Raw genomic sequence first — 72,089 nt, 5'->3', positions numbered from 1 at the left:
GATTTAGACCTGGGACACCAGGCGGGTGATTCCCCTCTGGTCAGGGACTGATTTAGACCTGGGACACCAGGCGGGTGATTCCCCTCTGGTCAGGGACTGATTTAGACCTGGGACACCAGGCGGGTGATTCCCCTCTGGTCAGGGACTGATTTAGACCTGGGACACCAGGCGGGTGATTCCCCTCTGGTCAGGGACTGATTTAGACCTGGGACACCAGGCGGGTGATTCCCCTCTGGTCAGGGACTGATTTAGACCTGGGACACCAGGCGGGTGATTCCCCTCTGGTCAGGGACTGATTTAGACCTGGGACACCAGGCGGGTGATTCCCCTCTGATCAGGGACTGATTTAGACCTGGGACACCAGGCGGGTGATTCCCCTCTGGTCAGGGACTGATTTAGACCTGGGACACCAGGCGGGTGATTCCCCTCTGGTCAGGGACTGATTTAGACCTGGGACACCAGGCTGATTCCCCTCTGGTCAGGGACTGATTTAGACCTGGGACACCAGGCGGGTGATTCCCCTCTGGTCAGGGACTGATTTAGACCTGGGACACCAGGCGGGTGATTCCCCCCAGGGACTGATCAGGGACTGATTTAGACATGGGACACCAGGCGGGTGATTCCCCTCTGGTCAGGGACTGATTTAGACCTGGGACACCAGGCGGGTGATTCCCCTCTGATCAGGGACTGATTTAGACCTGGGACACCAGGCGGGTGATTCCCCTCTGATCAGGGACTGATTTAGACATGGGACACCAGGTGGGTCAATGAATGATCAGGTAGAACAGAAACCCGGCAGGCTCCGCACCTCGTAGGGTCAGATCCAGTGGAGGCTGCTGAGGGGAGGACGGCTCATAATAATGGCTGGAATGGAGCGAATGACATCAAACACAAGGAAAAAGTGTGTGATGCCATTCCACCTATTGCTCTCCAGTCGTTACCATGAGCCCGTCCTCCCCAGTTAAGATGCCACCAACCTCCTGTGGTAAGATGTGAATACCCTGGTCCTACTGGACGAGATGCTGTGCAAACACACCATTGATTGAACTATCCTCTTCCACCAGTGTTGTTACAATCCCACTAGGAACGAACACGTCAAAGCTCTGTTTCTCTGTGAGAAAGAGAAAGGTCGTCCATTACAATCCAGACACGTGGTGATAAGATAAAGGAGACAAGTTGGCACCCGACTTTCTGTTAGACAGAAGCCTGTTTGCTGCTCCGTCACGACGACAAACAAACCACTAAATAAAGTTAAAAGTAGGAGTGTCCCCATCAGTCCATCACCAACAGGAAAGAAAGGAACACAGCAAACGTGTTACCAACAGGATATTACGCAAGAACCCTCCATAGCAACCATCAACTGACACAAACACACAACTCAGGGTGCTCCTGCTATCTAATTCGAACGGCCTGTCCCATGTTGTCTCGGCAGGGTTCAGGGGCGATTACAGTGATTGGACATGGACACTGAACAGGACATGGAGGGATAGAGACAGATGGATTGTCACAATCGGTGTCCCCATTTTACATCAGAAGAGATGACATGCACTCATCTGCGCCGACACACACAGAGACGACTCAGTGACACACAAAGGGCTGCCATGCCCTCGGGGGAACAGAGCAGAATGCAAGATGTGTCACCAATGAAACGCATCATTGGCTTGGTTCAAAACAAGCACACCACAAAACAACAACAAAGTCCAAAGATATCCATCTAGAACTACAGTACCAGATACCTCTACACCTAGACCTCTAGGAACTTCAATGGAGATTCTACAGTACTTAGTGGGTTCACTAATCTGCCCTGGATATAGGCCCTAGGGGCCTGCAGACTCCATATTAGGCCAAATAGGGGCCTGCAGACTCCATATTAGGCCAAATATAGCCTCGCTTTAAATACAGTAACACTGACCTACATGCATTAAACTGCCATAGAACACAATGGTGATGTATATAAACAGTGTAAGGACAATGGAAGTGAGTCTAGGTGTGTTTAGAATATAGCAGTGAACAGTTAGGCTGCCTCATGTTAGCAGGAAAGAGAGAGAACCTGAACAGTGGGGGTCTGGGTCTACTATTACAACACAATGAGGTGAAAACACACACACACACACACGTCATAGACACACGCACACACAGACACATTCTATTAGAATTCAGGCTGTGGAAGCAATAGACGATCCTTGGATTAACACTGATGGGCCCATGTTGTTCAGGGATCTCATGTCGCCATACAGAACAGTGAGTACAGTACGGTACTTACGTAGTCAACGCCACACTGTCACCCTCCCCTCTATACAGCCATCTGACCTATGATCACGTTGCTTTAAATATGACCTATCACGAGGGCCGACAGTCTTCTTCCTTCTGAACCCTCAACCCACACAATGGACCTGACCAGAACAGAGCCTGACTTACTAAATCATGACATGATGTCTAGCTATAACAACAGTACAGTTGGTAAGCGTATCATCCATTCGTATTAGGGCCGGGACGATACCGGTATCGCGATACTCGTTAGTATCGTAGCAAGGAAACAGATTGAACTACTTTAGGATAAAAACAGTCCTACTGTTGAAAACAAACATCGCCATGTTGTCATCCAGAGTCACATGTATTTACTTTTGAAGGAACAAAGTGTTTCGTCTGCTTCGTGTTTTCCTTTTCTCCATGGAATAAATTGTCTCGGGCATAATTTGGACACTAGAAGAAAAGTGACAGCAGAACACACACACACACACACAATGCAATATTTTGTGGTGAATCCTGCCAGTAGTGATTTGTCACTGGGTGTGTGATGTGACCAGAGGATGTTGCTGATGGTTTACCCCACAAACAGGAACTATAGTCTGGGTGTGTCTGGTAGAACAGCAGCTGATGTGGTAAATATAAACGTTTGGTAACAGAGATGATAATGCATGTTTCCTGTGCCTGTGGAGGGACACACACACACACACACACACAAACTCACATATGAACACAAACTCACGTACGAACACACACACCACCGATTGCACGTACATATGTACACTAGGGCTGGGGTTTGCCAGGGACCTCACGATATGATATTGTCACGATACTTAAGTGCCGAAAAGAAATATATTGTGATTCTGTGTATTGTGATTCGTTACTGTGATTTTATTGCGTTGGGATGCTCACTATATGTTTGCAACTTGAGAAAACTAGTTTTGATCAGTCGTGGAAATATAAGGGCTGAAAACAAACTGTCTCACTATTCAAAAATCCTTCTGTAGCTCAGTTGGTAGAGCATGGCGCTTGTAACGCCAGGGTAGTGGGTTTGATTCCCGGGACCACCCATACGTAGAATGTATGCACACATGACTGTAAGTCGCTTTGGATAAAAGTGTCTGCTAAATGGCATATATTATTATTATTATTATTAAGGAAAACAAGCGCAAAAATAATATTGTGATTTTGTCGACACAATATACACCCCCCCCCACACACCCCCCTGAAGGAAGCCATCAATCTCTACAGGACAGCTATGATTGAAGCTACAGCAATACGCTACTAGATTATGTTGGACAATGTGATGTGTCAGCAACGAGCCAAGGAAAACAAGGCCTAATGATAATAGAACGTGGATCTCTGACTCTCTTTCCATCAGCAGAAGAAGTCGACTCGCTCTGACCCCAAACCACACTCCCTCTCTACTATCCTAAAGCCAGCCAGATACCAATTACCTAACCCCAAGACAACCTAACCAAACCCCTACCACAAAGAAAACTTCCACAAATCCCACTGATTTACATACCTACTACTACATGTTCTGACTTTCCAGTCATCTAATACTGAACAACAATATAAAACACAACATGTAACAATTTCAAATTAAATCTAATTATATTTGTCACATGCACCGAATACAACATGTAAAATGCTTACTTATAAGTCCTTAACACATATTTTTCTTAACTGCATTGTTGGTTAAGTAAAAAAATAAGAAATAAAAGTAACAAATATTTAAAGAGCAGCAGAAAATAATTTTAGCGAGGCTATATACAGGGGGGGTACCGGTACAGAGTCAATGTGCGGGGGGGGGGCACCGGTTAGTCGAGGTAATATGTACATGTAGGTAGAGTTAAAGTGACTATGCATAGATTATAAACAGAGAATAGCAGCAGCGTAAAGGAGGGGGGGGGCAATACAAATAGTCCAGGTAACCATTTGATTAGCTGTTCAGGAGTCATATGGATTGGGGGTAGAAGCTGTTGAGGTGCCTTTTGGACCTAGACTTGGTGCTCAGGTATGGCTTGCCATGCGGTAGCAGAGTGAACAGTCTATGACTAGGGTGGCTGGGGTCTTTTGACAATTTTAAGGCCTTCCTCTGACACCGTCCTGGATGGCAGGAAGCTTGGCCCCGGCGATGTACTGGGCTGTACGCACTACCCTCTGTAGTGCCTTGCAGTTGGAGGCCAAACAGTTGCCACACCAGGCAGTGATGCAACGAGTCAGGATGCTTTAGTTTTTGCTTGTAAGCGGGAATCAGGATAGAATTATTGTCAGATTTGCCAAATGGAGGGCGAGGGAGAGCTTTGTATGGGTCTCTTTGTGTGAAGTAAAGGTGGTCTACAGTTTTTTCCCCTCTGGTTTATTTAACATGCTGGTAGAAATGAGTTAAAACGTATTTATTTTTCCCTGTATTAAAGTCCCCGGCCACTAGGAGCGCGGCCTCTGGATGAGCGTTTTCCCTTTTGCTTATGGCCGCATCTGTTGGTGGTGGTAAATAGACAGCTATTAGAATATAGATGAAAACTCTCTTGGTAAATAGTGTGGTCTGCAGCTTATTAGGAGATGCTCAGCTGAGGTAGACTAAAACCTTGAGACTTCCTTAGATATTGTGCACCAGCTGTTGTTTACAAATATACATAGACCGCCACCCCTTGTTTTACCAGAGGCTACTGTTCTATCCTGCTGATACAGTGTATAACCCACCAGCTGTATGTTATTCATGTCGTCGTTCAGCCACAACTCGGTGAAACATAAGATTTTTTATTTTTTATTTTTATGTCCCGTTGGACAGATATACGTGCTTGTAGTTGGTCCATTTTATTATCCAATGATTGTACGTTGGCTAATAGGATCGATGGTAAAGGCAAATTACCACTTGCCGCCGGATCCTTACGAGGCACCCCGACCTTAGTCCTCGATATCTCAGTCTCTTTCTCCTGTGAATGACGGGGATGTGGGCCTTGTCGGGTGTCTGGAGTAAATCCTTCTCCTCTGACTCGTTAAAGAAAAACAGGAGGTGAGTAATCGCTGTCCTGATTTCTAGAATCTCTTTTCGGTCATGAGAGACGGCGGCAGAAACATTATTTACAAAATAAGTTACAAATAACGCAAAAAAACACACAATAGCACAATTGGTTAGGAGTTAAGGTTGAGGGCCGATTTCAAGTTTTCATAACAATTGGTAATCAGAATTTTTGGACGCCGATTATATTGCAATCCATGAGGAGGCTGCGTGGCAGGCTGACCACCTGTTACACGAGTGCAAGCAGCAAGGAGCCATGGTAAGAAGCTAGCTAGCATTGAACTTATCTTACAAAAAAACAATCAAACTACACATGGTTGATGATATTACTATTTTATCTAGCTTGTCCTTCGTTGCATATAATCAATGCAGTGCCTGAAATTGTGTCACTTCTTGCGTTCAGTATCGGCATTGAAAAATCATAATCGGTCGACCTCTAGTTAGGAGACTAAAACGACAGCCATTCTCTCAGAGTTACAGTTCATATAAGAAAATCAGTCAATTAAGAGGAATTCATTAACCCATAATCTATGGATTTGTTGGTCACAGATACCTTCAAAACAATGGTAGAGACGTGGGATCAGAAAACCAGTCAGTATCTGGTGTGACCACCATTTGCCTCATGCAGCGCAACACATCTCCTTCACACAGAGTCGATCAGTCTGATTGTGGCCTGTGGTTGTTGTCCCACTCCTCTTCAATGGCTGTGTGAAGTTTCTGGATATTCGCAGGAACACGTCAGAGTGATGTGGGTCCATGATGCTGGGGCCTATCTGAATACCACTCCACAGGCTGGAGGGTGGGCTTGAGTCACTAATGCACCCTATTCCCCATGTAGTGCAGTACTGCACTACGTTGGACCAGGGTCCATAGAGCACTATGTAGGCCTAGTGAATGGACTAGTGTATTTAATACAAGGGAATGGGACAGCAAGGAGCGCATACCATTGAGTTCAGTAGGCAGCACCATAGAGCTGGGGCTCTGACCTTGGGAGTGTGATTGTGGCTGTGCAAAAAATGATCACAGGCCACAAACTTTCATTTTTTCAACCATGTGTAGTTAACTAGTGATTATGTTAAGATTGATTGTTTTTTATAAGATATGTTTAATGCTAGCTAGCAACTTACCTTGGCTTCTTGCTGCCCTCGCGTAACAGGTAGTCAGCCTGCCATGCAGGCTCCTCCATGGAGTGCAATGTAAGGCAGGTGGTTAGAGTGTTGGACTAGTAATCGGAAGGTTGCAAAAACGAATCCTTGAGCTGACAAGGTAAAAATCTGTTGTTCTGCCCCTGAACAAGGTAGTTAGCCTAGGAACGGTGGGTTGTCATTGAAAATAAGAATATGTTCTTAACTGCCTTGCCTAGTTAAATACAGGTGTAAAATATAAAAAACGATTACCGGTTGTTATGAAAACTTGAAATCGGCCCTAATTAAATCGGTCACTACGATTGTTCGGTCGACCTCTAGTACAGACAGCATAGGGGGTAGATGCACGAGGGTACAGACAGTGTAGGGGGTAGATACTAGTGCACTACTTTTGACCAGGGCCAATAGGGAATTGGGTGCCATTTGGGAAGCAACTAAGGATTTGTGAAGCTCAAAGACCAGATCTTGAATCATTTTAATGAGAGAAGTCTGGCATGGAGATCACAGCCCGTTCATTTTGCCCAAACTTGGCACTCCTCTCTTCCCATGGTCGTGGCTTGCTTGACCCCGTAACTATGGCGAAGGAACTCCAATATCTATGCAAACGCCTTTTCACCGCTCAGGAATCTCAACTCTAGTCTGGAACGCAGACGCACACACACACACACACACACACACACTTCCCCTGGCAGAACAAAACTCAGCTGAAGTCCAAGAGCCGGAACCACGACTCCATTCAGCACATCACATCACCCACATATGTATAATGAGGTTATTATAACCCAGCCCACCAGGACAACTGGGAACACTGAGTTTGGTTACCCAACAAAGCTACAAACATTCATCCCACACAGCCAGACAGTAAGATCCATTTATCTATGCTGAGAATATCGTATACAGAGATTTTAAAATGTAAACAATGTGTAATTGTTCTCACATTACTTTGACATAAGTCATTTCTAAATGGCGTTCATCTGGTTTCCCTGGGCATTACAAACAAGCTTAGAGACACTGAGACGGGGTTCTGAACACGTCCATAGGAGCATCTTCATTCAGACCCGACCCAGAACCAACTACTACACGGATATATAGAAAACAGTCAAATGTATTACAGATGAAGAGAGAGAAAGATATATATATATATATATTAGAGAGGGGAAAAGATATATAGAGAGAACGAGATATATAGAGAGATAAGATATATTAGAGAGAGAAAAAGATATATATATAGAGAAAGAGATATAGAGAGATAGGATATATAGAGAGAGAGAAAGCCACATGTTTTTGATCAGCCTCTGAGAGAAGAAGTGATGTAACGGTGATGTCATGTTTGTCTTTTGGTCGGGTTCAAATAAAAGGAGTTGATGCTTCTAAATGGTTTAATGCTCCCGCTCGCTCTCCCAAACCAGATACACACACATACAGAGGCAAGCCTGAACGAACACACCAAAAACAAGTAAAAGTCACATGCCCACACACACACACACACACACACACCCATCCACCACCAAACACACATTTACAGGCATAGTTCCACACACACACACCCATCCACCACCAAACACACATTTACAGGCATAGTTCCACACACACACACCCATCCACCACCAAACACACATTTACAGGCATAGTTCCACACACACACACCCATCCACCACCAAACACACATTTACAGGCATAGTTCCACACACACACACCCATCCACCAAACACACATTTACAGGCATAGTTCCACACACACACACCCATCCACCACCAAACACACATTTACAGGCATAGTTCCACACACATGCACTCACTCACGGGCTGGAACACACACACCACGTTGATTGTGCATGTTACAACAAGCCCTAGCTGCTCTTTTATATAGAGTTGAGCCTATCGAGAAGCTACGTATTCACCAAAACAAACACTAACTCCTTCAAGCCTTCCTCAGTACACAGACGTATTTCAGGTGTGACGTCATACAACACAACGCTGCTAACAGTTGAACAAGGCTTAGTGTACTAGTGGGACCGACATCTGGCACTACAAATACAGTGTCCTGCACTGATTGTAGCCACTTAGCCGTCACTGAAGTTGTGTTGTTGGGAGTCGCCTGCAAAAGTCAAAATGGTTAATAGGCCTTATTCCTCTACGCGTCACTAGGTCAAATGGACCATGGTGGACACTGTACTTCCTGCCTACTCAGACCTTAGTATTGGCTGGCCAGCTAGTGCCTTGGGGTGACTGTAAAGCCATTCATTTGGAAAATAAACAAACAGAGGCAAGGAGAGAGAGAGGTGGGAGAGAAAGAGCGAGAGAAAGAGTGAGAGAGCAGAGAGATCATCAGGTTGGAGTGATAGAGGAAGTGACACTACCGTGCCAAAAGCAAGAACGCACTAGCAGTATACTGTTCCTTTGGACAGGGTGAAGGCCTAGTCTGGATTTGGATTTCAGGTCCATCTACTGAACAGAACACACCAAAACGACTGTGGTGAAAAATCAAGCATCTCAGATTCAGAGTTACACCCTTTTCAGAACCGATTATCATATTTATCTTGGCTGGACCTTTTAACTCCGGGGAGTCTGCTCTCTGGTCCTGGTGTTGAAATGGAGATCCTTAGAGGGTGATTATAAGTTGAGAAATATGAGTGCTGAGGTGATCTGGATAGTCAGGGAGGTGTGTGTGTGTGTGTACCTGTATCCCTTGTGTCTTTGATCTATCCAGACATAGTAGACTACATGGGGGAGAGGTGTGAAACCACAAGGCCTTCAAGGGGTCTGGAAGATATGAGTGATTCAGCACTGAACACCATACTATAGGTTAAAACCAACTCTGCAACAATCTATGATTAAACACATATTTATCTTGTCTAGTCATACTACTGGGGTGTGTGTGTGGTCTGCATATGGGTTCCTTTTTGATACTGTAGTAGCTCACTGTCTGGATTGTGTTTCAAATTAGTTACCAGTGTAGTTAGAGTGTAATTACATACCATTACACCAAGACATTTACATTCCACGTAGAGAGTGACAGTGATTTGCACCACTTTGATAAAGTACTGGGACTGTATAGTGTCAGCGGATATCAAAGGGTTTTATCTCCCAGCCAGACTCTTAGTTGGAGATACAGAGAGATATGAAGACAGAGGGGAAACTGCAGACCATTATTTTCTGTCTGGAAGATAATCAAGGGAACTCAGACAACTGTGACATGGAAGAATGAATGCTATATGATATAATTAAATTGAGCCTTTTCAATACTACAAAATCAATGTAGGGGCAAAGCCCTGATCATCACACTGTCTCGCACCACATGCCGCGTTGAAAACTGGGAACTTGGAAATTCTGGACTTCCGACTTCAGTGCGTTCAAGACAACTGGGAACTCGGAAAACAAACGAGCTCAAAAAAAACATTTAACAGTCGCCCAACTCAGAATTCCAAGTCGGAAACTCGGGCATGTTTCTAGAGCCTTTCCGACCCGAAGATCACTGACGTCATGATCTGACCTGGTTCTTTTGCTAGTTCCCAGTTGTCTTGAAATCACCAATATTCTCCTCTTCACCACGAGAGTTTTTGCATGCATACCATACAACTTTCACGCTTTCCGCAAACAAAGGGTAGTTTAATGCAATAACACGTCAACATATTTAGCATTTTTGAAAAGAGTAGCACTTATTTTACTTTCCCTAGTCGAACTACAGTAGGCAAACCTACATTGATTGTCTGGTTGCCATGATTACATATTGTACCCACCACCACGTGAAGACGTTTAAAAACACATTACAGTATCATACACACTCATTGACGGAGGATACAATTTACATTGCTGCACCACGTTGCAGAGGCAACTTCAAATGCGTGCCACCGCCTGCCACCACGGTTTGCCAGATAATAGGCTGTTACTGTCTGACGCGCGGTGAACGTTCATCAAAATCACACACACAGGTTAACATTCTTACTAGATGTAAACGAATATGCTACGACTATTAAATTACATAACCGAGTTAACATTTTAAAGTGCATTTACCTGAAACTCGTGGAAGCTGGATAAATTGAGAATAAATTAATTTCATTCAGGACCACAGCACGCCACTCCTCAAAGTGCTCTGATCTTTGATTCAAGCGTTTTGAATTAAAGCAATTGACCACACGAAGAGAACGCCTCCTTCACTGACGACAAACTAAAGTGATATGCCTAAACTGATCCTAACACTTATTCTAAACCAAGCCAGATGGTGTAGAGATTTAAAATATATCAATGCGGAACCACAGAGTCACAATTTGGCAGGAAGTCGGTTCTGACTTTCCTCTGCTTTACGTGAATGTGCATAAATTTGGCAAACCTCATCCAGCAAACCAATAACTTGTGTCATTATAAGTTATAGACCTACTGTAAATAGTTACGCTATACATTTACTCACGGCAAAACAAAATGGCAAACGGTCCAGTCTTTATCACAATCTGAATAGATGGACCATGAATCATACGACTAGGCCTATATCTAATTCACAAAAACGTGAATAAAACATGTATTAAAATGACCATGGCAGAGTATTATGACATAGGTCAGTTGTTCTGACTAGGGGATTAGGACTGTGCTTCCCATTGACCTGACTGTAATCGGAGCCTGCTATGGCGTTCAGTAAGTAGTCTAGTCAAGTGGACACGAAGAAACAACGCCCACATGCGTTCTGCATAGGCCTATATCATTTCACTAGTTTATCCCATGCAAAACTCAACTCTATGTCCTATACGTACGAATAGACATGCATACCATAGATATATGTAGGCTACTCACCACAGTCGCAATTTGAATGATCCTGCAGCAGAATTCCCTACTACCTATTGTGCTCTACCGGCTCCGTGCAACCTGCATGGCATTTAACCTCCTCTGTCTGCTACACTGTAGCGCATTCCTGCAAACGAGACCATTCCGAAAATGTATCATTATAGACGTCAAAGCTTGCATCCTACAGCCATATAAAATTATGCATCTGTTAGATTTTTTTTTTTTTTGACTAAATGTCAACACCACAAGTTACTTTAAAATATTATGGATTATAACTTTATACAAAATGTAGGGCGGGTCAAGTCTGTCCGATTGGGGTCAGTTGACAAATTCTTATATTCCATCTTTAGCAACACTCAACTGTATGTTCCTCAAAAACGTCAGAAAAACCTAAATTTCCTTACACGACTTGTCCTGAACAGACGTATCACCTGCACAGAAGATGCTGCTGGTGATGGAGCCTCTCCAGCTGTTTCCATGTTACACTAAGGCCACCTGGTGGCCATTCTCACTGTGCCGTAGAAGTGCTGAGGCTACTCAGAAGTGAAGCAGACCGTCTGAATATAAATCAGATTTGTAGCAGGTAGTACATACAAACTAGATGTCTAAACATGACCAAGGTGAGTGTACTTGTGCTTATAGAATGAGGAGAAAAGAAAGCCCCCGCACACTGCTCTTGCTCGTATGATATCACTTTAGTTTACTTTTCAACCTGGATGCCTAAAGGCTTCGTCAGTGCTTGACGGCCTGCTCGCTCAGTGTGCGGGTCTTTTTTCTTCTTCTAAGATATTAGATATCAGATAATTATTCCCAAGCACCTGCAACAACACAACTCAGATGTGCCAGTGCTTTTACTATTTTATATAACTCATAAAAAAGGAGGTCTGGTGGAATAACACAGCCTACAGCTGCTCGGAAAGATTGCAATTCTGTATGCAGCTCAATTCATGCAAGATGTGTTTATGATTGTAGGGTTTCTATGGTAGACGACATACCGACCAGGTATGGTAGGCCCGTTTAACACTGGTGGTGTGGGCCAGGGTTTCCCAAACATCGGTCCCTAACGCTACACAGCTGATTCAAATCGTCAACGTTTTATGATGAGTTGGTGATTTGAATCAGCTGTGTGGTGCTAGGGGGGGCTCCAGGACCACGTTGGGGATACCCTGGTGTAGGCTATGTATAGCTTTGAGTTTAACTGTAGGTTTACTAGAATAAAATGGAAGCAAAAGAAATGGTAGGCCTGATTTTGTATATGCCAGATTTCTTCACAAATGACAAGAACAAGAACGTTGGTCATTTGTCTTAAAACCAAGTTATGGAAGTTATCCAGCCTATTACTTTTTTCAATATTGAATTGTTCTATTTCATAACCTGATTTTTGTACAACCGCCATGAGCGCTCCTGGAGACGATACACAGCACACTATAATAGAAGCCTTGACTAAATGTGTTTTTGTTACTGGAAAACATCTTTAGAAGGTGTGCTAATACTGTTAAACTCAGAGCTAAAGATACAATTGTAAGGAGCAGAACTCATCTCGCCCTTTGTACCCTTAATCAAAGGGGCAATCTGCGATTGCTGCATACGCTTGTAGACTTTTAAACATTCAAAACACAGTTAAAATTGTAATTTTGATCTAATACTTGCGTCCAGAGCTCTGTCTTTGAATTTGAAAGTGGTTCCATTTCTCCAGCCACATCCCTCAGCTACCAAATCAGGGGCAACCGCTTTGTTATTGTTTGATTTGTATATTGCCCCTTTAATCAAAGATGAAACTAATCCATTCACTTGCACAGCACGCTGTTAATAAACAGGAAGTGGAAAAACAGAGTTAGAGAAAATAAACATTTGTTTTTACATAAAGAAGCAAATTAATTTGTATAACTCATAAATGAAATAAACCAATTGCTCCAGGGGTGATGGACAATGGTGACCCTCGTCGTGACCCCACTTCTTGCAGCAGGTATCTCAGGTGGAGTTGGAATACGCAATAAACACACTTCCATCATACACTTGTTAAAGGAAAAATATAAGCCCCCCATTATTATAATAAGACGAATTAACGTAGCAGGTTAGGAGAATGAGGTTAAAGGTTAGGAAAAGGGTGAGGGTAACAATGCTACAGTTGTCAACAACTGTTATCCCCAACACGACCGTTAGATGGCGCTGAATGCCTACTCTCATCACAACGGGAGGAACGTTAACAAACCGTACATAGTGACAAATCATCAGCGTCATAACAGCGATAAACGTGTGGTGAGCAGGCATTTTCCACAGCATTTTCCAATTAGGTGGGGCAGCGCCCCAACACTTTTGATTTGGTTCAATAAAAATGTTGATGCAAAAAGCGTTGAAAACAGGCACAATGTAGACCTACTGTAAATAAGTGGTGAGGCTCACACATCAGGAGAAAGGAGATAGTATTGGGACACACCCTGTGTGTGCCTATACGTTCCTCCCCTTACCATGGAACAGTGTGCATCCCCATCACAAGTTGACCTTCCACTACAATCAAGGGCCAAAATAGGACCAGTGAAGTACCTTCACCACCTTGAGGGCCCTCTGAAATGTGTAAATGACCAATAAATAACTCACACTGGAGTGTGTAGTGTGTGTGTGTGTGTGTGTGTGTGTGTGTGTGTGTGTGTGTGTGTGTGTGTGTGTGTGTGTGTGTGTGTGTGTGTGTGTGTGTGTGTGTGTGTGTGTGTGTGTGTGTGTGTGTGTGTGTGTGTGTGTGTGTGTGTGTGTGTGTGTGTGTGTGTGTGTGTGCGCGCGAGTTACCTACCAAAAACAACACTCTGATCTGATGGTCCTTTTTACGACAGCTATTTCTAGCTAGGAGGGAATAGCCTATTCTGCTCAACCCCGTCACGAGGGGAGCTGACCATGATGGTGAACAGGAGAATGAAGTATATGGACAAAGGGATGAGTCTAAATATGTCCATGTTAACTGTTTGTGTCAGTGAGCAATGAAAAATGTGTTGGTGTATCAGATCAAACGTGTTTAAATATCTTTCATTTGCGTCTTCATTTCTGGTGCTATTCCTTATCTAAATGACTTAAATGTAAATGTAAATGTAAACTTGCACGGCTCAACCTTGACCTCATGGTTGTGTCTCAATTTGGGACACATCACATGATGTAGTGATACATCGCCTTAATTAAACTACAGTCAGATTACCCTGGTAGTCAGATTCATGTTCCTGAGAATCCAACCCAACCCAATGGATACACGGGTACTCCTTCCGTTCAATACCAGTCCACACCCATAGACGTTCACTCACGAATAGAAAATTGTTCTCATCTAGGCTATCTATTTCTAATGAATCTATTCTTTATGCATCTATGATTTGCCGGTCAGATTAAGGGTATGGCCACACAGAGACACATGGGTTAAATGTGCGTCATTAAACGCAAAGTGTCATTATGCGCGTAACTCTGGTGACAGGTGTGTGCCCTAACGAGCAGCCTGGTATCAACACCAAATATCTGGCCCACATAGCGGCTGGCCCACATAGCTTCCACCTAAGTCAAATGTTTCCACCTAAATCCACTTCTCCCAATGGCATCAGTGGAAGTTACGGTTCTCCCTGGATAGAAAAAGCGATGTAGATCCATGCTGTCATCTATTCTATGTACAGTATCTATATCTACGCAGCAATTAATCCACACTCTTTATGATATCATCAGAACAGCCACATTGTGTCTGGGGCGTAGAGCTAATAACATTGTCATCAATGCTCCTTGTATCTGCTGTCATCTATGCAGTATCTATATTTATGCATCTACAGTACACGCTGATTCTGCTATCACCACAAACACATAGTGTGTGGGGACATAGAACTATAGAACTACAGTAACATAGTAACATTCCGGAGTGTAGTGTGTGGAGACATAGAACTATAGAACTACAGTAACGTAGTAACATTCCGGAGTGTAGTGTGTGGGGACATAGAACTATAGAACAACAGTAACATAGTAACATTCCAGAGTGTAGTGTGTGGGGACATAGAACTATAGAACAACAGTAACATAGTAACATTCCAGAGTGTAGTGTGTGGGGACATAGAACTATAGAACTACAGTAACGTAGTAACATTCCGGAGTGTAGTGTGTGGGGACATAGAACTATAGAACTACAGTAACATAGTAACATTCCGGAGTGTAGTGTGTGGGGACATAGAACTATAGAACTACAGTAACATAGTAACATTCCAGAGTGTAGTGTGTGGAGACATAGAACTATAGAACAACAGTAACATAGTAACCTTCCGGAGTGTAGTGTGTGGGGACATAGAACTATAGAACAACAGTAACATAGTAACATTCCAGAGTGTAGTGTGTGGGGACATAGAACTATAGTAACATAGTAACATTCCGGAGTGTCGTGTGTGTGTGGGGACATAGAACTATAGTAACATAGTAACATTCCGGAGTGTAGTGTGTGGGGACATAGAACAAATCAAATCAAATCAAATTTTATTTGTCACATACACATGGTTAGCAGATGTTAATGTGAGGTTAGCGAAATGCTTGTGCTTCTAGTTCCGACAATGCAGTGATAACCAACAAGTAATCTAACTAACAATTCCAAAACTACTGTCTTATACACAGTGTAAGGGGATAAAGAATATGTACATAAGGATATATGAATGAGTGATGGTACAGAGCAGCATAGGCAAGATACAGTAGATGGTATCGAGTACAGTATATACATATGAGATGAGTATGTAAAGTTTGTTTACATTGTAAACAAAGTGGCATAGTTAAAGTGGCTAGTGATACATGTATTACATAAGGATGCGGTCGATGATATAGAGTACAGTATATGCGTATGCATATGAGATGAATAATGTAGGGTAAGTAACATTATATAAGGTAGCATTGTTTAAAGTGGCTAGTGATATATTTACATTTCCCATCAATTCCCAATATTAAAGTGGCTGGAGTTGAGTCAGTGTCAGTGTCAGTGTGTTGGCAGCAGCCACTCAATGTTAGTGGTGGCTGTTTAACAGTCTGATGGCCTTGAGATAGAAGCTGTTTTTCAGTCTCTCGGTCCCAGCTTTGATGCACCTGTACTGACCTCGCCTTCTGGATGATAGCGGGGTGAACAGGCAGTGGCTCGGGTGGTTGATGTCCTTGATGATCTTTATGGCCTTCCTGTAACATCGGGTGGTGTAGGTGTCCTGGAGGGCAGGTAGTTTGCCCCCGGTGATGCATTGTGCAGACCTCACTACCCTCTGGAGAGCCTTACGGTTGAGGGCGGAGCAGTTGCCGTACCAGGTGGTGATACAGCCCGCCAGGATGCTCTCGATGTTGCATCTGTAGAAGTTTGTGAGTGCTTTTGGTGACAAGCCGGATTTCTTCAGCCTCCTGAGGTTGAAGAGGCGCTGCTGCACCTTCTTCACGATGCTGTCTGCGTGAGTGGACCAATTCAGTTTGTCTGTGATGTGTATGCCGAGGAACTTAAAACTTGCTACCCTCTCCATTACTGTTCCATCGATGTGGATAGGGGGGTGTTCCCTCTGCTGTTTCCTGAAGTGAGGTTATTTTCCTGATACCACACTCCGAGGGCCCTCACCTCCTCCCTGTAGGCCGTCTCATCGTTGTTGGTAATCAAGCCTACCAATGTTGTGTCATCCGCAAACTTGATGATTGAGTTGGAGGCGTGCGTGGCCACGCAGTCGTGGGTGAACAGGGAGTACAGGAGAGAGCTCAGAACGCACCCTTGTGGGGCCCCAGTGTTGAGGATCAGCGGGGAGGAGATGTTGTTGCCTACCCTCACCATCTGGGGGTGGCCCGTCAGGAAGTCCAGTACCCAGTTGCACAGGGCGGGGTCGAGATCCAGGGTCTCGAGCTTGATAACGAGCTTGGAGGGTACTATGGTGTTGAATGCCGAGCTGTAGTCGATGAACAGCATTCTCACATAGGTATTCCTCTTGTCCAGATGGGTTAGGGCAGTGTGCAGTGTGGTTGAGATTGCATCGTCTGTGGACCTATTTGGGCGGTAAGCAAATTGGAGTGGGTCTAGGGTGTCAGGTAGGATGGAGGTGATATGGTCCTTGACTAGTCTCTCAAAGCACTTCATGATGACGGAAGTGAGTGCTACGGGGCGGTAGTCGTTTAGCTCAGTTACCTTAGCTTTCTTGGGAACAGGAACAATGGTGGCCCTCTTGAAGCATGTGGGAACAGCAGACTGGTATAGGAATTGATTGAATATGTCCGTAAACACACCGGCCAGCTGAACTATAGTAACGTAGCAACATTGGGGACATAGAACTATAGTAACGTAGTAACAGAGTGTCGTGTGTGGGGACATAGAACTATAGTAACATAGTAACATTCCGGAGTGTCGTGTGTGTGGGGACATAGAACTATAGTAACATAGTAACATTCCGGAGTGTCGTGTGTGTGTGGGGACATAGAACTATAGTAACATAGTAACATTCCGGAGTGTCGTGTGTGGGGACATAGAACTATAGTAACATAGTAACATTCCGGAGTGTCGTGTGTGGGGACATAGAACTATAGTAACATAGTAACATTCCGGAGTGTAGTGTGTGGGGACATAGAACTACAGTAACGTAGTAACATTCCGGAGTGTAGTGTGTGGGACATAGAACATAGAACAACAGCTTCTTAACTATAGAACATAGAACAGTAACATAGTAACATTCCGGAGTGTAGTGACTGTGATGATTGTTTAAACTATTCTTTCCTCTGCTGGTCTTAATCCCTACTCCGCCCTTAAACTAATACTCAATCAAATCTGCCTATCCCAAGAACAGTGGATGATTCCTTGTCTCAGTTCAAGCGGGACTGAAAAAGGTTGATGAACCTCATAAGGTAGGTTGGACTCAGCTTGGGGATGTTATCTAAGCCCAAGTGATAAGGATGTACAGTTTAGGGGGCATCCTTAGAGCCTAGCGCCTGACTCTTTTTCCAACTGTCCATGTTAGGCAAGAGCTTCCACAGTGAATGCTATAAAGATAATCTCTCTTGGCTGGCTAAACCTCAGATTAAATAATTTTCCAACTCCTACTAATGTCACATACTGAACAAAAGTATAAACGCAACATGTAAAGTGTTGGTCCCATGTTTCATGAGCTGAAAAAAGAAAAATCCCAGACATTTTCCAAATGCACACAAAGCTTATTTCTCTAAAATGTTGTGTACACGTGTTTACATTCCTGTTAGTCAGCATTTGTCCTTAGCCAAGATAATCCATCCACCTGACAGGTGTGGCGTATCAAGAACCTGTTTAAACAGCATGATCATTACACAGGTGCACATTGTGCCAGGGACAATAAAAGGCCACTTTAAAATGTGCAGTTTTGTCACACAACACAATTCCACAGATGTTTGGCGTGCTGACTGCAGGAACGTCCACCAGAGCTGTTGCCAGAGAATTTAATGTTAATTTCTCTACCATTTTAGAGAACTTGGCAGTACGTCCAACCTGCCTCACAATCACAGACCACCTTAACCACGCCATCCCAGGACCTCTACATCTGGCTTTTACGTTGTGACATCTGGCTTTTGCCGTCACCTGCGGAATCATCTGAGACCAGCCACCCACACAGCTGATGAAACTGTAGGTTTGCACAACCGAAATAATTTCTGCACAAACTGTCAGAAACCGTCTCAGGAAAGCTCATCTATGTGCTCGTTGTCCTCACCAGGGTCTTGACTTGACTGCAGTTCAGCATTGCAACCGCCGTTAGTGGGCAAATGCTCACCTTCGATGGCCACTGGCACGCTGGAAAAGTGTGCTCTTTGCGAATTAATCTCGGTTTCAATTGTACCGGGCAGATGGCAGACAGCATGTATGGCATCGTGTGTGTGAAAGGTTGGCTGATGCTAAAGTTGTGAACAGAGTGGCCCATGGGGGCAGTGGGGTCATGGTATAGGCAGGCATAAGCTACAGACAATGAACACAATTGCATTTTCTCAATTGCAATTGCATTGTCGTGCCATTCACCTCATGTTTCAGCATGATAATGCACTGCCCCATGTCGCAAGCATCTGTATACAATTCCTGGAACCTGAAAATGTCCCAGTTCTTCCGTGGTCTGCATACTCACCAGACATGTCACCCATTAAGCATGTTTGGAATGCTCTGGATCAACGTGTACGAAAGCGTGTTCCAGTTCCTGCCAATATCCAACAACTTTGCGCAGCCATTGAAGAGGAGTGGGACAACAATCCACAGGCCACAATCAACTCTATGCGAAGGAGATGTGTTGCGCTGCATGAGTCACACCAGATACTTGACTTGTCACGACTAGTCAAGGTGGGTGGAATCAGGCGCAGAGAGCAAATAGTGAAATAGAGGTTTATTCTCCGGTGAACAAAAATAAACACGGACAACCCAAAATACAAACAGGGTGAAAATATCCAAAACAGGAAATAACAGACAAACCGGAGAAATAAAACACAAAAACACCGACAGCCGAAACGAAATGACAAAAACAAACAATCCCGCACAAAACAAGGGCAGGACAACCTACATTATATACAGATACTAATTAACTAACACACAGGTGAAAACAATCAGACAAAACCAACAGATAACCGAAAAGGGATCGGTAGTGGCTAATAGGACGGTGACGACGACCGCCGAGCACAGCCTGAACGGGCAGGAGAGCCAACCTCGGCGGAAGTCGTGACATGACTGGTTTTCTGATCCACACACTGGTTTTCTGACCAGATGCTGAAATCCCCAATCAATTAAACCAATTAAGAACCTTAAGTAAAATAACATGCACTGATGATATAGCATCCGGAACAACACAACTGAGTTTCATTCAAGATTCCAGACCGGCATAAAATACTCAAGCACCATAAATGTAGATATGTAAGATATTTTTGCGCCCTTAACTCACATCCCTATAGGACTACCAATACACTGTTTTTGAATAGTACAGTTCTGGCTTACTACAGTACAGGATATTTCTTTCCCCCTCAAGGTGAAATGGTTCATAGAGTAAAAGTTCAACTTAAAACGTACTTTAAAATACCATCAATGAAGAGATCCTACACTCTTAGAAACAAGGTGCTTTCTAAAACCTCAGGAGGACCCTTTTGAAGAACTCTTTTTGGTTGCAGGTAGAACCCTTTTGAGTTCCACGTAGAACCCTTTCTACAGAAGGTTCTACACGGAACCCAACAGGGTTCTAACATAGAAGCAAAAAGGGTTATCCTATGGGTTAAAAACTCTAATCATAAACTAAAAATAATATATAAATAACAACACAATATTTCAAACTGAATAAAGAACAGCCCCCAACTAAAAGTCTCTCCTCCTTTTCTACTCATTCCATATCTCTTCTGATCATTCATGTATTTAATCTCTCAATCACTTGTTCATTAACTTGTTCATGTATTTTTTCTGTGTGTGTCTGAATGTGTGTGTGTGTGTGTGTGTGTGTGTGTGTGTGTGTGTGTGTGTGTGTGTGTGTGTGTGTGTGTGTGTGTGTGTGTGTGTGTGTGTGTGTGTGTGTGTGTGTGTGTGTGTGTGTGTGTGTGTGTGGACTTGGGCTCAGGAAATCCCTAATATGGGTTTCCTGTCCACATAACCATTGTGTGTATTTGTACTTGTGTGAAAATATTAATGTGTAATTCTATGTACTGTGTGGTCATCAGCCTGTATAGGCGTTGTGTCAGCTGTGACTTTGAGTTTGTGTGTATGTGTACGGGTAATTCTGTGTGTGTCTATGTACTTTGTGAGTGTGCATGTATCCACATGCGTTATTGTTCATCATATTTACAGGCATCAGTGTGTGTTCACAAAGCTATAGCCTCATAGTGTGACCATAGAGATTAGATCAGGGGGAGTTCCCCCCCAGCCAGTCGGTCAGCCAACCAACCAGTCATCCAGTCCGACAGACAAACTGTCAAGTCACACAGTCAGTCATTCTGCCAGCCAGTCAGTCAGCCAACCAGCCAGCCGGCCAGTCAGTAAGTCAGTCATTCAGCTAACCAGCCAGTCAGTCAGTCATTCAGCTATCCAGCCAGTCAGTCAGTCATTCTGCCAGCCAGTCAGTCAGCCAACCAGCCAGCCGGCCAGTCAGTAAGTCAGTCATTCAGCTAACCAGCCAGTCAGTCAGTCATTCAGCTATCCAGCCAGTCAGTCAGCCAACCAGCCAGCTGGCCAGTCAGTAAGTCAGTCATTCAGCTAACCAGCCAGTCAGTCAGTCATTCAGCTAACCAGCCAGTCAGTCAGTCATTCTGCCAGCCAGTCAGTCAGACAACCAGCCAGCCGGCCAGTCAGTAAGTCAGTCATTCAGCTAACCAGCCAGTCAGTCAGTCATTCAGCTATCCAGCCAGTCAGTCAGCCAACCAGCCAGCTGGCCAGTCAGTAAGTCAGTCATTCAGCTAACCAGCCAGTCAGTCAGTCATTCAGCTATCCAGCCAGTCAGTCATTCAGCCCGTCGATCAGTCAGTCAGTCAGTCAGCCAACCAGTTATTCAACTAGCCAGTCAGCCAGCCAATCAGTCATTAAGCCAACCAGTCAGCTAAACAGCCAGTCAGGCAGTCACTCAGTCAATCACCCAACCAACCAGCCAGCCAGCCCCTCCTATGCTCCATAGAATAGATACAGTGGTGTTGGCTGGACCAATCAGCTGCTTAAACAGCAGGGGTTGATGCTGGGAGAGAGAGAGGCACAGAGAGGGAGGCTGCACACACATCTCTCACACACACACACACGGTTGTTCCTTCTGAGACCAATCACACACACACACACTCGCTCGCACACAGACACACACTCTGATCTCTCTTCCACACACTCAACGTTTTATTATCCACTTCTGATCTGATTTTACATGTACATTTTGAATTGGTTTTATTTTTTGCATGTTTTCATACATTAGTACAATACACACATTTGCCAATATGTGCCTTGTTCCAGTTGTCGTGCTGTTGGCTTTTCTGGGTAAGTACGTCAAATGGTTTTTGAAATACTTTTGCAATACTTAAGCCTGGTTAGTTTGCAGTTCTTTTGTATACGAAGTGCTGTTTACGTGATTTACTGTAGAGGGTGTGGAAAAAGGTCACATAACATTTACACCTTGAAATCCACTTGCTTAGTTAATAATTGATTGTTAACTATCCTATTAACTGTCCCTAAAAAGAGATTATGATCAATACAGTTTCTTTCTGAATACTTAGTTTTATTCAATCAATCAAACTAATCTATCAAGTATCAAACGAATCCATCAAGTATCAAACTAATCTATCAAGTAACAAAATAATCTTTCAAGTATCAAACTAATCTACCAAGTATCAAACTAATCTTTCAGGTATCAAACTAATCGATCAAGTATCAAACTAATCTATCAAGTATCAAACTAATCTTTCAAACTTGCTGTTAAAAATCACAGTGATGTTCCAATGGAGTTGTCTTCTGCATGGTCACAGGTTCAGAACACACCTGTGGTGTATATTTACATATTACTCTGTTATTACCTTTTCACCCTTAGATACATACACTCCACCCGTAGCAGCTATGAATGTCATTTGATACTGTAGCATTTCTCAGGGCTACCCAGGCTAATTGGTAGAATTACATGCGCTGAGAGACAATGTCTGCTTCCCAAATAGCACCCTATTCCCTACATAGGGCTTTAGTCAAAAGTAGTGCACTATAGTTTCAGACAATGTTATCGGCCCAATGGGTAGCAAGGGTGATAGCCATTTCATTCATCCTTAATACATGGCTTGGCTCACGCAGCAGTCTTTGGCGCCAGTAGCCTATTCTCTATGGCTGAGTTGAGCTCTTGTATGAAATCCATTCATGTGTTACATGAGACCAGTGTAATTTCAATGTGTGTCACTAGCTTAGATCAGGTGAGCAGTATACTCCTGGTAAGGGGGCATATCGGTTAAGTGAGAGGTAGAGTCCAATAGCTCACGTTCATAGGTGCTTTGTTTACTTCCTCCAGATATCCTAATATGGATGTTTACTGCATACCTTACATTCATAACAGTCCTGAGACATAGGCTATCATTCGGCTAGAATATGAAGGTATATTAACTGGTATCTGTTTTCTACTACATGCATGTTGATTAGTTACTATTACTAATTCGCTGCAGCTATCTGTCATCGTCTCACGTTAAATATACTAGCTTTTAAAATTACAGTGATGATGAAATGTACTAATTATTTGTCACGCCCTGGTCATTATATTTTGTGTTTTTGGTATATGTTTGGGTAAGCCAGGGTGTGACATGGGTTTATATGTTGTGTTTTCGTGTTGGGGTTTGTAGTAATTGGGATTGTGTATGATATTGGGGTGTGTCTAGTTAGGCTTGGCTGCCTGAGGCGATTCTCACTTGGAGTCAGCTGCTTATCGTTGTCTCTGATTGGGAACCGTATTTAGGCAGCCTGAGTTCGCGTTGTATTTTGTGGGTGTTTGTACCTGTCTCTGTGTTAGTCACCAGATAGGCTGTAATTAGTTCACGTTCCGTTTGTTGTTTTCTTATACAGTTATTTCATGTACCGCATTTATCTTCATTAAAGTCATGAGTAACCTACACGCTGCATTTCGGTCTGACTCTCTTCATACAACAGACAGAACGTCGTTACATTATTGACATTCAGTGGTGTAAAGTACTTAAGTAAAACTACTTTAAAGTACTACTTAAGTAGTTGATTTGGGTATCTGTACTTTACAATTTATATTTTTGACAACCTTTACTTTTACTTCACTATATTCTTAAAGACTATTACATTTTCAATGCTTAGCAGGACAGAAAAATTGTCTAATTCACACACTCATCCCTACTGCTTCTGATCTGGTGGACTCACTAAACACACATGCTGTAATGTTCTGTGTGTAGCTGGTGCATAGGAGTCAGGCGCATGACAGCAGAGATGAGTAACACTTGTAACTTTACTCAAAATATCAAATAACAAGTCGTACATACCAAGCCCACAAAACAACGGACCGAACATACAATAAAACAATCACGCACAAAAATTATGTGGAAAACAGAGGGTTAAATAATGAACATGTCATTTGGAACCAGGTGTGTAAAACAAAGACAAAACAAATGGAAAATGAAAGTGGATCGGCAATGGCTAGAAAGCCGGCGACGTCGACCGCCGAACGCCGGCCGAACAAGGAGAGGGACTGACTTTGGCGGAAGTCGTGTAAATGATTTGTTTGTAAATGATTTCTGAGCGTTGAATTGTGCCCCTGGCTATCCGTAAATAAAAAAAAACAAGAAAATGGTGCCGTCTGGTTTGGATAATATAAGGAATTTTAAATGATTTATACTTTTGATACTTAAGTATATTTTAGCAATTACATTTACTTTTGATACTTAAGTATATTTAAAACGAAATACTTTTAGATATTTACTCAAGTAGGATTTTACTGGGTCACTTGAGTCATTTTCTATTAGTGTATCTTTACTTTTACTCAAGTATGACAATTGGGTACTTGTTCCACCACTATTGACCTTACAGTGATGATGAAAATATACTAGCTATTGACATTACAGTGATGATAAAAATATACTAGCTATTGACATTACAGTAATGATGAAAATATACTAGCTATTGACATTACAGTAATGATAAAAAATATATACTAGCTATTGACATTACAGTAATGTTGAAAATATACTCGCTATTGACATTACAATAGTGATAAAAATATACTAGCTATTGACATTACAGTAATGATAAAAATATACTAGCTATTGACATTACAGTAATGATGAAGTGACTGTAATAGTGGGGGAAACCCTTTCTACATGCCTTGGAAAATATGTCAGTTTAACCACTGCTACTGTATAGTCGTCAATGCTTAAGCTTGAAGAAATATCATAAACCACTTTAAGATTATCCTAAAAGGCCTAGTGCAGGCAAAAACATGAATTCCTGTGTTTTATATATATTTCCACACTATGGCCCTCATAGTGGTTGAAATAATACTGTGAAATTGTGAAGATTATAATAATGACCTTTTAGTGTAAGAGCTGTTTGAAAAGACCGTCAGAAATTTCAGCCTGTTTTGGTGGGATGGAGCTTTGGCCTGCCTGGTAATTAGTTAATAGACCAATAAAAAAGAGAGTTCCAAACGTCTCTGCCAATAACAGCTAGTTTTCAGTTTCCCCCTCCCAACTGAGACCAGTCCTAGCGAAATTCTACCTTGAGAAATGGCCCTTTACCAAGAAGATATTTTGGTTTCTTTTCGACCATTTTAATTGAGAACGATCACATTAAGGTACTTATTTGTGACCCAGAAATAATATTTAGATAAAAATGGCTGCAGTGGACCTTTAAGAACTTCCTTGAGAAATGAGAAAGATCAATATCAATTACTACACCTGTCAGTTATTACGTCCATAATGGCAAAGCATGTGAACACTCCAAAACAATTCATATGTAACACAACAGGGACGTACCTCCTTGTGCACTTATTTACTTCCACGTTTGTCTGTCTGTATGTCTCTCTGTCTGTTTGGCTGTGTTTTTCAGGTTTCAGTTCCTGCATCCAGTTTCAGGCCAACCTAAACATGGGGGGAGTCACGGGATGGGTGCGGTTTGACTCCACTAATCAGACGGCGACCATAAACGTCACCGGTACCGGAACCTGTGATTCGTCGCTCAACTTTTCCCTGAGTGTGTTCCCTGTGATGTTCGGCCATTTTGCTCAGCCTTGCCTTGAAGCCAACGTAGGAGCGAGCATCTTCAAGTTCACCTTTGATCCATTCTCATCCAACACCACTGTTAATATGTCCGGTCTATTTAAGCAGAGGTCAAATCTGGAAGACCTTTCGTTGACCTTGGAGACGTGCAACGGCACTAAAGCTTGTACAGTCATAAGCGGTCAAACCACAGTTCAGACGTGGCAGGCCAGGTTCTTCAGCTCGGTCGCCGGCGACATTTACATCAGGCAGAACGTCGGACAGACCCACGCCAGGGTCCTCGCAAACTTGGCAACGATTGGTCAGGTCGGTGCTACGGCAACCAACATCACCATCTTGACGTCGCAGAGTTCTGCTAGAGACTGTAAGGCTCTTCTGGATAGTCTGGAACCTTCATCTCTCACCCAGCTTGGGGAACTGAAAGTAGGCAGCCCTCTTACACCCGTCAAGTCTCGTTTGGACCTTGCTAGCTTCAGCTCCAACACCCGCTTTGCTCTCCTCAAACTGGGGTCTTCGAGTTATATGTGCGCTGAGATCAGACAAATGAATAGGAAGGAGGTGAGCGCCCTGGTGAACATGAGAGGGGTCAAGGGTTACTTCCTCTTTAGGCAGGACTCGCCGTTCGAAGTCACAAAACTGAGAGTGAATCTGACCAATCTGGGGAGCCGAGTCGGACCCTATCACATCCACCACTTCCCCACACCTCCTATGAGGTCACCGCCGCCGACGACCTGCTCCAACGACAACGTTGGAGGCCATTGGAACCCGTTTGGGATGGACACTAAAGATCCCACCTACCCCTCTGGACCTGGGTCGACCCATGACCGGTATGAAGTAGGGGACCTCAGCGCCAGGCATGGGTCACTAGAGGGTAAAGCTGTGATGGAAGCAGTTTTCACAGACTTCAACCTCCCTCTGTTCGGACAGAACAGCATAGTGGGTCGGTCTGTGGTAATCCACCGTCCGGATGGAACTAGGTTCCTGTGCACCTACATAAGCTACCCAGGAGAGGTGCATGTAGCCAGGGCTACATTCCGTCACCCTGTGGTGGGCATGGTCCAGTTCGTCCAACTCAAGAGCAACCCGTTGTCTGATGTCACAGTCTTCATGGATCTGTCCTATGGGAGACCCTCTGAGACCGCTACACGTAACCACCACTGGCACATCCACATGTATCCTATCAGCTCGGAGACAGACACGGACAAGGGGAGGTGTGGGACCACGGGGGACCACTGGAACCCCTTCAACGTGGACACAAAGGATTTGAGCTACGCCCTCCACTGTGGCCCCTCCAGCCCCTTTTCCTGTGAGGTGGGGGACCTCTCCAAAAAGCACAGCACCCTCGACCTGGGGACCCGAGTGGGTGGGGCGTCGGCCAAACACTTCTTCACGGATACCACTTCCTGGTTGTCACTTCCCGCCAGGTCGGGCTCCATGATTGGTCGATCGGTGGTGATCCACAGTGCGGAGGGTGCCACCCCCAGGATAGCCTGTGCTAACCTCACGGAGGTCCGGATGCCCGCGGCGGTCTTGGGCCCCTGGCATGGACCAGGGGTCTCTAGGGGCCAAATCCGGTTCTCCCAGGCTTTCCCTCAGGGCCCAACCATGATGGACGTCTCCCTGGCTGGACTCAGCTCCAGGGCTGGGGGCTACCACGTCCACATGCTGCCTATCAGTACCACAGGTACTATTTCATGTACTTTACAATGGGAGCCAGATGTCCTTGAGTGTTGTGAAAGTCCTCTAGTGTTCTGACTGTTTGTTCAGCCTTTGTGTGTATATCTGTTAATTAATTTCAAAGTTGTAACTCTTTTGTAATATGAACGGATGACTTGATAAAATCTTAATTTTTAAAAACGCAAAGTATCAATCCTTTCCCCTCATTTTGTGAAAGGCTTTTATCAAATAAAGCATATTATTATTAATATTACAGGAGAGCCCTGCTCGGACAACAACGTCATGGACCACTTCAACCCCTTCTCCTGGAATGTGTCTACTTCTCCTGCCCCGGGGTCAGGGACTGTGGATGAGTATGAGACCGGGGACATCAGTGGGAAGTTCGGGATGCTGACGGATCAGAACCAGACACAGACTCAGTATTTGGACGGGAATATGCCGATGACAGGGCCGAACAGTATAGTGGGGAGGTCATTGGTGGTTCACTACACTAACGGATCCAGGTGAGTGTGGGGATTTTGTGTGTGTGTGTGAGAGAGAGACAGAGACAGAGAGAGAATGTGTCCTTTGTCATGGGTCTGTATAGCCACAGTTCCCTCCAGAAGTGCTATAAACAGCCAAACCAAAAATACACAAGGGGAAAGATTGTAACAGGTGGTGTGTGATTCATTTAAGACGGCTGTAGACTTGGTTCCTCTTTGGGTCACATTTGTGATACCTTGACATTCATGAACGGAACTTCTGACAAAATTAGAATGTTTTACATTATCGTACCAGTCGGTTCACGCAGAATCATTTCTGACTCAAATCAAACACTGTACTCCTGTAAAAGGGAGATCGCTATATTCACTTTATTTTTTATTTTTTAAATGTAACCTTTATTTCACTAGGCAAGTCAGTTAAGAAGAAATTCTTACTTACAATGACAACCTACTGGGGAACAGTGGGTTAACAGCCTTGTTCAGGGGCAGAACAACAGATTTGTACCTTGTCAGCTCAGGGATTCGATCCAGAAACCAGAAAAACCTTTCGGTTACTGGCCAAACACTCTAGGACACACAGACATTTGAGTCATTTAGCAGATGCTCTTATTGAGAGCAACTTACTGTATTTGCATGTGCATATATTTTCATACTGTTCACCCACGGGAATTGAACCCACAACCCTGGCGTTGTAAGCACCATGCTCTACCAAATGAGCCACACTTGGCTATACAGGACATGGGACAGCTCACATTATTACCTTGAACGAAGCTTCTTTGGCACAACAAGAAGCCAAATAGGCCTTTACAGGGTAGGATGTCTGGAATGCTGCATCCTCATCTCTAGTTGTGGTGTTGACTTGTAAAGGGGGTAACACGTTTATAACACGTCTGAATCAGGTTTGCGTCCCCTCAATGTTTCATTTCTGAGTCGTTCACAACAATTGCTTTCTTTAATGAGTTCATAGTTGGTCTGTTTGTGAACTCCAGGATGCGGTGTGCTGACGTCTTAGCTGAGAATGCAACAGATGGACACTGGGTGTTTGCCAAGGCTGTCTTCAAAAGCACGGTGACGGGGACAGTCACACTGGTAAGACCTGGATCTCACCTTTGCTCTCTACAATATTCAGATGGCACAAAAGTACTTCACTGGTTTGAATCCGGTCTAATGCTATTTCTGAAAAAATCCAATAAAGCAATAATTGCCAAATATATACAACAACAAAAAAGACTTCATTATTGCCTACAGGGGAAACCGATTTAGACTAATTCAGACCATGAGGAATACAAGAACACACATCTGCAGGGGTGGATGTTATCCCGGTTATGATACGTCCCAGGAGAGTAGCTGGCAAATCATTACAAAGCTGCCATAAAAACATGACACTGTATTTTCTGCTGCGCCAGACAGTGAATTCATTACTGAGTCCTGTGTGTGACGGCAGGGCATGTGTCTGGATCTGTGTGTGTATATCTGTGAGTGTTTGTGTTTGTCTATGTGTGTCTATGGCTGTGTTTATTTTTTTCTCATTAATTGGTCTTTTGAACAATCAAATTGGTAAAAAGACCAATTTGTGGAAAAATATCAGAATTGGGCTCCCTGTGTAAACACAGCCATGTAGTATTGGCCTGTAGAGTCAGCCCCCAGCCTCCCGGCAGCCCCCGGCAACCCCAGGCAGTCCCCAGTCTAAAGCACTCAGGAGAACAGCTGTATTTGTCAGGCTCCTATACAGACCTGTGTCCTCCACAGTGTATCTCTATCACTGTTTTGGATGATTAGAGAACCCATCAAATATCCTTTCAAATATTATGGTCTATCATATGCAGGATTTACGTGCTCTTTACAGACAGTTCAGAACACCTGGTAGGAGCGTCTCATAAAACAAGTGCTAATATAGCTTTGCTGACAGGACAGCAGGTGTTCATGTTCCCAGTGATGTAAGATTGCATAACCTTAAAACACCTGGTTAAATTACATTGACTCAGTAGCTAGTCTAACAGTATCCTCTACTATCTTCAGTCCCATTGACTCAGTAGCTAGTCTAACAGTATCCTCTACTGTCTTCAGTCCCATTGACTCAGTAGCTAGTCTAACAGTATCCTCTACTGTCTTCAGTCCCATTGACTCAGTAGCTAGTCTAACAGTATCCTCTACTGTCTTCAGTCCCATTGACTCAGTAGCTAGTCTAACAGTATCCTCTACTGTCTTCAGTCCCATTGACTCAGTAGCTAGTCTAACAGTAACAGTAAATCCTCTACTGTCTTCAGTCCCATTGACTCAGTATTGCTAGTCTAACAGTATCCTCTACTGTCTTCAGTCCCATTGACTCAGTAGCTAGTCTAACAGTATCCTCTACTGTCTTCAGTCCCATTGACTCAGTAGCTAGTCTAACAGTATCCTCTACTGTCTTCAGTCCCATTGACTCAGTAGCTAGTCTAACAGTATCCTCTACTGTCTTCAGTCCCATTGACTCAGTAGCTAGTCTAACAGTATCCTCTACTGTCTTCAGTCCCATTGACTCAGTAGCTAGTCTAACAGTATCCTCTACTGTCTTCAGTCCCATTGACTCAGTAGCTAGTCTAACAGTATCCTCTACTGTCTTCAGTCCCATTGACTCAGTAGCTAGTCTAACAGTATCCTCTACTGTCTTCAGTCCCATTGACTCAGTAGCTAGTCTAACAGTATCCTCTACTGTCTTCAGTCCCATTGACTCAGTAGCTAGTCTAACAGTATCCTCTACTGTCTTCAGTCCCATTGACTCAGTAGCTAGTCTAACAGTATCCTCTACTGTCTTCAGTCCCATTGACTCAGTAGCTAGTCTAACAGTATCCTCTACTGTCTTCAGTCCCATTGACTCAGTAGCTAGTCTAACAGTATCCTCTACTGTCTTCAGTCCCATTGACTCAGTAGCTAGTCTAACAGTATCCTCTACTGTCTTCAGTCCCATTGACTCAGTAGCTAGTCTAACAGTATCCTCTACTGTCTTCAGTCCCATTGACTCAGTAGCTAGTCTAACAGTATCCTCTACTGTCTTCAGTCCCATTGACTCAGTAGCTAGTCTAACAGTATCCTCTACTGTCTTCAGTCCCATTGACTCAGTAGCTAGTCTAACAGTATCCTCTACTGTCTTCAGTCCCACTGACTCAGTAGCTAGTCTAACAGTATCCTCTACTGTCTTCAGTCCCATTGACTCAGTAGCTAGTCTAACAGTATCCTCTACTGTCTTCAGTCCCATTGACTCAGTAGCTAGTCTAACAGTATCCTCTACTGTCTTCAGTCCCATTGACTCAGTAGCTAGTCTAACAGTATCCTCTACTGTCTTCAGTCCCATTGACTCAGTAGCTAGTCTAACAGTATCCTCTACTGTCTTCAGTCCCATTGACTCAGTAGCTAGTCTAACAGTATCCTCTACTGTCTTCAGTCCCATTGACTCAGTAGCTAGTCTAACAGTATCCTCTACTGTCTTCAGTCCCATTGACTCAGTAGCTAGTCTAACAGTATCCTCTACTGTCTTCAGTCCCATTGACTCAGTAGCTAGTCTAACAGTATCCTCTACTGTCTTCAGTCCCATTGACTCAGTAGCTAGTCTAACAGTATCCTCTACTGTCTTCAGTCCCATTGACTCAGTAGCTAGTCTAACAGTATCCTCTACTGTCTTCAGTCCCATTGACTCAGTAGCTAGTCTAACAGTATCCTCTACTGTCTTCAGTCCCATTGACTCAGTAGCTAGTCTAACAGTATCCTCTACTGTCTTCAGTCCCATTGACTCAGTAGCTAGCCTAACAGTATCCTCTACTGTCTTCAGTCCCATTGACTCAGTAGCTAGTCTAACAGTATCCTCTACTGTCTTCAGTCCCATTGACTCAGTAGCTAGTCTAACAGTATCCTCTACTGTCTTCAGTCCCATTGACTCAGTAGCTAGTCTAACAGTATCCTCTACTGTCTTCAGTCCCATTGACTCAGTAGCTAGTCTAACAGTATCCTCTACTGTCTTCAGTCCCATTGACTCAGTAGCTAGTCTAACAGTATCCTCTACTGTCTTCAGTCCCATTGACTCAGTAGCTAGTCTAACAGTATCCTCTACTGTCTTCAGTCCCATTGACTCAGTAGCTAGTCTAACAGTATCCTCTACTGTCTTCAGTCCCATTGACTCAGTAGCTAGTCTAACAGTATCCTCTACTGTCTTCAGTCCCATTGACTGACTCAGTATCCTCTACTGTCTTCAGTCCCATTGACTCAGTAGCTAGTCTAACAGTATCCTCTACTGTCTTCAGTCCCATTGACTCAGTAGCTAGTCTAACTCAGTAGTATCCTCTACTGTCTTCAGTCCCATTGACTCAGTAGCTAGTCTAACAGTATCCTCTACTGTCTTCAGTCCCATTGACTCAGTAGCTAGTCTAACAGTATCCTCTACTGTCTTCAGTCCCATTGACTCAGTAGCTAGCCTAACAGTATCCTTTACTGTCTTCAGTCCCATTGACTCAGTAGCTAGTCTAACAGTATCCTCTACTGTCTTCAGTCCCATTGACTCAGTAGCTAGTCTAACAGTATCCTCTACTGTCTTCAGTCCCATTGACTCAGTAGCTAGTCTAACAGTATCCTCTACTGTCTTCAGTCCCATTGACTCAGTAGCTAGTCTAACAGTATCCTCTACTGTCTTCAGTCCCATTGACTCAGTAGCTAGCCTAACAGTATCCTCTACTGTCTTCAGTCCCATTGACTCAGTAGCTAGCCTAACAGTATCCTCTACTGTCTTCAGTCCCATTGACTCAGTAGCTAGTCTAACAGTATCCTCTACTGTCTTCAGTCCCATTGACTCAGTAGCTAGTCTAACAGTATCCTCTACTGTCTTCAGTCCCATTGACTCAGTAGCTAGTCTAACAGTATCCTCTACTGTCTTCAGTCCCATTGACTCAGTAGCTAGTCTAACAGTATCCTCTACTGTCTTCAGTCCCATTGACTCAGTAGCTAGTTTAACAGTAACCTCTACTGTCTTCAGTCCCACTGACTCAGTAGCTAGTCTAACAGTATCCTCTACTGTCTTCAGTCCCATTGACTCAGTAGCTAGTCTAACAGTATCCTCTACTGTCTTCAGTCCCATTGACTCAGTAGCTAGTCTAACAGTATCCTCTACTGTCTTCAGTCCCATTGACTCAGTAGCTAGTCTAACAGTATCCTCTACTGTCTTCAGTCCCATTGACTCAGTAGCTAGTCTAACAGTATCCTCTACTGTCTTCAGTCCCATTGACTCAGTAGCTAGTCTAACAGTATCCTCTACTGTCTTCAGTCCCATTGACTCAGTAGCTAGTCTAACAGTATCCTCTACTGTCTTCAGTCCCATTGACTCAGTAGCTAGTCTAACAGTATCCTCTACTGTCTTCAGTCCCATTGACTCAGTAGCTAGCCTAACAGTATCCTCTACTGTCTTCAGTCCCATTGACTCAGTAGCTAGTCTAACAGTATCCTCTACTGTCTTCAGTCCCATTGACTCAGTAGCTAGTCTAACAGTATCCTCTACTGTCTTCAGTCCCATTGACTCAGTAGCTAGTCTAACAGTATCCTCTACTGTCTTCAGTCCCATTGACTCAGTAGCTAGTCTAACAGTATCCTCTACTGTCTTCAGTCCCATTGACTCAGTAGCTAGTTTAACAGTAACCTCTACTGTCTTCAGTCCCACTGACTCAGTAGCTAGTCTAACAGTATCCTCTACTGTCTTCAGTCCCATTGACTCAGTAGCTAGTCTAACAGTATCCTCTACTGTCTTCAGTCCCATTGACTCAGTAGCTAGTCTAACAGTATCCTCTACTGTCTTCAGTCCCATTGACTCAGTAGCTAGTCTAACAGTATCCTCTACTGTCTTCAGTCCCATTGACTCAGTAGCTAGTCTAACAGTATCCTCTACTGTCTTCAGTCCCATTGACTCAGTAGCTAGTTTAACAGTAACCTCTACTGTCTTCAGTCCCACTGACTCAGTAGCTAGTCTAACAGTATCCTCTACTGTCTTCAGTCCCATTGACTCAGTAGCTAGTCTAACAGTATCCTCTACTGTCTTCAGTCCCACTTACTCAGTAGCTAGTCTAACAGTATCCTCTACTGTCTTCAGTCCCATTGACTCAGTAGCTAGTTTAACAGTATCCTCTACTGTCTTCAGTCCCATTGACTCAGTAGCTAGTCTAACAGTATCCTCTACTGTCTTCAGTCCCATTGACTCAGTAGCTAGTCTAACAGTATCCTCTACTGTCTTCAGTCCCACTGACTCAGTAGCTAGTCTAACAGTATCCTCTACTGTCTTCAGTCCCATTGACTCAGTAGCTAGTCTAACAGTATCCTCTACTGTCTTCAGTCCCATTGACTCAGTAGCTAGTCTAACAGTATCCTCTACTGTCTTCAGTCCCATTGACTCAGTAGCTAGTCTAACAGTATCCTCTACTGTCTTCAGTCCCATTGACTCAGTAGCTAGTCTAACAGTATCCTCTACTGTCTTCAGTCCCATTGACTCAGTAGCTAGTCTAACAGTATCCTCTACTGTCTTCAGTCCCATTGACTCAGTAGCTAGTCTAACAGTATCCTCTACTGTCTTCAGTCCCATTGACTCAGTAGCTAGTCTAACAGTATCCTCTAATGTCTTCAGTCCCACTTACTCAGTAGCTAGTCTAACAGTATCCTCTACTGTCTTCAGTCCCATTGACTCAGTAGCTAGTCTAACAGTATCCTCTACTGTCTTCAGTCCCATTGACTCAGTAGCTAGTCTAACAGTATCCTCTACTGTCTTCAGTCCCATTGACTCAGTAGCTAGTCTAACAGTATCCTCTACTGTCTTCAGTCCCATTGACTCAGTAGCTAGTTTAACAGTAACCTCTACTGTCTTCAGTCCCACTGACTCAGTAGCTAGTCTAACAGTATCCTCTACTGTCTTCAGTCCCATTGACTCAGTAGCTAGTCTAACAGTATCCTCTACTGTCTTCAGTCCCACTTACTCAGTAGCTAGTCTAACAGTATCCTCTACTGTCTTCAGTCCCATTGACTCAGTAGCTAGTTTAACAGTATCCTCTACTGTCTTCAGTCCCATTGACTCAGTAGCTAGTCTAACAGTATCCTCTACTGTCTTCAGTCCCATTGACTCAGTAGCTAGTCTAACAGTATCCTCTACTGTCTTCAGTCCCATTGACTCAGTAGCTAGTTTAACAGTATCCTCTACTGTCTTCAGTCCCATTGACTCAGTAGCTAGTCTAACAGTATCCTCTACTGTCTTCAGTCCCATTGACTCAGTAGCTAGCCTAACAGTATCCTCTACTGTCTTCAGTCCCATTGACTCAGTAGCTAGCCTAACAGTATCCTCTACTGTCTTCAGTCCCATTGACTCAGTAGCTAGTCTAACAGTATCCTCTACTGTCTTCAGTCCCATTGACTCAGTAGCTAGTCTAACAGTATCCTCTACTGTCTTCAGTCCCATTGACTCAGTAGCTAGTCTAACAGTATCCTCTACTGTCTTCAGTCCCATTGACTCAGTAGCTAGCCTAACAGTATCCTCTACTGTCTTCAGTCCCATTGACTCAGTAGCTAGCCTAACAGTATCCTCTACTGTCTTCAGTCCCATTGACTCAGTAGCTAGTCTAACAGTATCCTCTACTGTCTTCAGTCCCATTGACTCAGTAGCTAGTCTAACAGTATCCTCTACTGTCTTCAGTCCTATTGACTCAATAGCTAGTCTAACAGTATCCTCTACTGTCTTCAGTCCCATTGACTCAGTAGCTAGTCTAACAGTATCCTCTACTGTCTTCAGTCCCATTGACTCAGTAGCTAGTCTAACAGTATCCTCTACTGTCTTCAGTCCCATTGACTCAGTAGCTAGTCTAACAGTATCCTCTACTGTCTTCAGTCCCATTGACTCAGTAGCTAGTCTAACAGTATCCTCTACTGTCTTCAGTCCCATTGACTCAGTAGCTAGTCTAACAGTATCCTCTACTGTCTTCAGTCCCATTGACTCAGTAGCTAGTTTAACAGTAACCTCTACTGTCTTCAGTCCCACTGACTCAGTAGCTAGTCTAACAGTATCCTCTACTGTCTTCAGTCCCATTGACTCAGTAGCTAGTCTAACAGTATCCTCTACTGTCTTCAGTCCCACTTACTCAGTAGCTAGTCTAACAGTATCCTCTACTGTCTTCAGTCCCATTGACTCAGTAGCTAGTCTAACAGTATCCTCTACTGTCTTCAGTCCCATTGACTCAGTAGCTAGTTTAACAGTAACGTCTACTGTCTTCAGTCCCACTGACTCAGTAGCTAGTCTAACAGTATCCTCTACTGTCTTCAGTCCCATTGACTCAGTAGCTAGTTTAACAGTAACCTCTACTGTCTTCAGTCCCACTGACTCAGTAGCTAGTCTAACAGTATCCTCTACTGTCTTCAGTCCCATTGACTCAGTAGCTAGTCTAACAGTATCCTCTACTGTCTTCAGTCCCACTTACTCAGTAGCTAGTCTAACAGTATCCTCTACTGTCTTCAGTCCCATTGACTCAGTAGCTAGTTTAACAGTATCCTCTACTGTCTTCAGTCCCATTGACTCAGTAGCTAGTCTAACAGTATCCTCTACTGTCTTCAGTCCCATTGACTCAGTAGCTAGTCTAACAGTATCCTCTACTGTCTTCAGTCCCATTGACTCAGTAGCTAGTCTAACAGTATCCTCTACTGTCTTCAGTCCCATTGACTCAGTAGCTAGCCTAACAGTATCCTCTACTGTCTTCAGTCCCATTGACTCAGTAGCTAGTCTAACAGTATCCTCTACTGTCTTCAGTCCCATTGACTCAGTAGCTAGTCTAACAGTATCCTCTACTGTCTTCAGTCCCATTGACTCAGTAGCTAGTCTAACAGTATCCTCTACTGTCTTCAGTCCCATTGACTCAGTAGCTAGTCTAACAGTATCCTCTACTGTCTTCAGTCCCATTGACTCAGTAGCTAGTTTAACAGTAACCTCTACTGTCTTCAGTCCCACTGACTCAGTAGCTAGTCTAACAGTATCCTCTACTGTCTTCAGTCCCATTGACTCAGTAGCTAGTCTAACAGTATCCTCTACTGTCTTCAGTCCCACTTACTCAGTAGCTAGTCTAACAGTATCCTCTACTGTCTTCAGTCCCATTGACTCAGTAGCTAGTCTAACAGTATCCTCTACTGTCTTCAGTCCCATTGACTCAGTAGCTAGTCTAACAGTATCCTCTACTGTCTTCAGTCCTATTGACTCAATAGCTAGTCTAACAGTATCCTCTACTGTCTTCAGTCCCATTGACTCAGTAGCTAGTCTAACAGTATCCTCTACTGTCTTCAGTCCCATTGACTCAGTAGCTAGTCTAACAGTATCCTCTACTGTCTTCAGTCCCATTGACTCAGTAGCTAGTCTAACAGTATCCTCTACTGTCTTCAGTCCCATTGACTCAGTAGCTAGTCTAACAGTATCCTCTACTGTCTTCAGTCCCATTGACTCAGTAGCTAGTCTAACAGTATCCTCTACTGTCTTCAGTCCCATTGACTCAGTAGCTAGTTTAACAGTAACCTCTACTGTCTTCAGTCCCACTGACTCAGTAGCTAGTCTAACAGTATCCTCTACTGTCTTCAGTCCCATTGACTCAGTAGCTAGTCTAACAGTATCCTCTACTGTCTTCAGTCCCACTTACTCAGTAGCTAGTCTAACAGTATCCTCTACTGTCTTCAGTCCCATTGACTCAGTAGCTAGTCTAACAGTATCCTCTACTGTCTTCAGTCCCATTGACTCAGTAGCTAGTTTAACAGTAACGTCTACTGTCTTCAGTCCCACTGACTCAGTAGCTAGTCTAACAGTATCCTCTACTGTCTTCAGTCCCATTGACTCAGTAGCTAGTTTAACAGTAACCTCTACTGTCTTCAGTCCCACTGACTCAGTAGCTAGTCTAACAGTATCCTCTACTGTCTTCAGTCCCATTGACTCAGTAGCTAGTCTAACAGTATCCTCTACTGTCTTCAGTCCCACTTACTCAGTAGCTAGTCTAACAGTATCCTCTACTGTCTTCAGTCCCATTGACTCAGTAGCTAGTTTAACAGTATCCTCTACTGTCTTCAGTCCCATTGACTCAGTAGCTAGTCTAACAGTATCCTCTACTGTCTTCAGTCCCATTGACTCAGTAGCTAGTCTAACAGTATCCTCTACTGTCTTCAGTCCCACTGACTCAGTAGCTAGTCTAACAGTATCCTCTACTGTCTTCAGTCCCATTGACTCAGTAGCTAGTCTAACAGTATCCTCTACTGTCTTCAGTCCCATTGACTCAGTAGCTAGTTTAACAGTATCCTCTACTGTCTTCAGTCCCATTGACTCAGTAGCTAGTCTAACAGTATCCTCTACTGTCTTCAGTCCCATTGACTCAGTAGCTAGTCTAACAGTATCCTCTACTGTCTTCAGTCCCATTGACTCAGTAGCTAGTCTAACAGTATCCTCTACTGTCTTCAGTCCCATTGACTCAGTAGCTAGTCTAACAGTATCCTCTACTGTCTTCAGCCCCACTGACTCAGTAGCTAGTCTAACAGTATCCTCTACTGTCTTCAGTCCCACTGACTCAGTAGCTAGTCTAACAGTATCCTCTACTGTCTTCAGTCCCATTGACTCAGTAGCTAGTCTAACAGTATCCTCTACTGTCTTCAGTCCCAGCAGACTTTTCTGGATGGCAGCTACAGTGACATCACTCTGGAGGTGGACGTGCGAGTGTCACAGGTGCTAGATGTAAGCATGCATGAACCTCTTGCATCTGTTCAATCTCTTTTAATAGATACAACAACAAAAAACGGTCACATTGTCATTGTTATCTAATTCCTAACCTTATCACAGGTAGGTTCAATTAAAAACAGGAGCCTGGAAAAATATCCTCTTTTTGTGGCAACAAATAACTTCTGTCACATAGTGGCTGTTATCTAGCCTACTGTGCAATCTCGGCATCAAGAAATCAAAGTCAATCAATCAATCAAATGTATTTATAAAGCCGTTTTTACATCAGCAGTTGACACAGTGCTTTTACAGAAACCCTGCCTACAACCCCAAAGAGCAAGCAATGCAGACGTAGAAACACAATGCAGACGTAGAACCACAATGCAGATGTAGAAACACAATGCAGATGTAGAACCACAATAGAGATGTAGAAACACAATGCAGATGTAGAAACACAATGCAGATGTAGAAACACAATGCAGATGTAGAAACACAATGCAGATGTAGAACCACAATGCAGATGTAGAAACACAATACAGATGTAGAAACACAATGCAGATGTAGAACCACAATGTAGAAACACAATGCAGATGTAGAACCACAATGTAGAAACACAATGCAGACGTAGAAACACAATGCAGATGTAGAAACACAATTCAGATGTAGAAACACAATGCAGACGTAGAAACACAATGCAGATGTAGAAACACAATACAGATGTAGAAACACAATGCAGATGTAGAAACACAACGTAGAAACACAATGCAGATGTAGAAACACAATGGAGATGTAGAAACACAATAGGGTCTATTAGAAAAGGGGAGCTGTATAAGAAGAATGATAAAACATCAGATAAATCCTGTTTTCCCCACTGTAACCAGGTAACAGAGGTTCCCTGGACAATCACTGGTAAAGGCTCTGAGTTGAACCACAACCAGTGTCCCGGTGTTTGGGACACATTTAACCCCTTCAACATGGAAGCTGGGGTGAGTTTATTCTCTCATTTTCACTCACAATACATCATGGCCCTTCTTAATGAAGTGTCTAGGATAGATCAGCATTCCTACTCTGAGACACTTTATGAATTAGGGCCCAGCACATCGCCATCATAGGAGAATTCCCCCCACTATGTAGCGCTGATCTCTGCTTTATTCCAACTTTAAAGTTCCACTTGATCAGCAAGTCTTATGGAATCCAACGGAACTGTGTTTGATATTCAATCGAATCTTTTGTCTTTGACAATGTCACAGTTGTTGGGTTTTGAGTTTGTAAGACAGGCATTTCACTGTACTTATGCGTGTGACATTAAAACTTGAAACTACACCACAACCACAACCATATACTTCACATTGTTCTCATAACCAGAAGTGGAAGTGTTTGTTGGAATTGGTTTCAATAGTATTAGAATGCGTAGAACAGTCATGGAACCTCTGACCCAGCCCTATTGACATGAATGGGGACTTCCCTTCTAGTAATTATATTTCTATGGTTGGTTCCGTCCTCTGCTCTGTTCTGTTCTCTCTCAGAACTCCAGTTGTTCCCGTGACAATGCTCTGAGTTGTGAGGTGGGAGATCTGACGACCAGACAGGGGACAGTCAGCCTGACACACAGACAGCTTTACACCGACACCAGCATACAACTGGCTGGGGACTACACAGGTAACACACAAGCATGTACGCACACACACACACAGAGACACACACACACAGAGACACATACACACATAGCACTGTAAGCTGGACCAGACAGAATACAGATGGCTGTACTCAGACACCAGCATACACATGTCAGGGGAGTACACAGGTAACACACAAGCATGTACGCACACACACACAGAGACACACACACACACAGCACTGTAAGCTGGACCAGACAGAATACAGAAGGCTGTACTCAGACACCAGCATACACATGTCAGGGGAGTACACAGGTAACACACACACATTGTCTGTTCAGAAATCTAGACTCCTTTAGGAAGCACATGAAACATAATATTGATGTGTTGTCATTTGCACGCTCACCGAACTGCAATCCAAAATTGTTGCATCACATTATTTCCCAAGAGAATCAAGTTTCGTGAGAAAAATGGCAACCACCTTCACTATTAGTGGATATGTCATGTGTGAAACAACAAAGTCATTTAGGTGATAATATAAAAAGTATATTTCTGACTTTGGTGCTGTTGTTGATGTTGTTGTTGTAGTGGTCCACAGGTCCCTGGTCCTGAGGAGAGGCAGCGATGTCTTGGCGTGTGCCATCATTCTTCCAGAATCCCCCTGGGCAGAGCAGACCTTTCCCAACGTCATGTCTTTCAGCAGGTGGGTGTGATTGGGTATTAAACCGCCTGTGAACTCAAGACTGTGTTAGCCCATAGGGGCTAAGACCTACAGGCGTTCATGTTGGGAGCCAATATGTGAGACCGAGCGGGTATTAAACCGTGGAACTGGAGAGGGAATGAGGAAGTGAATGTTACATGTAATTAGACTACTTGTTTTTAATATTTGAGTACCTGGCACTTACATTTATGGGGAATATTTCAACCATCAAGGAAACACCAGTATTATCTTGCTCTGTGGAAAGGGTTCTACATAGAAAAGGGTTCTATAAAGTGTTCTCCTATGGGGACAGCCGAAGAACCCTTTTAGGTTCTAGATAGCACCTTTTTTTCAAAGAGTGTATTCTCACCACGTCCTCAGCCAGCCACCACACGTGCCACACCTGAATAATCACTAATCCTGAATTCTGGGATGACAGTACATCATCATGAATATATATACAGTGCCTTGCGAAAGTATTCGGCCCCCTTGAACTTTGCGACCTTTTGCCACATTTCAGGCTTCAAACATAAAGATATAAAACTGTATTTTTTTGTGAATAATCAACAACAAGTGGGACACAATCATGAAGTGGAACGACATTAATTGGATATTTCAAACTTTTTTAACAAATCAAAAACTGAAAAATTGGGCGTGCAAAATTATTCAGCCCCTTTACTTTCAGTGCAGCAAACTTTCTCCAGAAGTTCAGTGAGGTTCTCTGAATGATCCAATGTTGACCTAAATGACTAATGATGATAAATTCAATCCACCTGTGTGTAATCAAGTCTCCGTAAAATGCACCTGCACTGTGATAGTCTCAGAGGTCCGTTAAAAGCGCAGAGAGCATCATGAAGAACAAGGAACACACCAGGCAGGTCCGAGATACTGTTGTGAAGAAGTTTAAAGCCGGATTTGGATACAAAAGATTTCCCAAGCTTTAAACATCCCAAGGAGCACTGTGCAAGCGATAATATTGAAATGGAAGGAGTATCAGACCACTGCAAATCTACCAAGACCTGGCCGTCCCTCTAAATTTGTAAGTCGCTCTGGATAAGAGCGTCTGCTAAATGACTTAAATGTAAATGTAAACTTTCAGCTCATACAAGGAGAAGACTGATCAGAGATGCAGCCAAGAGGCCCATGATCACTCTGGATGAACTGCAGAGATCTACAGCTGAGGTGGGAGACTCTGTCCATAGGACAACAATCAGTCGTATATTGCACAAATCTGGCCTTTATGGAAGAGTGGCAAGAAGAAAGCCATTTCTTAAAGATATCCATAAAAAGTGTCGTTTAAAGTTTGCCACAAGCCACCTGGGAGACACACCAAACATGTGGAAGAAGGTGCTCTGGTCAGATGAAACCAAAATTGAACTTTTTGGCAACAATGCAAAATGTTATGTTTGGCGTAAAAGCAACACAGCTCATCACCCTGAACACACCATCCCCACTGTCAAACATGGTGGTGGCAGCATCATGGTTTGGGCCTGCTTTTCTTCAGCAGGGACAGGGAAGATGGTTAAAATTGATGGGAAGATGGATGGAGCCAAATACAGGACCATTCTGGAAGAAAACCTGATGGAGTCTGCAAAAGACCTGAGACTGGGACGGAGATTTGTCTTCCAACAAGACAATGATCCAAAACATAAAGCAAAATCTACAATGGAATGGTTCAAAAATAAACATATCCAGGTGTTAGAATTGCCAAGTCAAAGTCCAGACCTGAATCCAATCGAGAATCTGTGGAAAGAACTGAAAACTGCTGTTCACAAATGCTCTCCATCCAAACTCACTGAGCTCGAGCTGTTTTGCAAGGAGGAATGGGAAAGATTTTCAGTCTCTCGATGTGCAAAACTGATAGAGACATACCCCAAGCGACTTACAGCTGTAATCGCAGCAAAAGGTGGTGCTACAAAGTATTCACTTAAGGGGGCAGAATAATTTTGCATGCCCAATTTTTCAGTTTTTGATTTGTTAAAAAAGTTTGAAATATCCAATAAATGTCGTTCCACTTCATGATTGTGTCCCACTTGATTCTTCACAAAAAAAAATACAGTTTTATATCTTTATGTTTGAAGCCTGAAATGTGGCAAAAGGTCGCAAAGATCAAGGGGGCCGAATACTTTCGCAAGGCACTGTATATATATATATATATATATATATATATGTTCAGTGCACAAAACATTAGGAACACCTTCTCTTACCATGACAAACTGACCAGGTGAATCCAGGTGAAAGCTGCAGCTGAATCCCTTAATGATGCCACTTGTTAAATCCACTTCAATCAGTGTAGATGAAGGGGAGGAGACAGGTTAAAGAAGGATTTTTATGCGTTGAGACATTTGACACATGGATCGTGTGTTTCATTCAGAGGATGGATGAGCAAAACAACATATTTAGATGCCTTTGAACAGGGTATGATTGTAGGTGCCAGGCATATTGGTTTGAGTCAAGAACTGCAACGCTGCTGGATTTTTCACGCTCAACAGTTTCTCGTGTGTATCAAGAATGGTCCACCACCCAAAGGATATCCAGCCAACTTGACACAGCTGTGGAAAACAATGGAATCAACATTGGCCAGCATACTGTTCTTAATGTTTTGTATACTCAATATCACACAGATGGGTTGTCATGTGCCTTTTACTGAGGAGTGGCTTCCGTCTGGCAACTCTACAGTAAAGGCCTGATTGGCAGAGTGCTGCAGAGATGGTTGTCCTTCTGGAAGGTTCTCCCATCTCCATCCACAGAGGAACTCTGTCAGAGTGACCATCGGATTCTTGGTTACCTCCCTGACCAAGGCCCTTCTCCCCCCGATTGCTCAGTTTGGTCAGGCGGCCAGCTGTAGGAAGAGTCTTGGTGGTTCCAAACTTCTTCCATTTAAGAATGATGGAGGCGACTGTGTTCTTGGGGACCTTCAATGCTACAGAAATGTTTTGGTACCCTTCCCCAGATTTGTGCCTTAACACAATCCTGTCTCAGAGCTCTATGGACAATTCCTTCGACCTCATGGCTTGGTTTTTTGCTCTGACATGCACTGTCAACCGTGGGACCTTATATAGACAGGTGTGTGCCTTTCCTAATCATGTCCAATCAATTGAATTTACCACAGGTGGACTCCAATCAAGTTGTAGAAACATCTCAAAGATGATCAATGGAAACAGGATGCACCCGAGCTCAATTTCGAGTCTCATAGCAAATGGTCTGAATACTTATGTAAATAAGGTATTTCCGTTTTTAATTTTTAATAAATTAGCAAACATTTCTAAAAACATGTTTTCGCTTTGTCATTATGGGGTATTGTGTGTAGATTGATGAGGAAATTTTTTTTTAAAATAAATTTTAGAGTGAGATTAACGTAACAAAATGTGAAAAAAGTACAGGGTCTGAATACTTTCTGAATGCTCTGTATATATGACAGGATGTTGGTTGCACCTTAATTGGGAAGAACGGGTTCGTGATAATGACTGGAGCAGAATCAGTGGAATGGTACCATATACATAAAACACATGGTTTCCAGGTGTTTGATGGCATTCCATTTGCTCCGTTCCATTATTATGCAGCCTCTGTGTATGTATGTATGTATGTATGTATGTATGTACGTACAGTGGGGCAAAAAAAGTATTTAGTCAGCCACCAATTGTGCAAGTTCTCCGACTTAAAAAGATGAGAGAGGCCTGTAATTTTCATCATAGGTACACTTCAACTATGACAGACAAAATGAGAGAAAAAATCCAGAAAATCACATTGTAGGATTTCTGTAAGTCTTCACAAGGTTTTCACACAGTGTTGCTGGTATTTTGGCCCATTCCTCCATGCAGATCTCCTCTAGAGCAGTGATGTTTTGGGGCTGTTGCTGGGCAACATGGACTTTCAACTCCCTCCAAAGAGTTTCTATGGGGTTGAGATCTGGAGACTGGCTAGGCCACTCCAGGACCTTGAAATGCTTCTTACGAAGCCACTCCTTTGTTGCCCAGGCAGTGTGTTTGGGATCATTGTCATGCTGAAAGACCCAGCCATGTTTAATCTTCAATGCCCTTGCTGATGGAAGGAGGTTTTCACTCAAAATCTCACGATACATGGCCCCATTCATTCTTTCCTTTACACGGATCAGTCGTCCTGGTCCCTTTGCAGAGAAACAGCCCCAAAGCATGTTGTTTCCACCCCCATGCATCACAGTAGGTATGGTGTTCTTTGGATGCAACTCAGCATTCTTTGTCCTCCAAACACGACGAGTTGAGTTTTTACCAAAAAGTTATATTTTGGTTTCATCTGACCATATGACATTCTCCCAATCTTCTTCTGGATCATCCAAATGCTCTCTAGCAAACTTCAGATGGACCTGGACATGTACTGGCTTAAGCGGGGGGACACGTCTGGCACTGCAGGATTTGAGTCCCTGGCGGCGTAGTGTGTTGCTGATGGTAGGCTTTGTTACTTTGGTCCCAGCTCTCTGCAGGTCATTCACTAGGTCCCCCCGTGTGGTTCTGGGATTTTTGCTCACCGTTCTTGTGATCATTTTGACCCCACGGGGTGAGATCTTACATGGAGCCCCAGATCGGGGGAGATTATCAGTGGTCTTGTGTATCTTCCATTTCCTAATAATTGCTCCCACAGTTGATTTCTTCAAACTAAGCTGCTTACCTATTGCAGATTCAGTCTTCCCAGCCTGATGCAAGTCTACAATTTTGTTTCTGGTGTTCTTTGATAGCTCTTTGGTCTTGGCCATAGTGGAGTTTGCAGTGTGACTGTTTGAGGTTGTGGACAGGTGTCTTTTTATACTGATAACAAGTTCAAACAGTTGCCATTAATACAGGTAACGAGTGGAGGACAGATGAGCCTCTTAAAGAAGAAGTTACAGGTCTGGATGTCATAAGGTGAATGCACCAATTTGTAAGTCGCTCTGGATAAGAGCGTCTGCTAAATGACTTAAATGTAAATGTAAACGTCTGTGAGAGCCAGAAATCTTGCTTGTTTGTTGGTGACCAAATACTTATTTTCCACCATAATTTGCAAATTAATTCATTTAAAATCCTACAATGTGATTTAGGATTTTGTCTTGTCATAGTTGAAGTGTACCTATGATGAAAATTACAGGCCTCTCATCTTTTTAAGTGGGAGAACTTGCACAATTGGTGGCTGACTAAATACTTTTTTGCCCCACTGTATACAGTGCCAAAATATTTTGCACGCCCAATTTTTCAGTTTTTGATTTGTTAAAAAAGTTTGAAATATCCAATAAATGTCGTTCCACTTCATGATTGTGTCCCACTTGTTGTTGATTCTTCACAAAAAATACAGTTTTATATCTTTATGTTTGAAGCCTGAAAGGTGGCAAAAGGTCGCAAAGTTCAAGGGGGCCGAATATTTTCGCAAGGCACTGTATGTATGTATGTATGTATGTATGTATGTATGTATGTATGTATGTATGTATGTATGTATGTATGTATGTATGTATGTATGTATGTATGTATGTATGTATGTATGTATGTATGTATGTATGTATGTATGTATGTATGTATGTATGTATGTATGTATGTATGTATGTATGTATGTATGTATGTTGTCAAATTGTATATCTTCCCAACACATTTTTAAAACAAAATAAATAGTCTATTGTTCATTTTTCTCTCCAGATATGACTTCCGCAATAGGGTGGCAGAGGTCCTAGAGGTGAACATGTCCAGGGTCACCATCCTTCCAGGGTCTCCTCTGGCCACAGTGGACGGACCGTGCCAGAAAGTCAGCTTCCTTGTCTCAGGTACAGCCAGTAATAGAGTGCTGTATGTGAATGGGTAAAGCACAGTGATTCACAATATTCTCTGATCAAAGAAGAAAAAAATAAGAAACATTTTACGTCTCGGAATTACAGAGGCAGTGGCACTTAAGACACATTTAAAACATTACATTGGTAATTCTTGTCTGTGCCCATGCAATTATCAGCTTCCTTATCTCTGGTACAGCTGATGACATACAGAAGTATATTGTTCGTCTTTGGTTCAGCGCAATGATGCCCAATATTCATTTATCAAAATCTGACTGAAAGCGTGTTCCCTTTGAATTTCTATATTGTTCAAAAGTTACATTCTTTCCAAATAAGACACAGACAAATGTTCCAGCACAAACACTGATAATTATGGCAAAGTCAAAACATGACAGAATTCATTATTGTCTGTACCCATGATAATATACCAAGTCCCCTCTCCTGACCCTAAAACTGAACAGGGAGTGGTGACATGTAAGGTGTAAAAAGGAAGTGGATGGGTTGTGCTGATGAATCAGATCAGCCTATAACATCTGACAATGCATGTGGGGGAATTGTTTTAACAATAACAATAAAGTGTAAAGTCCCAGTGCAGTCGAAAAGTGATATTCCTGTGTTTTACAATATAGATTTTTCCTCACCATGAGGTTAAAATATAATTATGATAATGCTCTTTTAATGTAAGAGCTGTTTGAAAAGACAGCCTGAAATTCTTGCCTATTTTAGTGGGATGGCGCTTTAGCCTGCCTGGTGATATCACCAGGTGGTAAATGAGTTAATAGACCAAATCAAAATCAAATCAAATTTTATTTATATAGCCCTTCGTACATCAGCTGATATCTCAAAGTGCTGTACAGAAACCCAGCCTAAAACCCCAAACAGCAAGCAATGCAGGTGTAGAAGCACGGTGGCTAGGAAAAACTCCCTAGAAAGGCCAAAACCTAGAAAGAAACCTAGAGGGGAACCAGGCTATGTGGGGTGGCCAGTCCTCTTCTGGCTGTGCCGGGTGGAGATTATAACAGAACATGGCCAAGATGTTCAAATGTTCATAAATGACCAGCATGGTCGAATAATAGTAAGGCAGAACAGTTGAAACTGGAGCAGCAGCATGGCCAGGTGGACTGGGGACAGCAAGGAGTCATCATGTCAGGTAGTCCTGGGGCATGGTCCTAGGGCTCAGGTCAGTTGAAACTGGAGCAGCAGCATGGCCAGGTGGACTGGGACCAGCAAGGAGTCATCATGTCAGGTAGTCCTGGGGCATGGTCCTAGGGCTCAGGTCCTCCGAGAGAGAGAAAGAAAGAAGGAGAGAATTAGAGAACGCACACTTAGATTCACACAGGACACCGAATAGGACAAGGGAAGTACTCCAGATATAACAAACTGACCCTAGCCCCGACACAAACTACTGCAGCATAAATACTGGAGGCTGAGACAGGAGGGGTTAGGAGACACTGTGGCCCCATCCGAGGACACCCCGGACAGGGCCAAACAGGAAGGAGATATAACCCCAAAGTGGGTTTGCCAAAGCACAGCCCCCACACCACTAGAGGGATATCTTCAACCAATAAGAAAGAGAGTTCCAAATCTTTCTGCCAATAACAGCTAATTTTCAGTTTTCAGCTCCTCACTCAGACCACTCCCAGACAGTCCTAGCAAAATTCTAGCTTGAGAAATTGCTCTTTGCTATTTTTGACCATTTTAAATCACAGCAAGGTACTTAATTGTTACCCAGAAATGATTTGATATTGAGATAAAACGGCTGCATTGGATCTTTAAGCACTTGTGAGGGAGATCCCCTAGAGCTTATAGTCTAAGAGCCTACAGCGTCTTCAGAAAAACAATAAAGTATCTTCCTCAGTGAGTCATTGGATCTTTAAGCACTTGTGAGCGGAGATCATTGGATCCCACTTGTGAGGGAGAGCCTACAGCGTCTTATAGTCTAGAGCTTATAGTCTAAGAGCCTACAGCGTCTTCAGAAAAACAATAAAGTATCTTCCTCAGTGAGTCATTGGATCTTTAAGCACTTGTGAGGGAGATCCCCTAGAGCTTATAGTCTAAGAGCCTACAGCGTCTTCAGAAAAACAATAAAGTATCTTCCTCAGTGAGTCATTGGATCTTTAAGCACTTGTGAGGGGAGATCCCCTAGAGCTTATAGTCTAAGAGCCTACAGCGTCTTCAGAAAAACAATAAAGTATCTTCCTCAGTGAGTCATTGGATCTTTAAGCACTTGTGAGGGAGATCCCCTAGAGCTTATAGTCTAAGAGCCTACAGCGTCTTCAGAAAAACAATAAAGTATCTTCCTCAGTGAGTCATTGGATCTTTAAGCACTTGTGAGGGAGATCCCCTAGAGCTTATAGTCTAAGAGCCTACAGCGTCTTCAGAAAAACAATAAAGTATCTTCCTCAGTGAGTCATTGAAAGTAGTGAGAAGCTAGTCACCCATATTCAGAAGTGGTTTCAGGACAGGTTCACTGCAGAGGTGTTGAAGCGATGACAGCAATTTGAGTAAGAATGACAGCTACTGCACATTGTTGTCCCTCATTTTAAGGTAAACGTCAGTTCAAGTCAAATACTAACAGTGACAATACAGCGTAGGTCAATCACCAGTCTAACGTTATATTGGAAAGGTCAAATCAAATCAATTGTTATTGGTCACATGCAGATGTTATTGCGAGTGTAGCGAAATGCTTGTGCTTCTAGTTCCGACAGTGCGGCAATATCTAACAAGTAATCTTAACATTCCACAACAACTACCTAATACACACAAATATAAGTAAAGGAATTGAATAGAATATATACATATACATTTTTGGATGAGCAACGACTGAGCAGCATAGGCAAGATGCAATTGATGGTATAAAATACAGTGTATACATATGAGATGAGTAATGCAAGATATGTAAACATTATTAAAGTGGCATTATTAAAGTGACTAATGATCCATTTATTAAAGTGGCAAATTATTTCAAGTCTGTATGTAGGCAGCAGCCTTTCTGAGGTTAGTGATGGCTGTTTAACAGTCTGATGGCCTTGAAATAGAAGCTATTGTTTAGTCTCTCGGTCCCAACTTTGATGCACCTGTACTGACCTCGCCTTCTGGATGGTAGCGGGGTGAACTGGCAGTGGCTCGGGTGGTTGATGATCTTTTGGCCTTCCTGTTACATCGGGTGCTGTAGGTGTCCTGGAGGGCATGTAGTTTGCCCCTGGTGATGCGTTGTGCAGACCTCACTACCCTCTGGAGAGCCCTGCGGTGATTGTGGGCGGAGCAGTTGCCGTACCAGGCAGTGATACAGCCCAACAGGATGCTCTCAATTGTGCATCTGTAAAGGTTTGTGAGGGTTTTTGGTGACAAGCCAAATTTCTTCAGCCACCTGAAGTGCAAGATCATCTCCTTTGTTTTGTTGACGTTGGGTGAGAGGTTGTTTTCCTGACACCACACTCCGAGTGCCGGCATCTCCTCCATATAGGCTGTTGGTAATCAAGCCTACTACTGTTGTGCCGTCTGCAAACTTGATGATTGAGTTGGAGGTGTGCATGTGGGTAGTTGTTTTCTGTCTCTGTCTGCACCAGACAGAACTCTTTCGTGTTGGTCTATTTTTGTTATTTAGTCTTAGTGTTCTGAGTTAAAATAAATATTAACATGGACACGTGCCACACTGTATTTTGGTCCGATCTTGACTACTCTTCCTCAGACGAAGAGGAGACTCGTTACAGTTGGACTAGTTAACTGTAAGGTTGCAAGATTGAATTCCCTTGAGCTGACAAAGTGAAAATCTGTCGTTCTGCCCCTGAACGAGGCAATTAACCCACCATTCCTAGGCAGTCATTGAAAATAAGAATGTGTTCTTAACTGATTTGCCTAGTTAAATAAAGATTAAATAAAGATTAAATAAAGGTGTAAAAAAAATAATAATAAAAAAAGTGGCCAAATCGGTGTCCAAAAATACAGATTTCCGATTGTTATGAAAACTTGAAATCGGCCCTAATTAATCGGCCATTCCGATTAATCGGTCGACCTCTAGTAGGCTGCTCACAGATGGTTTGAAGGACACAGATTAAGCCTTGTATAATGGAGAAAAACAACTCCTCCTCATGCTACAGAGCAATTACCAGGGTTTTTGTGTGTCGTTTTCAATGAACTGTCAAATCGTGGGAGTCTGTGTAGATGCTATGCTAGGTGTTGATTCTTCCCTCCATTAAGCTTTGTTGTTTTCTCAGCCCTTGTGTGAGAGCTACTCAGATATAGTTGCGTTCCAAAGGCACCCTATTCCCTACATAGTGCACTACTTTTAACAGAACCCTAATGTCCCTGATCAAAAGTAGTGCACTAAGTAGCTAGCTGCTCAGGCCTCTGTGTCTGTCCAGACAATGAATAATTCTGCCCATTCAAAAGCCTTACAAAACCTAGAAAAACTGCTGGGTAACCTGATGCAGGAGTTAAGTGTCTGGCTATTCTCTATAGTGTACTACTTTTGACCAAAGTCCTATGCATCCTGGTCAAAAGTAGTGCACTAAGTAGGGAATAGGGTGCCCTTTGGGATGCAGCCTGTGTCCCCCTCCAAGTTGTCTGTCCCAGTAGGACAGAGGAGAGCAGTGTATGGAGAAGTGGTACCACAGTATAGCACAGACAGGATGGCCTTTATGACATCAGAAGAACACAGTGGGACGTTCTCAGTCTAGGGCTGCCCGATGAAGACATACAGAGTTGTGAATGATAACTATCTTAATGAAAAAAACATTGTTTTTCCTTGATCTGGGTACTCAGACTAGGCTGTAGATGTATTTATTGAGTCATACTGAGACAATAAATGACAGAAAATACACACATGAAAATATAAATACCAAATGCAAGCATAAAGAAAAACATGGTCATAAAAAAACAAAGACATTCATCAGTAATAAGGTCCTCAATCAGCTTTCTGAATGGACATAGAGGCACCAGAACATCACATTCATCAGTAATAAGGTCCTCAATCATCTTTCTGAATGGACATAGAGGCACCAGAACTTCACATTTAACATTTTGAAGATTGTTCCACAAATAATGTTCAAGAAAACTAAAGCTGATTTACCTATAGCTAGTATGACTACAGTTTAGTCATGATGTTAGAAACAGTGGAACTTTTTGTAAAAGCGCTTCATAAATGAAAACATAGCAATGTATCAACCTATGTGACATCAAAGAGGGCCAACCAACTTTCTGGCAGAGAATGTGTGATATACCATCCAAGCTTTCACAGACTCCAAAACAATCTTTACACAATATTCTTAGTTTAGGGAAGCCTGGTGAAGACATTACAGGGCAGAATAAAGTGGCAATAACATTGTAATAATACTGTGGTAACTCAATGCTACATACTACTGTGACTTTTAATAACCAATAACCCTGTTGACTTCCAGGGGAGGTGAGTACGGACAAGATGAACTCTATCAAAGACAGTGAGAAGATGGGCATCTTCAAGCAGACAGAAGGTTGCTCAAGTAAGTACACCATTGACTCACACACCCACCCACACACACCCACCCACCCACACACACACACCCACCCACCCACCCACCCACCCACCCACCCACCCACCCACCCACCCACACACACCCAATACAGTAGGTGTGATAGTGTATAACTGAACAGAAACATACAAATAAACCTTACTGTGTAGACGTATTCATGTAATACAATCTTTCATCTCAATTTTAATTTAAACAGGAAGTTCTGGACAACTGCTGGAGCCTGGGAGATATCTGGTGATGTTGACGATAGCTGCAGCCTACTTCCTACACTCTCTGATCCAGCAGTAGTTTATACTGTAGATCTAGGTTTGTATCCCAAATGGCACCCTATTCCCCATATAGTGCACTACTTCTGACCAGAGGACTTAAAAAAAAAAAATATATATATATATATATATATATTTCACCTTTATTTAACCAGGTAAGCCAGTTGAGAACAAGCTCTCATTTACAATTGCGACCTGGCCAAGTTAAAGCAAGGCAGTGCGACACAAGCAACTAAACAGAGTTACGCATGGAATAAACAAACGTACAGTCAATAACACAATAGAACAAATCGATATACATTGTGTGCAAATGAGGTAAGATTAGGGAGGTAAGGCAATAAATAGGCTGTAGTGGCGAAGTAATTACAATTTAGCAGGCAAACTGGAGTGATAGATGTGCAGAAAATGAATGTGCAAGTAGAGATACTGGGGTGCAAAGGAGCAAAAAAAAAAAAAAAATAACAATATGGGGATGAGGTAGTTGGCTGGGCTATTTACAGATGGGCTATGTACAGGTGCAGTGATATGTAGGCTGCTCTGACAGCTGATGCATAAAGTTAGTGAGGGAGATATGAGTCTCCAGCTTCAGTAATTTTTAAAATTAATTCCAGTTATTGGCAGCAGAGAACTGGAAGGAAAGGCGGCCAAAGGTGGAATTGACTTTGTTGGTGACCAGTGAAATATACCTGCTGGAGCGCATGCTACAGGTGGGTGCTGCTATGGTGACCTGTGAGCTAAGATAAGGCGGGGCTTTACCAAGCAAATACTTGGACTTTGGTCAAAAGTAGTGCACTATATAGGGAATAGGGTGCCATTTGGGCATAGCCCTAACCCTCACTTTGAATCAACACTGGAACTGTCAAATATTCCTATTTTCTAAACTGCAATGAAGTCTATATTTTGATGATCTTTTTGTCATTGGTCTGAATGGTGTGGGTTTGAATTTGCTCTTGAAGCAAGCATTTTTTTGTTTATCTGTTTTTTTAAATCCTAGATATAAAAAATATATATACTTTAGATGCCAACTTCCTGTACTATATTGTAAATATTCCACATTTGGGTAAATATGACTGAGTTTACTGTTTCAGCCCAATATCCAGAACATCAAAGCAAACGTAATAGAGCAACAATTGTTCATTGCCCTTCCCTGTCCAATTACTGTATCAAAAATACAATTTGAAGGAAAGAGATGCTGTAAATGTTTGCAAATGTGTCCCATTGTATGTATGCATTGTTTTCTCATGCATTAATGTATTAAACTGCCACATTCCCATTTAAGGTGAATTTCGAAGTCTTGCATATATGTTTTTATTGAGTAACCATAAAAATCATATGTGATGATGAAAACATATATTTGGATAAATACGAATTATTGAAAACGTGAAATTTCTATAGGCATTTTGCTCCTATGCAGGGACGTAGGCTACATACGGGTTCATACATGTTGTTGTTTACTTGAGCCGCTGTATTTTGAATTAAAGGGAGGCGAGTCTCATCTCCGTGTGGTTATTGGAAGAAGCTCGTGTCACGTGACCAGAAACGTCAAGGATTCAATGGCAGCCTACTGTTTTGTAAACTAACACAAGGCATAGCTGCATAAAATAGTGTTTTAAACGACAGAATTGCATTTCTAAGGTAAATGTACAATTTAACGTTATCTTATTAAACTGGCATGGTGTTAACAAACTTTCTATCGGGGGTTCAGTTGCCCGATGCAAGAAAGCAATGAATAGAGAATATCGTGTGGTTGTAATGTGGAAGACGCTCGCGTGCTACATGCTACTCGCGTAGCCACATTAATGTTGTCTAGCTAGCAAGATAGGCAAAGCCCACGAATATTTTTTTTGTAGAAAATATATGTACAATGTGTTAACTACTACAGCTATGAACAACGTGTGACTCATACTCTGATGAAATATATACAATATTGGCTAAGAAATTCGTATTATTTTGCTCAAAGTAACTTTTCCATTGAATATCCCCCACAGTAACCTGATGAAATGCCACACCTATCCAAACTGCGACAAAATAACTGCATTGATTTAACACAATTATGCCAGTTGGAATCATTCAATTAGCAATTTAATTAGCTCACCAGTGTCCCACCACTTGTTGCCAGCGAACTTCCCAAATAATTGTTCTCAAATGGTAAACAACATCGCATGTAGGTTTCAGCCAATCCGTGAGTTCGGCGGTGGCTTTGTTGAGGCGATTGGATGACGCCCCTTCTGGCATCGATGAATAAAACTACCCCATCAATAATATGGGATGATTTTATTCCTTTAACGGCCTGAAATGAAACCACTGATATTATACACCTTACAGTATGTCAAATCTTTCAAAATCACGATCTCACGAAATGCCTTTTTGTAGATGGGTTTCTTAGACCTTGATGCATGATCAAAGTATACTGTATAAAGGCAGCATTCAGGCCTAAGGGTAATTGAATAGTTTGCAATTGCAGCAAAGATAATAATCATAATCTGTTAATATTTAACCCTGAGTTTGTCTGAGTCAGCAAGGTTAAAGATCCAGGTGCAGACTAAGACTTTGAGCCCCACGTTAACAGGCTATTTGTCAGATATCTCATAGACGGCTGAAGACAACATGGGCTCAGGTAATTGCATTTTTAATAGTTTGAGTTCACAATAATAAATAACATATATGTTTAGTTTGTCCGGCATGTTAAACGAAGCGTTTATGTTATTATTCCTTATCATTTTGTAGGATGTCGATTCTAGTTTAGGCTATACATGGTCCAATTCTGGCACCAAGGTAACGAAACAGGCACCTTCTGGCCCGGTGCCCCACGGAATTCAACTGTGTCACAAAAGCATGCTCCAATGGTAGAGTCGATATAAACCAGGGTCATTCCAGTTGTATTACACTGCTGTGTGTAGCCTCGTTCTGAGGGAGCATCTTCAGCCATGGTGTGCCTGTTCAGTTACTCTATCGTGGTTTAAACCCCTGTATCTGTGGAGGTAAAACTGTGACTGAGACAGATGAACTAACCTACTCGAGAGGGGAGGCAGGAGCATACTGTAACTGTGACTGAAACTAACTAACCTACTTGAGAGTGGAGGCAGGAGCATACTGTAACTGTGACTGAAACTAACTAACCTACTCGAGAGGGGAGGCAGGAGCATACTGTGACTGTGACTGATACTAACTAACCTACTCGAGAGGGGAGGCAGGAGCATACTGTAACAGGAGCATACTGTAACTGTGACTGAAACTAACTGTGACTGAAACCTAACTCGAGAGGGGAGGCAGGAGCATACTGTGACTGAAACTAACTGACTCGAGAGGGGAGGCAGGAGCATACTGTGACTGAAACTAACTAACCTACTCGAGAGGGGAGGCAGGAGCATACTGTGACTGTAACTAACTAACCTACTCGAGAGGAGGCAGGCATACTGTGACTGAGCACTCGAGAGGGGAGGCAGGAGCATACTGTGACTGTAACTAACTAACCTACTCGAGAGGGGAGGCAGGAGCATACTGTGACTGTAACTAACTAACCTACTCGAGAGGGGAGGCAGGAGCATACTGTGACTGTAACTAACTAACCTACTCGAGAGGGGAGGCAGGAGCATACTGTGACTGTAACTAACTAACCTACTCGAGAGGGGAGGCAGGAGCATACTGTGACTGTAACTAACTAACCTACTCGAGAGGGGAGGCAGGAGCATACTGTGACTGTAACTAACTAACCTACTCGAGAGGGGAGGCAGGAGCATACTGTGACTGTAACTAACTAACCTACTCGAGAGGGGAGGCAGGAGCATACTGTGACTGTAACTAACTAACCTACCTCGAGAGGGGAGGCAGGAGCCTGTGATTCGAGAGGGGAGGCAGGAGCATACTGTGACTGTAACTAACTAACCTACTCGAGAGGGGAGGCAGGAGCATACTGTGACTGTAACTAACTAACCTACTCGAGAGGGGAGGCAGGAGCATACTGTGACTGTAACTAACTAACCTACTCGAGAGGGGAGGCAGGAGCATACTGTGACTGTAACTAACTAACCTACTCGAGAGGGGAGGCAGGAGCATACTGTGACTGTAACTAACTAACCTACTCGAGAGGGGAGGCAGGAGCATACTGTGACTGTAACTAACTAACCTACTCGAGAGGGGAGGCAGGAGCATACTGTGACTGTAACTAACTAACCTACTCGAGAGGGGAGGCAGGAGCAGTGAGTAACTAACTAACCTACTCGAGAGGGGAGGCAGGAGCATACTGTGACTGTAACTAACTAACCTATTCGAGAGGGGAGGCAGGAGCATACTGTGACTGTAACTAACTAACCTACTCGAGAGGGGAGGCAGGAGCATACTGTGACTGTAACTAACTAACCTACCCGAGAGGGGAGGCAGGAGCATACTGTAACTGTAACTAACCTACTCGAGAGGGGAGGCAGGAGCATACTGTGACTGTGGATCCCTCCGGAGTCCCATTCTTGGGCTGCCTGTTCAGTTCGTCTGTTATGGCTTTACCGCCTGTGTATCTCTCCCTAGACGCTGCCATGTCTCCCAAGATCACAGTGGAGCTGCTGCGGCAGCTACGGCAAGCCATGAGGAACACCAAGTACATCGCTGAGCCCATCCAGGCCTACATTGTCCCCTCTGGAGACGCACACCAGGTACTGAACACACACACACGGTCGCACGCATGCAAGAACACACACACACACACACAGAATTATTCATTAGAAATACTAAACAATAGTGAGTATAAGTCTGCCTGACCTCTAGTAATGGACAATGTGACTTTCTAGCAGGGTCCTCTCCATCTCCACATCTTTCACTTTTTCTCTCTCTCTCTCTCTAAACCTCATCCCTCCCTTATGCCCTCTCTCTCTCTGGTCTTGAGTCGTGATGTGAAGAGGGGAAAAATTAAGATGTTATAATAACTGCTAGGGGACCAGTTATACCTGATTACTGCTGGATCTGATCTCTCTCTCTTTCTCGTTACAGAGTGAATACATCGCACCATGTGACTGCAGACGTGAATTCATCTGTGGCTTCAATGGCTCCGCAGGTATTGTGTGTGTGTACTTGTGTCAGGATCTAGTTCCCTTGTTATAAAGGAGGCTGATATGGCGAGAACACCAGTGAATACACAAAGACAAACTTATCTTAGCCTTGGTCATGTCAGACCAGATGAAATCAACACTTCATACAATACCAGGAAAGTTGTATTGTCATTTCCCATAAATGCACACCTTGATTATAACAGTGAACTTATACGCCCTAAGAAAGAACAGGGCATCTGTAAATAATATAGACAGACATTTGCTTGTATTGAATTAGGGTCAGAGATTGGACACGTTGATAATAAAATGAAATCTGGCCATAGAAACAGGACAGTTCTGTAGCCTTGCTTGACAACCTTTGAACAGTAGCATAGTGACAACGAAAGACATGACTAAGAATCAGCTATTAAGACGACATGTCTCCAGGCACGGCCATAGCAACAGAGAACAGATATGTAGCCTTGATTGATTGATGACATGTCTCCAGGCACGGCCATAGTAACAGAGAACAGATATGTAGCCTTGATTGATTGATGACATGTCTCCAGGCACGGCCATAGTAACAGAGAACAGATATGTAGCCTTGATTGATTGATGACATGTCTCCAGGCACGGCCATAGTAACAGAGAACAGATATGTAGCCTTGATTGATTGATGACATGTCTCCAGGCACGGCCATAGTAACAGAGAACAGATATGTAGCCTTGATTGATTGATGACATGTCTCCAGGCAGCCAAGTAACAGAGAACAGATATGTAGCCTTGATTGATTGATGACATGTCTCCAGGCACGGCCATAGTAACAGAGAACAGATATGTAGCCTTGATTGATTGATGACATGTCTCCAGGCACGGCCATAGTAACAGAGAACAGATATGTAGCCTTGATTGATTGATGACATGTCTCCAGGCACGGCCATAGTAACAGAGAACAGATATGTAGCCTTGATTGATTGATGACATGTCTCCAGGCACGGCCATAGTAACAGAGAACAGATATGTAGCCTTGATTGTTTGATGACATGTCTCCAGGCACGGCCATAGTAACAGAGAAGCATGCGGCCCTGTGGACAGACGGACGGTACTTCCTCCAGGCCAGCCAGCAGATGGACAACAACTGGACCCTCATGAAGATGGGTAAACAACAACAACAACAACACTCTTAGTTCTTGAATGGATATGGCATCTGAAGACACCTAGTTGAAGGTAGTATAAGTGGAAGTTGGTTTCTTCTGCATCTAATGTTAAAACTTTAAAAGAAATGCCCTTAACCACTGTAGCATAGATTGTCCGATGCTTCTCTTGATAAGACATCCTACACACGGGTCCGTCGACTCTGTTGTGAGATGTGTCAGTACTTTTTGGCTCATTGCGGGTGTTTCCTGTCACCAGGTCTGAAGGAGACACTTAGCCAGGAAGACTGGCTGATCAGTGTGCTGCCTGAGAACTCGACAGTAGGAGTGGACCCCTGGATCATTGCTGCTGGTCCGTAGAGTTCCACATCTCTTACGTCGTACACAGTAACACAGTGATAATGATGTAGCACATGTTGTGTACTATACTTCCAGTGCTAAGTATCTACCATTTTGGTGCTGACTATGGTTACATGACCTGTCTGTTGTTCCATCCAGACCAGTGGAAGAACATGTCTAAGGCCCTGGCCAGTGCAGGCCACTCCCTGGTGGCTGTTCAAGACAACCTGATAGATGCCATCTGGATGGACCGTCCAACCAGACCCTCCACTCAGCTCCTCACCCTGGGCCTGGGGTTCACGGGTCGGTAGTACCGCTTGGAGCCATTATTGACCTATTCAACGTTCTAGAGGTGTTATGTATCCTATCCTGTGATTGGTTGAAAGGTAGTAGCTGTTCATGTGTGTACAATGTTGTTGATACATCTTCCTTATCAATGGTTCACAGTTAATCCAGGTCCTCCTCTGTTCCAGGTCTGACCTGGCAGGACAAGATGACCGCTCTGAGATCCAAGATGGCCGAGAGGAAGATCTCTTGGTTCGTTGCCACGGCGCTGGATGAGATTGCATGTATGATTCCCTTCATACTTATATAGTTACTATAACACAGCACAGAGAAATGTGTCCTATATAATTCACCCTAAACAGTCGTTGGAATTACCATATAAAATATCACCAACTCACTAACCCTGGTCATGTCGAGGTACAGGGTGCACAGGCTTTCGTTCCAACCCAGCACTAGCACACCTGATTCAACACATTTTTATTTAACTAGGCAAGTCAGTTAAGAGCAAATTATTATTTACAATGACAGCCTAATCAAATGTCTTGATTGAAGAGTAGTTGATGGGTTGAATCAGGTGTGTTAGTGCTGGGCTGGAACAAACATCTGCCCAACCAGTAGACCTACAGGACATTATTGAATGACCTCACCAAACAGTTAGGTTGCATAACCCTGTGAGGTAGACACGACACCCTCTGATCACGATCCAAGAACCCTGAGGCTGTACGGGTGTCCCTGTAGATGCCTGTCTGAGCACCTCGTTAGCTGGCCCTAACAAGCCTATAGAGCTCTCAGAGCTGATTGGCTGGCCAGAGTGTTTGTTAATTAGGGAGGACAATGTTGATGTTGATTGCAGTCATCCAGTCACTTTTGGACTAATGTGACTAAATGAGGGGGTTTGTCTGGGCTTCTTCCCTAGAGGGTGAGGAGGGTAACCTCATCATCATAATAATACATCATAATACAATTATTAATAATAATAATAATAATGATTAGGATCATATTAATAATAACACAGTGCTAGCTCATTTATTTTCAGCAGAAGACACATTGTTAAATAGCTGTTTACAAGATTCAAACCACTACATAAAAATCCAAATCAAATTTTATTTGTCACATGTGCCGAATACAACAGGTGTAGTAGACCTTACAATGAAATGCTTACATACATTACTGAATTTTTTGAAGGAGAACAGGAAAAATCGTTCCCACCAAACAGGTGTAAAGTGGTAGTGTGTTTTAACTGTGTTACTCTTCCCAGGGCTGTTCAACCTCCGTGGCTCTGACATCGAGTACAACCCTGTTTTCTTTGCGTACGCCATCGTTGGAATGAACACAATCAGGTAAAAGCACCTAAATCCTAAAAGCACCTTAATTAATCTAAAATAAAATAAAAACACTTTACTTACTTTCTTTCCCGACTGTCCTTTCTCTGACACAGTATAGAATTCACAGCATACTTTGATCTCCCATGAGAAGTAGGTCATGAATCTGACCTCTGACCCCACCTAGGCTTTTCGTGGACATCAAACGTCTGGCCGTGCCGACGGTGAGGGAGCACCTTCAGCTGGACACGCCCTCCAAGGTGGAGCTTAGCATCCAGACTGCCCCCTATGAGTCTGTGTTCACAGAGCTGCAGGCTGTGTGTGCCTCCCTGGGGCCCAAGGAGAAGGTGTGGATCAGCGACAAAGCCAGCTGCGCCCTCACGCAGGTCATCCCCAAGGTGAGAGAGTGCGACTGTGTAATTCCTGACACAAAATGGCTGTAGTGGGTGCTCATGCAGGTTATTCCCAAGGTGAGAGAGTGCGACTGTGTAGTCAGGCACAAAATGACCACTGTGCATGGCTGTGTCACATTGGTAGAATGAGTGGGATGGGGATGAGTTACCCCCAAACAATGTAAAGTACTTTTGTTAATAAACTCAGCAAAAATAGAAACGTCCTCTCACTGTCAACTGCGTTTATTTTCAGCAAACTTAACGTGTATATATTTGTGTGAACATAAGATTCAACAACTGAGACATAAACTGAACAAGTTCCACAGACATGTGACTAACAGAAATGGAATAATGTGTCCATGAACAAAGGGGGGGGGTCAAAATCAAAAGTAACAGTCAGTATCTGGTGTGGCCACCAGCTGCATTAAGTACTGCAGTGTATCTCCTCATGGACTGCACCAGATTTGCCAGTTCTTGCTGTGAGATGTTACCCCACTCTTCCACCAAGGCACCTGCAAGTTCCTGGACATTTCTAGGGGGAATGGCCCTAGACCCCACCCTCCGATCCAACAGGTCCCAGACGTGCTCAATGGGATTGAGATCCGGGCTCTACGCTGGCCATGGCAGAACACTGACATTCCTGTCTTGCAGGAAATCACGCACAGAACGAGCAGTATGGCTGGTGGCATTGTCATGCTGGAGGGTCATGTCAGGATGAGTCTGCAGGAAGGGTAACGCATGAGGGAGGAGGATGTCTTCCCCTGTAACGCACAGCGTTGAGATTGCCTGCAATGACAACAAGCTCAGTCCGATGATGCTGTGACACACCGCCTCAGACCATGACGGACCCTCCACCTACAAATCGATCAGCGCTCCAGAGTACAGGCCTCTGTGTAACGCTCATTCCTTCGACGATAAACGCGAATCCGACCACCACCCCTGGTGAGACAAAACCACGACTCGTCAGTGAAGAGCACTTTTTGCCAGTCCTGTCTGGTCCAGCGATGGTAGGTTTGTGCCCATAGGCGACATTGTTGCTGGTGGTGTCTGGTGAGGACCTGCCTTTACAACAGGCCTATAAGCCCTCAGTCCAGCCTCTCTCAGCCTATTGTGGACAGTCTGAGCACTGATGAAGGGATTGTATTTTCCTGGTGTAATTCGGGCAGGTGTTGTTGCCATCCTGTACCTGTCCCGCAGGCGTGATGTTCGGATGTACCGATCCTGTGCAGCTGTTGTTTACACGATCAGCTGTCCGTCCTGTCTCCCTGTCTGTCTTAGGCGTCTCACAGTACGGACATTGCAATGTATTGCCCTGGCCACATCTGCAGTCCTCATGCCTCCTTGCAGCATGCCTAAGGCACGTTCATGCAGATGAGCAGGGACCCTGGGCATCTTTCTTTTGGTGTTTTTCAGAGTCAGTAGAAAGGCCTTTTTAGTGTCCTAAGTTTTCATAACTGTGACCTTATTGTCTTAATGACCATTCCACAGGTTCATGTTCATTAATTGTTTATGGTTCATTGAACAAGCATGGGAAACTGTGTTTAAACCCTTTATGAAGACCTGTGAAGTTATTTGGATTTTTACGAATTATCTTTGAAAGACAGGGTCCTGAAAAAGGGACGTTTCTTTCTTTGCTGAGTTTACATGTAGGCCTATTTAGTCAAATGATATGTGTAGCATCAGGTACCTACTAATTCATTGCTTTGTTGTTCTGTTTTGTCCCACAGGCCCACCGGTCTCCTATCCCCTACACTCCTCTCTGCCTCGCCAAAGCTGTCAAGAACGCCACTGAGATTCAAGGGATGAAAATGGCCCATGTGAGTTACCTTTAACCTTTTGACCCTTACAATTATTTACTTTGATTTTACACATCATCAAATCACCATAATTGTATCATCAACCAGCCATTGATCCTGTTGGACTTTTTCTCCTTTAACCACAGATCAAGGATGCTGTCGCCCTTTGTGAGCTCTTCGCTTGGTTGGAAAAAGAGGTACTTTATATGTACTTTTTTAAATGTAATTTCCAGTAGTTTTGTAGCTGAAAGTAGTATTACACTTTTATGATTGCAGACCTTTTGGCTGTGAGTGTTGCAATGACTGCGTGTCATGTACTGTGTGGTTTTGGTTTTCTAGATTCCAAAAGGCACAGTGACTGAGATATCCGCAGCAGATAAGGCCGAGGAGTTACGCAGGTGGGGTTCTACTTTTCACTTCAACCATAAAATAATGAAGCTATGTGACAACAACGTCTCTGATGTTTGCTCTCCAACTTCACTGATGATCCTGGATCTTTAGATTGTCTCGGTTTGAGATACACTGATCTTTAGATTCAGATTGGTGCAGTCACTACACTGATCAGTCATTGTCTCGGTTCCCTGCAGTCACTACACTGGATCTTTAGATTGAGATTGTCTCGGTTCCCTGCAGTCACTACACTGGATCTTTAGATTGAGATTGTCTCGGTTCCCTGCAGTCACTACACTGGATCTTTAGATTGAGATTGTCTCGGTTCCCTGCAGTCACTACACTGGATCTTTAGACTGGTTCCCTTTAGATTGAGATTGTCTCGGTTCCCTGCAGTCACTACACTGGATCTTTAGATTGAGATTGTCTCGGTTCCCTGCAGTCACTACACTGGATCTTTAGATTGAGATTGTCTCGGTTCCCTGCAGTTCCCTGCAGTCACTACACTGGATCTTTAGATTGAGATTGTCTGGATCTTTAGATTGAGTTCCCTGCAGTCACTACACTGGATCTTTAGATTCAGATTGTCTCGGTTCCCTGCAGTCACTACACTGGACCTTTAGATTCAGATTGTCTCGGTTCCCTGCAGTCACTACACTGGATCTTTAGATTCAGATTGTCTCTGTTCCCTGCAGTCACTACACTGGGAAAAATCATTTCTGAAGCTCAAAGAATAGGACAATTGCATACAGCTCTCTCATCTCTTTCTCAAAACACATTGGAGGAGAAGGTCATAGGGGAGGGATCTCTGGCTTTCTCATCCAATAGGTTTTGAGAAGGAGACGAGGAGAGAGTAGAGCGGACACGAGGAGTATGTAACTGGGATATTCCCAGTGAGTCAGAGGCTTTTGCATGAGAGGGATATTTAGCATTTTAACTCCCTCTATTGAAACAATTAGGAACTGTATGTACCTCCAACTCTGCGATGCGTGCCTAAGAACAGCCCACAGCCGTGGTATATTAGCCATATACCACACCCCCTCAGTCCTTATTGCTTACATACACACATAAATATTAATGTATTTTATGTGGTTTCAGCCAACAGAAAGACTTTGTCGGACTCAGCTTCCCATCCATTTCCAGTGTTGGACCAAACGGAGCAATCATTCATTACAGGTTCCTTTGTTTATTGTAGAACTTTATTACACTGTAATTAATGTAGAGTTGTCTATAATCATGTTTTTGATAACTTATTTTGTATTTATGTACTTATTTTTGTTGTCCTATAGACCCCTTCCTGAAACCAACAGAACTCTCTCTCTAAACGAAATCTACCTCCTCGACTCTGGAGCCCAGTATATGTAAGCAATAATCCTACATGTGATAATGCTGCACATAATCCTACATGTGATAATGCTGCACATACTCCTACATGTGATAATGCTGCACATAATCCTACATATGATAATGCTGCAAATAGTCCTACATGTGATAATGCTGCACATACTCCTACATGTGATAATGCTGCACATAATCCTACATGTGATAATGCTGCACATACTCCTACATGTGATCATGCTGCACATAATCCTACATATGATAATGCTGCAAATAGTCCTGCATGTGATAATGCTGCACATAATGCTACATGTGAAAATGCTGCACATAACGCTGCATGTAATAATGCTGCACATAATCCTACATGTGATAATGCTACACAATGCTACATGTGATAATGCTACACAATGCTACATGTAATAATGCTACACATAATCCTATATGTAATAATGCTACACATAATTCTACATGTAATAATGCTACACATAATCCTACATGTAATAATGCTACACATAATCCTACATGTAATAATGCTGCACATAATCCTACATGTAATAATGCTGCACATAATCCTACATGTAATAATGCTGCACATAATCCTACATGTAATAATGCTGCACATAATCCTACATGTAATAATGCTGCACAATGCTACATGTGATAATGATACACATAATCCTACATGTAATAATGCTACACATAATCCTACATGTAATAATGCTACACATAATGCTACATGTAATACATATTAATGTGACACATAAGAAAAACACGTTACAAATAAAACCTATTGTTCTCATAAATTCTGGTGTTTTCTAGTGATGGAACAACAGACGTCACCCGCACCATGCACTTTGGGTCCCCCTCTGCTTATGAGAAGGTAACAATTATCCATATGCCTCTCCTCTCATGACCTGCTACAGCATATGACAGAAGGAAAGTCCCAGTGGTATGTTCAGTGACCTATAGGTTTTCTCTCTGTATCTCAGGAAACCTTCACCTATGTTCTGAAGGGACATATAGCTGTCAGCGCTGCCATTTTCCCCAACGGAACCAAAGGTGAGACCTTGTTGTTTGTGGAGTACTCAATGTTGCCAGTGTTTGTTTTTAAATGACTAATATGTGAAATGTAAACCTCCGCTCCCCCCTCCACCCTTAGGCCACCTGCTGGACTCGTTTGCCCGCCAGGCGCTGTGGGAGTCTGGGCTGGACTACCTTCATGGTACGGGCCACGGGGTGGGATGTTTCCTCAATGTCCACGAGGGACCCTGTGGGATCTCCTACAAGACCTTCGCCGACGAGCCCCTGGAGGCAGGCATGATTGTCAGCGATGGTGGGTACACTCACACACATATGGACGTACACAGACTCACGTACATGCATGCAGACACACACAGACATGCAGGAACGCATACACACACACACTTACTAACTATTATGCATGCATACACAAACACACAGACAATTGAACTATTTCTCTCTCTGTTTCTTTCCGTCTCTATTTGTTTCTCTCTCACACATACCTGAACGTGTCTCCTTCCTTTCCTCAGAACCTGGGTACTATGAGGACGGTTTGTTTGGCATTCGAATTGAAAACGTTGTTCTGGTGGTGCCAGCAAAACCCAAGGTAAGAGATTGACTGAATAAGTATGAAATGAAGTGAAGTGTGTATAGAGTGAAGAATGAGTATTGATGTTTATGGAGACAGATTGACTGACTACGTGTAAAATGAAGTGTGAAGGCTAGTGAAGACCATGTGACCTTTGTGTCTGTGTGCTCAGTACAACTACAGGAACAAGGGCAGTTTGACGTTTGAGCCTCTCACTCTGGTCCCCATCCAAGCCAAGATGGTAAACACAGATCTTCTCACCCAGAAAGAGGTCAGTCTTGGTCCCCATTCTTTGGAATTCATATTTTACCAAACACACTTCACTTTCTTTAGGAGGTGTCATCCATTTATTTACACTAAAATAAAGAACTCATTTATTTACACTAAAATAAAGCACTCATTTATTTATACTAAAATAAAGCACTCATTTATTTATACTAAAATAAAGCACTCATTTATTTCTCATTTTAAAAAGTCATCATTATGCAGCTCTAAAATTTAAACAGCCCTTGAAACTTATGTAGAAATACTGTATTGTTTGGTGGAATTAAGTGACACGTAGTAGACCAGAAATAAAACAATCTTTCAGTTTCAAATCAGCTTTGCCATAGGAGACAAAGATCATGTATAAGGAGGTCTTCAGGAAATATCCACGGGTGCCCTTTGAAACCGGGGAAATCGATTAGTAATAGTTCTGCCATTTTGTATGTTATCACTCTGTGTGTGACTCTCTTCTCTCTTCCTGCAGCGTGATTGGGTGAACGAGTACCACAGGCAGTGCCGGGAGACGATTGGAGCAGAGCTGGAGAGGCAGGGCCGCAAGGAGGCCATGGATTGGCTGATCAGGGAAACCCAGCCAATCGCCTGAAGGCTATTCTGTGACTGACCCTTATTTAATTCAATTGTATTGCCCAGGAGTACAATTTTGATCGCTCATCTCAGCAGTGATGATAACCTTTTGTTTTGATATTTTCTCTGAGAAGCTACTATCTATGGTTCTGGTCTCTGTGTATTTCACGCTATGCCTCTTTTCTAAAGCATCATCACCATCCATGTCTGAACTGTTTTATGGCGATTCAATAAACATCCAAGTGTGGAAAAAAGGATCGTTCACAACTTCCAAATAACTTCATCAAAGTTCATCCACTTTAGACAATGTTTTTCCCAAAATACAAACTTGAATAGGACAAAAAAAATCAAACACCCCCCATGAAGTGGAACATGCCACCTTGCTCTAGAGCTGCATGTAGAAGTTGGGCGGGTCCAGGATGATACCACTATTGGGATCATTGGCGTAGTCCTGAAAGGTTAGCTCTTCTTGCTCCTTCGATCCACCAGGGGTGATATTCTGGATATTGTCCTCTTCCTCCAGCCCTATGGGTAGAGGGTTACTGTAGATGTAGTAGATTCTGGAGTTGTCCTTAGATGCTTCCTGTTTTCTGAAGAATGAGAGAGGGTTTCTGAAACTGGCGGATCTCTTGACAGCTCTGATGTCCACCGGGTTGACTGGTACGTCACGGAGCACAGCACTCTCATACATATGGGCCCTCTTCGACAGCCTGGAGGTGGGAAAAGATATAATGCTCTTTCAGGGAACTGTGGGACTTTCTGTGTTCTGTCTGGTCATTACCATGTTCTGTCTGGCATTAAAATGTCCATTATTTTGTGTGCACACCAACATGGTAAACCAACATGGTAAAAACTTTTGCAGTAAAAGACCATTCAGTTTCATCATATGTCCATGGAGTGTCACTGTTCTACTGTGTTAAATGTGGAGTCGTACAGTGAGGAAAAGGCTACGCCAGAGGAAGCCGGGCTCATTGTAATGTAATGGCTGGAATGGAATAAATGGAAAGGTATTAAACGCATCAAACAGGGAAATGACGTGTTTTGACTCCGTTCCATTAATTCCATTCCAGCCTCTACATTGAGCTGGCCTCCTATAGCTCCTTCTACCAGCCTCCTCTGGGCTACACTTCTAGGTTTGTCACCAAAACAACCTTCAAAGGTTCAATGTAATTTAAGCATCATATTCAATTACCAAATATTTTGTTTGCTCCAATGTAGGCTAATGAGTGAGAGTCATTACTAAGATGACTTTAGCTGAGGATGCCAACATGACTCAGAGAGGTAATTGTAAGCCAGAGATATAAACATGACCCAGAGACAGATGACCTGCGACCGTGACAGGAGATGATGTAGAGCCTCTTTACTTAGATATATGAAGTATAGGGAATTATGGGTACTGTAGTACAACAAGCCTTACCTCCTGTGACTGTGACAGGTTTTACTCCACCCAAAATCTGTCCACGAAAATAATTTATTTACAAGAATATTTTGTTTTATGGAGGTCAACGAGAGAGTGTTGAATTTGTCAATAAAAGAATGTAATCGCTAATTTGCTATTTGAGGCTTATTTGATCGAATTGACGTTTCGTAATGTTAGTTATGAATGCACTGATATACAGTGGGGGGAAAAAGTATTTTGTAAGCCACCAATTGTGCAAGTTCTCCCACTTAAAAAGATGAGACGGACAGACAAAATGAGAGAAAAAAATCCAGAAAATCACATTGTAGGATTTTTTATGAATTTATTTGCAAATTATGGTGGAAAATAATTATTTGGTTAATGACAAAAGTTTATCTCAATACTTTGTTATATATCCTTTGTTGGCAATGACAGAGGTCAAATGTTTTCTGTAAGTATTCACAAGGTTTTCACACACTGTTGCTGGTATTTTGGCCCATTCCTCCATGCAGATCTCCTCTAAAGCAGTGATGTTTTGGGGTTGTTGCTGGGCAACACAGACTTTCAACTCCATCCAATGATTTTCTATGAGGTTGAGATCTGGAGACAGGCTAGGCCACTCCAGGACCTTGAAATGCTTCTTACGAAGCCACTTCTTCGTTGCCCGGGCGGTGTGTTTGGGATCATTGTCATGCTGAAAGACCCAGCCACATTTCATCTTCAATGCCCTTGCTGATGGTAGGCTTTGTTACTTTGGTCCCAGCTCTCTGCAGGTCGTTCACTAGGTCCCCCCGTGTGGTTCTGGGATTTTTGCTCACCGTGCTTGTGATCATTTTGACCCCACGGGGTGAAATCTTGCGTGGAGCCCCAGATCGAGGGAGATTATCAGTGGTCTTGTATGTCTTACTTTTCCTAATAATTGCTCCCACAGTTGATTTCTTCAAACCAAGCTGCTTACCTATTGCAGATTCAGTCTTCCCAGCCTGATGCAAGTCTACAATTTTGTTTCTGGTGTCCTTTGACAGCTCTTTGGTCTTGCCCATAGTGGAGTTTGGAGTGTGACTGTTTGAGGTTGTGGACAGGTGTCTTTTATACGGATAACAAGTTCAAACAGGTGCCATTAATACAGGTAACGAGTGGAGGACAGAGGAGCCGGTCTGTGAGAGCCAGAAATCTTGCTTGTTTGTATGTGACCAAATACTTATTTTCCACCATAATTTGCAAATAAATTCATTAAAAATCCTACAATGTGATTTTCTGATTTTTTTTTCTCATTTAGTCTGTCATAGTTGAAGTGTACCTATGATAAAAATGACAGGCCTCTCATCTTTTTAAGTGGGAGAACTTGCACAATTGGTGGCTGACTAAATACTTTTTTGCCCCACTGTAAGTGAACACGTGGATTTTCTGCAACTTGCCCAAAAACCTACTTTATATCGGAGATGTGCCTTTCGTCATAGAGATAGATAGAACTCTCATCATGGATAAAACCTGTTTTAGAATGGGCCTTGCTATTGAGGGCCTCCACCATTTTGAAGTAGTCAACTGAGTGGGGATTCCTATGAGTTAGGAACAATCAATCAATGATGAAGACTTTTAAATAGAGTTAGCCTCAATGGCGCTGCCAATGCTCTCTAACAGATGCTACAATACCCCAGATACAAAGATGAGTGCTCTATCTAACTCTATGGCCTGTTTACGCGATTATCTTCCCTCTCATTGGCTAGAATGGTTCCACCTGATCTCACCTCCTCCGGCCTGCCTTCCTTATTTGAGGACATATCCAATATCTTGTCAATATAATATACAATCTTTGCAAAGATTCATATGTAGTACAAAGCATTATGGGTATTGTAGTACATCAAGTCTTACCGTCTGCGGTTGTGACAGGATATGCTGCAGAACAGGCCAGTGATGGTGAGAACACACAAGGCTAGAGACATTAGGATGATGTTGAACACGTTGAACTCTGGAAGAAGAAGGACAGGAACAAGTGACTATGGTGACCATATTCTAAGAAGAGGGGAAAACAAGTGAAGACTAAGGTTCACCTTCATTTCAAGACAAACACTGAAACGTATTCAAGACACAAAGTCCCACTCAACTAACAACACTCCCAATTCAACTTACAAATGAGGAGGCTAGATTCAACAGTAAGCCTTCTTACAATATGTTTATAGGTACCAAAAAGCAGCCCTATAGTTGACCTTACCTACCATGTACTGCTGCGTTCATATCCTGGTTGACCGTGGTGAGAGCCGCGGTCCTGTTCATATCAAACGCCATCACCGTCACACTACTGTGGTTGTGGGTCCCAATCCCACTCATATTGTTGCTATTGGCATCCACCACATGGACTGTTCCCAGGCTTCAAGCTCTACTCGCTGATTTAAAAGCCCTCAACACCATGTGACCCCCCCAACTATTCTTGGCTCTGTTCTGTTGTCGTGGAAACTTGGCGCCCCTCTTTTGGCGCCCCCCAGCCTTTGTTCTGCACCCTTTTTAGTTGTTGTACCCCTCTTACCCCCTCCCATCTCTCCATACACCCCTAGTTTGCATGTTATTAGTATCCTCTCCATCTCTGAGGGACAGTGAGAGAGAGAGAGAGAGAGAGAGAGGGAGTATTCTCTCCATCTCTGAGGGATAGTGAGAGAGAGGGAGAGGGAGTATTCTCTCCATCTCTGAGGGACAGTGAGAGAGAGGGAGTATTCTCTCCATCTCTGAGGGACAGTGAGAGAGAGGGAGAGGGAGTATTCTCTCCATCTCTGAGGGACAGTGAGAGAGAGGGAGAGGGAGTATTCTCTCCATCTCTGAGGGACAGTGAGAGAGAGGGAGAGGGAGTATTCTCTCCATCTCTGAGGGACAGTGAGAGAGAGGGAGAGGGAGTATTCTCTCCATCTCTGAGGGACAGTGAGAGAGAGGGAGAGGGAGTATTCTCTCCATCTCTGAGGGACAGTGAGAGAGAGGGAGAGGGAGTATTCTCTCCATCTCTGAGGGACAGTGAGAGAGAGAGAGGAGTATTCTCTCCATCTCTGAGGGACAGTGAGAGAGAGAGAGGGAGTATTCTCTCCATCTCTGAGGGACAGTGAGAGAGAGGGAGAGGGAGTATTCTCTCCATCTCTGAGGGACAGTGAGAGAGAGAGAGGGATTATTCTCTCCATCTCTGAGGGACTGTGAGAGAGGGAGTATTCTCTCCATCTCTGAGGGACAGTGAGAGAGAGGGAGTATTCTCTCCATCTCTGAGGGACAGTGAGAGAGAGGGAGAGGGAGTATTCTCTCCATCTCTGAGGGACAGTGAGAGAGAGAGGGAGTATTCTCTCCATCTCTGAGGGACAGTGAGAGAGAGAGAGATTATTCTCTCCATCTCTGAGGGACAGTGAGAGAGAGAGAGGGAGTATTCTCTCCATCTCTGAGGGACAGTGAGAGAGAGGGAGAGGGAGTATTCTCTCCATCTCTGAGGGACAGTGAGAGAGAGAGAGAGGAGATTATTCTCTCCATCTCTGAGGGACAGTGAGAGAGAGGGAGAGGGAGTATTCTCTCCATCTCTGAGGGACAGTGAGAGAGAGAGAGGGAGTATTCTCTCCATCTCTGAGGGACAGT

The 72,089-nt window shown here is 43.3% G+C and overlaps 3 protein-coding genes across 4 annotated transcripts in view; 2 read left to right on the top strand and 1 right to left on the bottom strand.

The window, feature by feature from the left end:
• LOC124015626 (gamma-adducin-like) overlaps positions 1-10,559 on the bottom strand; it is a 167,352-nt gene extending 156,793 nt beyond the window's left edge. The window contains exon 1 of the mRNA XM_046330987.1: positions 10,434-10,559. The gene's annotated coding sequence lies outside the window, so the exon portion shown is untranslated. The remainder of the gene's footprint in view (positions 1-10,433) is intronic.
• Positions 10,560-21,913: 11,354 nt separating this feature from the next.
• LOC124016386 lies at positions 21,914-52,716 on the top strand. Its single transcript, XM_046331948.1, has 11 exons — positions 21,914-22,134; positions 25,690-27,543; positions 27,793-28,039; positions 29,008-29,107; positions 38,682-38,759; positions 39,623-39,727; positions 40,268-40,400; positions 40,946-41,060; positions 46,694-46,818; positions 52,221-52,301; positions 52,528-52,716. Exons 1-11 carry the CDS (start codon positions 22,056-22,058, stop codon positions 52,617-52,619), a joined length of 3,009 nt encoding a protein of 1,002 aa, XP_046187904.1. The 5' UTR covers positions 21,914-22,055; the 3' UTR covers positions 52,620-52,716.
• Positions 52,717-54,079: 1,363 nt separating this feature from the next.
• Positions 54,080-67,347, top strand: LOC124015468 (xaa-Pro aminopeptidase 1-like). 2 transcript variants are annotated; one of them, XM_046330665.1, is made up of 21 exons: positions 54,214-54,232; positions 55,167-55,214; positions 57,119-57,243; positions 57,578-57,641; positions 58,670-58,774; positions 59,030-59,122; positions 59,269-59,412; positions 59,583-59,678; positions 60,653-60,734; positions 60,904-61,114; positions 62,836-62,925; positions 63,051-63,101; positions 63,244-63,302; positions 64,393-64,470; positions 64,584-64,655; positions 65,452-65,512; positions 65,622-65,691; positions 65,792-65,965; positions 66,183-66,259; positions 66,414-66,512; positions 66,990-67,347. In XM_046330665.1, exons 2-21 carry the CDS (start codon positions 55,205-55,207, stop codon positions 67,107-67,109), a joined length of 1,881 nt encoding a protein of 626 aa, XP_046186621.1. In that variant the 5' UTR covers positions 54,214-54,232; positions 55,167-55,204; the 3' UTR covers positions 67,110-67,347. The 2 variants fall into 2 exon arrangements, with proteins under 2 accessions (XP_046186622.1, XP_046186621.1); XM_046330666.1 differs by lacking the exon at positions 55,167-55,214 and having other exon boundaries at positions 54,080-54,232.
• Positions 67,348-72,089: the final 4,742 nt, after the last annotated feature.

The sequence above is a fragment of the Oncorhynchus gorbuscha genome, linkage group LG26 (assembly GCF_021184085.1).
Source record: "Oncorhynchus gorbuscha isolate QuinsamMale2020 ecotype Even-year linkage group LG26, OgorEven_v1.0, whole genome shotgun sequence".
Classification (NCBI taxonomy): domain Eukaryota; kingdom Metazoa; phylum Chordata; class Actinopteri; order Salmoniformes; family Salmonidae; genus Oncorhynchus; species Oncorhynchus gorbuscha.
The sequence above is the reverse complement of the archived record's forward strand: the minus strand, read 5'-3'. Positions and strand labels throughout refer to the sequence as shown.

Coding starts and splice junctions, on each gene's coding strand:
- LOC124016386 (XM_046331948.1), top strand. CDS start 22,056: ATGTTTTCATACATTAGTACAATACACACATTTGCCAATATGTGCCTT. Junction 28,040..29,007: donor CACTACACTAACGGATCCAG/GTGAGTGTGGGG, acceptor TGTGAACTCCAG/GATGCGGTGTGCTGACGTCT. Junction 39,728..40,267: donor CCTTCAACATGGAAGCTGGG/GTGAGTTTATTC, acceptor GTTCTCTCTCAG/AACTCCAGTTGTTCCCGTGA.
- LOC124015468 (XM_046330665.1), top strand. Junction 60,735..60,903: donor GTTGGAATGAACACAATCAG/GTAAAAGCACCT, acceptor GACCCCACCTAG/GCTTTTCGTGGACATCAAAC. Junction 65,513..65,621: donor CCCCCTCTGCTTATGAGAAG/GTAACAATTATC, acceptor TCTGTATCTCAG/GAAACCTTCACCTATGTTCT.